This window comes from Argentina anserina, chromosome 3 (assembly GCF_933775445.1).
Source record: "Argentina anserina chromosome 3, drPotAnse1.1, whole genome shotgun sequence".
NCBI classification, from domain to species: domain Eukaryota; kingdom Viridiplantae; phylum Streptophyta; class Magnoliopsida; order Rosales; family Rosaceae; genus Argentina; species Argentina anserina.
Genome location: NC_065874.1, coordinates 27,931,179 through 28,003,267, shown reverse-complemented (window position 1 = coordinate 28,003,267; position 72,089 = coordinate 27,931,179). Strand labels below are relative to the sequence as shown.

General features: G+C 36.3%; 4 protein-coding genes across 6 annotated transcripts in view; all 4 read left to right on the top strand.

Annotated features, from left to right (window-relative positions):
* Positions 1-25,577: 25,577 nt before the first annotated feature.
* Positions 25,578-27,160, top strand: LOC126788260 (3-ketoacyl-CoA synthase 12-like). Its single transcript, XM_050514231.1, has one exon. The coding sequence runs from the start codon at positions 25,578-25,580 to the stop codon at positions 26,976-26,978; it is 1,401 nt and encodes a 466-aa protein (XP_050370188.1). The 3' UTR covers positions 26,979-27,160.
* A 10,125-nt stretch (positions 27,161-37,285) lies between these two features.
* LOC126788007 (nudix hydrolase 9) lies at positions 37,286-40,913 on the top strand. Of its 2 annotated transcripts, none has more exons than XM_050513953.1 (9): positions 37,286-37,373; positions 37,493-37,567; positions 37,812-37,868; positions 37,991-38,070; positions 38,452-38,510; positions 38,770-38,918; positions 39,282-39,422; positions 39,690-39,848; positions 40,387-40,913. In XM_050513953.1, exons 1-9 carry the CDS (start codon positions 37,290-37,292, stop codon positions 40,492-40,494), a joined length of 912 nt encoding a protein of 303 aa, XP_050369910.1. In that variant the 5' UTR covers positions 37,286-37,289; the 3' UTR covers positions 40,495-40,913. The 2 variants fall into 2 exon arrangements, with proteins under 2 accessions (XP_050369910.1, XP_050369911.1); XM_050513954.1 differs by lacking the exon at positions 40,387-40,913 and adding an exon at positions 39,939-40,033.
* A 9,019-nt stretch (positions 40,914-49,932) lies between these two features.
* On the top strand, positions 49,933-53,096 carry LOC126786321 (ankyrin repeat-containing protein At5g02620). The gene is made up of 4 exons (XM_050512107.1): positions 49,933-50,218; positions 50,405-51,096; positions 51,194-51,603; positions 52,003-53,096. The coding sequence occupies exons 2-4, from the start codon at positions 50,724-50,726 to the stop codon at positions 52,885-52,887; spliced, it is 1,668 nt and encodes a 555-aa protein (XP_050368064.1). The 5' UTR covers positions 49,933-50,218; positions 50,405-50,723; the 3' UTR covers positions 52,888-53,096.
* Positions 53,097-69,409: 16,313 nt separating this feature from the next.
* LOC126789274 (E3 UFM1-protein ligase 1 homolog) overlaps positions 69,410-72,089 on the top strand; it is an 8,391-nt gene continuing 5,711 nt past the window's right edge. For both annotated transcript variants that reach the window (XM_050515399.1, XM_050515400.1), the window contains exons 1-4: positions 69,410-69,649; positions 70,247-70,558; positions 70,633-70,899; positions 71,119-71,166. In XM_050515399.1, coding sequence (XP_050371356.1) covers positions 69,476-69,649; positions 70,247-70,558; positions 70,633-70,899; positions 71,119-71,166 — 801 coding nt within the window. In that variant the 5' untranslated portion in view covers positions 69,410-69,475. The remainder of the gene's footprint in view (positions 69,650-70,246; positions 70,559-70,632; positions 70,900-71,118; positions 71,167-72,089) is intronic.

Genomic DNA, 72,089 nt, shown 5'->3' with positions numbered 1-72,089 from the left:
CCTATATTTTTCCGATATGTCAAATTTCTATTTTTTTATTTTTATGTTGAACTACGCACTGTCACTGTCCGGCGACATCTCGCCGCATGATCACCACCGGCGTGACCATCTCCCTCTCCTTTCTCCGACGGTGCCAACAAAACTAACATGCAACCCAATTCCAGCAAATTGGAGTTTTGAAGCCACGAAGAACCATCGCCGATCTCTTGAACTCCGGCGACCCCGTGGGCTTCCTCTTGGTAAAATCTTTCTCTATTCTTCATTGCCCAGTCGATCCACTGTTTTTCTTAAGTTTTGGAACGTTAACTCACCATTTCAAAATCGTTGGTCTCGCCGGCGTGTTCTCCTAACTCCGGCGAGCTCATCCTTCATTTCTCCCGTTTTTGTTATAAATGTGTTAAAAATCTTGTTCTATTGCTTCTGGTTTGCATGCATGACGATTTTGGTTGAATTTGGATGGAGAGGATCGCCGGAAAACGTTGTCGAAGAAGAAGGGTAAATTCTTTTGTTTTTACAGCGCTCAATTTATCCTTCTAATGTTACTGTTTTACCCCGATAGTAAATTCAAATATTTCGTTTTCACTTTTATTTTCTGACACGACCTGCCCCAAATTATACTCTAATTTCGAGACAGATCGTGCGGGGACCACTGTCAAAGGAGATATACCAAAAATTTCAGCATAATCTCTCTTGAAAGTAGCCAACCCTACCTGCACGAAAAAAACTATCTCAAAACCAACCTCAACACCTGGAGCCATCTGCTTCTCCAATCAACACGACCTCCACAACATTTAAACAAATTCAAGCACCAACAATAGAGATTCTCAACCTATAATATTCGTAAAAACGTCCATTACGCTATGAGACGTTAGGATACAAAACATCGATCGATCCCTGGAGCTTCCCGCTCCTCTTAGCACAACCACTCAACCCACTTTACGACCACCAAAGTCGTTATTTAACATAAAATATAATTCCCGAAATAATTACTAAAATCTCAGAACTATCTAATCAATTTAGGAGACTTCGAATCTCGGATAATTATTCGAGAAATATATAAAAAGTAGACTAGCCCCGCTAGTCAAACTAATAACTCGAAATATAAACTGGACTAGCCCCACTAGTCAAAAGGATATCTCAGGTCATAAAGTAAACTAGCCCCGCTAGTCAAAATAATACTATCCGATCATTCTAGAGAACCAACTAGCCCCGCTAGTCTACATAAATAATTACAAATGGCTAGAAGCCGACTAGCCCCGCTAGTCGCAACCATATAGTCAATATCTGGAAATGGACTAGCCCCGCTAGTCAAATAGGATAATCAGTAAACAACAGACTAACCCCGCTAATCAAAATAAATGACGACATCATACAATATGCCCCTGGACAAAATATATACATAAATAAATCTCAAGTTTTCAATACCGTCACGTCACGTTCACGGAGAGGGTATTGAATCATTATATCATTGACGGCTATGTAACCTCGCCTCCCCGGGCGGCATCGCCTCTCAGGCGGAAAAGTAATATCACGTAACCTCGCCACTCAGGCGGCATCGCCCCTCAGGCGGAAAAGTGATATCACATAACCTCGCCCCTCGGGCGGCATCGCCCTCCAGGCGACAAAAATGATATCATGTAACCTCGCCCCTCGGGCGACATCGCCCTCCAGGCGGCAAAAATGATATAGTACGCTCACATAGTCACAAAAATAGATATCATTCATATCCGTTGATCGTGCCCCCTTTTTTATGTTGCTAAAGGAGAGGATACCGAATAGAATGAAATATGATTCCGTTGATCGTGCCCCCTTTATAAGATTAAAGGAGATGATACCGGAATAAGATAGAAAATCATTCTTATCCGTTGATCGTGCCCCCTTTAAATAGTTAAATGAGAGGATACCGGATAAGAATAAATAGAGCGAGTACAATTCACAACCGTACGTATAAATCTCAATAACAAATAAGAGAAATCCAAATAAGGAATTAATATAATTTGACATGTCCCACATGTCGAATAACTCTCAAATATAATTATAGCAATTCCGAGAATCTCATTCCCGGATAATTATCAACACTTGCCAAATATCCCATAAGTCATTAAATATATTTCTCCAAGTTATTTCCAAGACCCCTAAATAGAATCACATTGTAAATAAACAAGAAAGATAAATTAAAGCATACAATTTCCCGAAAATCCCATTTTCGGTAATTCTCAACAATTATAGTTTTCTGGAAATCTCATTTACAGATAACTACCATAAATAAATATTCGAAAACTAAAATTATAATCCAATAAACATGCATGCATATATTTAAAATAAACGTCCACTCATAGCGAGAAACCTACTATCAAAATTGGATGCTTGCAAACATAAACTGATATCTAATCTAAAATAATTGTGGCCGCACCCAAATCTTATTTGGGTTGTCTACGTATCCTCTACGAGGGATCAAGTCATTCGTAGTTCAACTTAACGGTCATTAATGACTTGACCACAGTCATAAATAATCACGACGACTAATAATCGTCTAATCCGATAGTTGACCATTATTGACAATATCAAAACGAAAACACGCTTTCAAAAAATATCACTCGATAATGTAATATCGATAGATACTCATTTATTTACTTTTATTTCCAATATTGATCACATAATAATTAAACCAAATTACTATGGACACCCATTCTAAAATCTTCATTCTTTTTGCTTCTGGAATCATCGGCGTGCAATCATTCTTTGCATCAAATCCTTCCTCTGAGAGCATAGGAGAACTACTTTAAATTAACTCGGTATAACACTCCCAAAGCAATAATCAAGCAATGTCCTCAAATTACTATGGACACTCATCATGTACACCCACAATCTAATTACACTTGGGTTCAATTCTCTCACCATCTCAAAGTTGCCTTCCTACAACCAACCGATTTCCAAAGGAAAGTTTAATCAATGATCATTTGATTAAGTTCACTTCCCCAAATCTACAACCACAAGCCATTTTAATTCATAGAAGTAGCCAATTTATCATTACGTACTCCATGCCTCTCTACAGCTCACACAAGACAACTCTGTGCTCTCCACCCAATTAACATACTTAATTCATCATCTTTCCTGATCAATAGTAAGTAACATATCTACTTCTAAAATACATCCATTAACTACTTCAGCCCAGCGAATCAATTCAGCCTCTGATTAACTACTTCTCCCTCCAATAATAGTTCAAGATTAATACATGTCCAAAACAGGAACCAAACTCAGACCACCACTGTTAACACTATTTTCCCTTAATTAAGCTCAATGAATGATTCTTCATTTACACCGACTTACAGCTTCCTTCAATAATAAACAATGGACCAGACCTACTCATGGTCGTACTCAACTCCACAATTCATATCAACCGAGCTTAAGAAAGCATCAAAACCAGTTTCTCAATATAGCTATCTTCAACCCAGCAACTCCTTCATGCCAACACTCACTTTAACAGTTATCTACTTAAAGCTTACTAACTCCCTTTGCCAAACTAATTTTACTCACAACACTACCCAAACTAAGATATAAACCATGCGTCACCATAGCCCATCACTACCTCTGCATCAAGAACCCAGAAACTCCCAACTCGAGGACTTCTCATCCTTTTCTCAATTATGCATAATCAAAACCCATAATCATACTGGAACTAGCCAAACAAAATGGGAAGCACCACTACTGCCTCCGCCGTACATGGCTACCCAAAACCCAAATTCTCCCAGACTCGACCAAACTTGAATTCAATAACTCAAAGAGATACACCTGAAAAGGAGACCGATTTCAATACCTTACATGGAATCTCAGGTCACCGAAGAACAACAGGAAGCACCCAAAAAAGCCAAAGCTTCACTTCATCGATTCTCCCTCTTCAAGGCTTGTCTTGAAAAACTGAGATTACAGAGATGTCCATGAAGTTAGGGCGAAGCTTCGACTGCCCGTGTGGTTCGCCCAACGGCCGGAATCGGAAACCCAATCGGAGAACTCGCCACCACTACCACTGTCGCTATAGAAGCAGAACGGGTCTTGACCCCCAAAATCGGTTTGGGTCTGATCCCCTCAAATCATATATATCTCACTAATTGAAATCCAAGGGCTAAGATTTAACCATGGAATTTCAATGGCCAGATTACACTGTAAGCATTTATAATTTCCCAAATAATTTCTTTGAATTTCCAAACTTCGGAAAATCATATGAATATCTGGTGAATCCGAATAATTCACACAATACTCCCACATAGTCGTCGTGACGTGTACTGTACAAAGCTCTTAAATCAATCATTCTACCTTGTAAAATATTCCTGAGCATTCACTTAATTAATCGCCGAGACCGTAAAATAATTCTTATACGATCTCAATTTAGCTCGTCAATATTTAAGGGGCTTACAAAATCGATGAACCACTTAATGGAGCAACTTCCTGCTCCGACAACCTCCGCACGCGCCCAAATACGTTCTTGATTCGTAACTTCTACATACGAACTCCCATTTAGGCGTGCCGCATGTCCACGAATTCGTATCGACGAGCTCTACCACTTTCGTGAAAGAAGTTTTCTCGAAAAACTTAAGCATCAAAAAGTCAACTTTTAAAGTCGTCACACTTAGTACGACTCTCGTTCCGAGTAAAAGATTAAACTATTATCACCACGAATCGTAAAAGATTCGGGTCGTATCATTTTCATTGTTTCAGTAATTAAATTTTACCCAGGCAAGTTTACTTTCCTATCTAGCTAATTCTTTTATCTAAATTTTACTAAGGGAATTTAGGTGATTTTATTTTACTTTAACAAATAAATTCGGTTAAAACGTTAAACTCGATTTTTGCCCGGATCGGAAATCAAGGAGTTGTAAACGTAAGAATTTACTTTGCCGGAAGAATTAAATAACTCTCAATGATATAGTATTATTCGTATTTTAAATTTAAAATGCGAATATACGTTAATCAGAAACTCACACTCAAAATTAAGTTAACAACCGACTATTCCGAGACCTCAACTCGAATAGCCAACTTACTCAACCGGTTAATGTCTATTAAATTGACCAAAACACTTTGACCCTTACACCCTTTCCTTCGTTACTTTTGACTAGTTACGAGACAGACTTGAAGGACGAGTTTCTATGCGAAGCACGAGGAGCGAGACTTGGGGCGCATACTTCACCACAGCTATCTCAAGTAGGGTGAGCTGCCCGCTAGGGTGAGCGGCACCTTCCGGGTTAGTGGTTTTCTATATATAAAATGTATGTGCTATACGTCCTTATCACATGCTTGCATTCTTTTGCACTTTACTTTGGTCGTGATGTCTCGAGACTAACATTTTATTTTGTGTCATTTTTATTCTACGGGATGCCCGTGTCTGGCACTATAGTTTATATTTATTGTTATGGGTTGTGTATACCCCACCGGCGTATTTCACAGATGCATGATTTTATTGATTTGCCCTATTTGTCAAGAGACATGCTATTGTCTCGGTTTGACTTTCATTACGTATTTCTATTTGAACGGTCTTTATATATATATATATATATATATATATATATATATATATATATATATATATATATATATACGGTTTTCAAACCTAACTATGGTTAGGGTGTCTCACCCGAATCGGGTTAGTGTGGACGAGTGTTCACCCCTACTTTTAAGGTACCTTCCTTGAGCCAGTATTCAGGAGCACTTCGACTAGGCGCTAGTGGCGTGGCATCGCTCTGGTCTACTTTCAACACCCAGGAGTCAACTTCTGGTGTGATTCCATTATTTCTCGATCTCCGTTCTAGTTTAAACAATCGCATAACGCGTACTCTGTTTGTCTGCTTTTAGTCGTGCAATTGTTCCTATTTGGCCCGTACTTATTATGTTGACGTGTTTTCCTCACATCATAACTGAACCCTTATTATACTTCGCTACCTTCCGCATATTGGTCATAATCTGAATTTGAGTCTCCTTTGCTGCGATGTTTAATTTCTTTGTTTCTTTTCATTACCCTTTAGCCTTACAGTCTCGAGTTAGGGTGGTTGCTACATTGTATCCCTTATGACCCGTATCGGTTGCTTCTAATTTGGCATTGCGGCGATTACTGTTACATTTCGGGATTGGATATGGTCCCGGGGTGTGACATAGACGTAGTAGTTAAACTACACAAGCATGTACGTAAAAACCAGAGTTGTCAATGGGTCGTGTCGGGTCAAAATATTTTGCGTGTCATAAAATATAAACTTAAGCCCAACCCATTTAAAAATTGTGTCAAAATTTTAAACTCAAACACAACCTACTTATTAAATGTGTTACTCATTCTCAACCTGTTTAACTCATTTAATATATATATCGTGCAACTTTACATAAAATAAACAATTAAAACAAAGATTTAAACAAAATAGAAAAATAATTTATCTTATCACCTATATTCTAGCTTAAAATGAGTAAAAACTTATGAAAACCGTATTACCTATATGTTTATTATATATATAATTTTATTTGATTTTATATTAATTGTGTCATGCGGGTTCATTTCGTGTTAGCAGGTTGACCTATATTTGACCCGATTATTAAATGGGTCATGGTGGGTTAACCCGTCGTTGACTTGCTTTCTAATCGTGCAGGTTCAACCAAATTTATTTCGTGCGGATTTCGAGTCGTGTTATCTGGTCGTGTCAGAATTGACAGACCTAGTAAAAACAACAAAACTCTCTCTCTCTCTATATATATATAGTAATATAAATTCATTATCAATAAAATATTTATTTATCGATAATATAATAATTTTTCTAAAGTCTAAATAATAATTTTTTCACAGTCCTGACATTATGCATTTATAGAGGTTTTATTATATCTATTTTTTATTATTGAAATTTTTTTATTTGATAAAACGATTTATGCAACATTTGTTTATCGAACTTCCGGACTCAAACTTAGTGACTTACATAGAAACTTACGTCGCTACATCAAACTAGTATTCGGTCAAAATTTACATTTGCTTTATTATTCCATTAATATAGCCATTAAGATCCATAATATGATGCATTAATTGCAAAACAAATTATCTTCAATAATTCCAATTAGGTCTAACCGCTAAGCAGGCTTTTATGAATTTATAGTCCTCGTTGCCGGCCGGATAGATTGGAGGTTGCAATAGAGAGAGAGAGAGAGAGAGGACTGGTCTCCATCGAAAGGGAATGAAAGCTATAGTGCTTGACCCAATTGATAGTTTGATACCACGCAGCGCTCGAGTTAGATAATTTCATGTAAAGGACACTCATCTATTAGTTAATTTCCATAGTTATATATCTTTTCATATAGATTGGGGGACGTAAAAGCTTGATTATTAGCCGGTAATGTTGGGGAAGATGCTCAAACTCATTTATTCTCAATATTCACGAGTCTTTGCCAGTCATTTTGGCTTGTCTGCAAACAGACTAATAGAGACAGCATGCATGCATGTATATATGCGTCGGGAAGTGGTTTGTAGTTTGAACTATTAGAAGGTTTGAACTACTCGGACAGTGATCGATGCTGTGCATACATTATTGGCTAATAATCAAGCTTTTTTATTGTTTATTGTAAAAAAAAAGCTTGATTATTAGCCGGTAATGTTGGGGAAGATGCTCAAACTCTTTTATTCTCAATGTTCACGAGTCTTTGCCAGTCACTTTGGCTTGTCTGCAAACAGACTAATACAGAGAGCATGCATGCATGTATATATGCGTCGGGGAAGTGGTTTGTAGTTTGAATTATTAGAAGGTTTGAACTACTTGGACAGTGATCAATGTTGTGCATTCATTATTGATTGATTGTACGTAGAATATAGAAAATTACTTGAGACCTAGCTAGGACACTAATTCAACCCAGAATCTATTGGCATGCTCTCGATCGTTTATATCTTACTAAATTCTGTTTTGTTCAGAGACTTCAAACTTTAATTAAACCACTTCCGCGTTACGTAGAATTTCCTGCATGCATGTTATTCTGCAGAAAAGCCAAAGTGACTGGCAAAAGGCTTGTGTATTAATTCATATGTTGTTTTCTTTATTGACTTGTTATGTGGATCAGAACGACGACCTTGCATAAGGTTCCCTCATCCTCACAAGGATTTTGACTTGCAGAAACATATATGGTCAGTTGATCGATCAGAACGACTACCTAGCTTGCTTCCTTATCCTCACAAGAATATATATCGACAAGCTTTGCAGAAATTTCTGGATGACGAACGTACAGAGAATGAACGTGGATTCAATTTTCTTCAAAATGTTTTTAAAGCTGGACAACATTGACTAGACTCTTGTTTGATGATCGAAGCTCTAATACACGATGTTGGACTCATTATGACTTATGCCATTGTGATTGTGTTAATTTACACCTAACGCTGATGAATGAATAGTATTTATATATCAAGCTGGGATAGATTGATCAAGTCAATCTATTAATGCTGCCTGCGAATTGAAACCCAGATCAACTTTGCTTACGAGTTGTCTTTGCTTCTGTTCGTACATCATGCACTCATCTTCCATTGGCCCACTTGCAGTTAAAACAAAGTCAACGAACACTAACATCCAGAAAATCACCATTTTAAGTGTGGTAGTCCTGGCCTCAAGCTCAAGGTTTGTTCGTTACAAGCTATCTAGCGGGTCAAAATCAACATTCATTTTGGTTGCCCTACTATGAGGAAACTTTCTGAAACAACACTTAACGTGGTCTATTAATGCTTCTACCCAAATAGGGTGTGTGATGATGTGACTCAATATTAATCAGCACGAGATGGATACATGTTGTTCTCAATCTATTGACTTTCAGCAGTACGCGTGAAATTTTATTGCACAAAATGGTGTAGTACGTAATATCGGATTCGTCTATGGTGCAGCGCTACATACCATACATACCGAATCAAACGGTGGATAGAGGGTGTCTTAAAATGCACATGGGGCTCGTGGAATGTATGAATGGTGAATTAAAGGCGCTGCACGCATGCAGTGCTGCACCATAGAATTTCCCCGTAATATCTAGTTAACGACGTACTGTACCCTGCAATCTTTGCTCGATAACTAATGGTGTTAAGCCATGCATGCATATTCAGAAACTGGACATTATATTGATCTATCTGATTTCCGGAATTTTCGTACTCATCACCCGTGCTTCTTCTAAAGTACTCTACTACTTCACAATCAAATTCCAGCGAACTAATTGGCCCAAGAGAATCCAGATGGACTTGATGCGATCTATCCAACCAATCGTACGTGCATGAGAGTTAGAGATCGAGTTGTTTTCTGATCCATAATATGCCCTAATTTCAAAATGTAGAAGGTGTACACAATACGCCAATTCAAAGAATTAATGTGTTAACATGTCTTGGCTCAAGACAAGGATCGATATTGCAATAACCCCCACCTAATTCATGCTTAGTACGTACTTCTTTGTTCCCTTTAATATTTCCTTAGTTAAACACGAACATAGGCTGAGCGACTAATTGTCCTAATTAAAAAAGCTGAGACTATATATCAATTAGAGATAGCAAGATTGTATCTGGGCTTCCACGTCTCGCGCTAGGAAGAATGCCATTCTTGATAAGCATTTTCAATCGTACACCGCGTACAAGGGTGGAGTTAGAATTTTATAATGGATTTAATTAGAAAAAAATTTACGAGTTATTTATGAACTTATGTAGAAATTTGGGGTGGGTTAATATTTAAATTTTAAATTTTTACACTAAAATTTAGCTAGAAAAATGAGTTTTTTAGTAATTTGATATGAACTACTGCCCACCGTAGCCCATGTGTAGCTACGTCCTTAACCACGTACGTAACATCTTCAAATCACCACATAATTAGTTATGTAATAGGCTACTGCAGATAGAGTGTATACACTAGAGATAGTGTAAACTTTGTTTCTCTTAATTCAGGGCTTCTCTGAAAACCTAGGTTGCACGGAATCGGATACGGGTACGTGGAAGCGAAACGTTTGGAAACGCGGAAGCGTGTTTTTCAAAAAATTTAGGAAGCGGGTACGTTTTGGAAACGTAAAAATAAAAAATATATATAAATATATATAAATTATACAAAAAAATAAATATAATAACAAATTTTTAATTTAAGTAACTCAAAATCTCAAATAAAAAAAACATAAAAAAACCTTTATTTTTTGGAAACTCGCGTTTCCACCGCGTTTCTAATTCAGAAACTCGCGTTTCCACCGCGTTTCCAAAACTCATTTTTCTGGAAACACGTTTCCGAACGTTTCCGAACGTTTCCGGGCGTTTCCGGACGTTTCCGGAGTGGTTCCGCTTCGGAAGCGGGAAACGTGGGTGTATGCACGTTTCCGTGTTTCCTAGCTGAAAACCAAGGCATCACATGCATGATACAGAAATTGATCAAACTTAGAAAGATCTATTCTTTCCTTCTTCTTCTTTTTTTGTAAAAAGGGGATGGAATTATAAGATACTAGAGTGTAGCATACGTTGTTGATAATTAACCTAAGAGACAACTGTGAAGAACAAAAAATCACGATTATATGGTTTAAAATCCTTAACAATTGTGTTTGATCGAGTAAGTGAAGAGTATGGATCCAAAGATGGGATGAACAACTCACCCGAATCATCACACAATTTCGAAGCATGGTCACTTAAAGTAGTATCACATGCATAACATCAACCATGGAGGTGAATAATTTATTGATAATAAATAAGTGAAAAAAGGGGATCCTTTTTGATATAGAGGAATACTGGTCATATGACAACCATAATAGGACTAGCACGAAGAATGTTAATAGTAGGGAGGTGGGGCTCGCATAGTAGGGTACTAGGGTTAAGAAGAAGTTCTTCCGTGGGGCAACCCCACCACGTGTCAGTGGGGCTATCCAATAAGGAGTTTAGCACGGGGTAGTTTGGGTATGATGCTTATTTAACGGAGGGTAACATCGGAACACTGAAATAAATTTCTGATAAATGATTGGCTTTCCCCATAGCCACGTGGTGGGGAGGTCTGTATATAAGAATTTTTCAGGGTTCAGATAACAAACTCAGAAAATAGCAGCTACTGGGATTGACACGTTGATACCTTGAGTAATCTGAAGTGTGCAATCCTTAGAATTTTTTTGTATTTTGATATTTATTAACAATCGAAAATTTTAATTTCACAACTTGATTGTATCAAAAACACTTCACAACTTGATCAATATAATTATAAAGTGGACCCGCAAAAAAACTCATGCGACTTGTACGCGCCAAACCAAAACCCTAAACAGAGGGACAACATGTTCTCCACCCGACCGGCTGCCGCTGGTGCTTCTTACCACTGTTTATCGGTTCGGGTAGGAATGGTAGTGTAGCGGCAGTGATGACGAGGCACAGTGGCGGATCCAGGATTGAAATGTTACATGGGCTAATTTTAAGGGTGAACATATGATTTTATGAAGTGAACTATAACTTTGGCCGAAAGGCAAATTTTTTTTTTTCAGGTTTACAACATAGAGTTTATGAAGTTCATATAATTAAAGATCAATTAAACATGTCATTCTACAGTAGAACGGTAGAAGTGTAGATCAGAGCAGAGAGAACTTCGGGCAGTAGGGCCTTCGGCAATGCGGCGGCAGGGAGTGGTGGTGGCGGGCTTCAATGAACAAAGAAAAGTAGTCGAGTAGAGGGAAGAGCTGAAGAACATAAGAAATATGACCGTGTCTTTTGAGCAAGACACTTCATGGCAGTTTGCTCAGAGTTCGTCTCCCGTGTCTTGCTTCCGCGCGTTCATTGTTAGAAGTGGAGGGCATTCTAGTTACTTTGGCGGCTTAATGACGACCACTCTTTCCTGCCGGAGGTCGCGGCTTCTACGACCCTGAACCATATCCTTTCGCCTTGTTTGACTGAGCTAGTTTCGGCTTTCATCGTTAGAGATTCAAGTAAAAGGGTATTGTCGCCAAAAATTTTGTGCTTAATTAGGTTCAAAGTGTACTGCTGGTTTTAGTCATGTTCTTGTCTTTTCATGTTTTCTTTTCACTCTCTTGTTGTTTTCATTAGCTTAGTTGTGTCTCTATATATTTCCTACTTGAAATATGAAAGATTGATCTTTTTATTGGATTTTCTTCCAAATTGGTTGTACTTCCTCTTAAGTAACCTTTGATAAAAAATAAAATAAAAACTTGATAAAAAACTTGATAGAACTAGCAGGCATTGTCACACAACCCTTAACCAATCGTCATCATCACCTTCATCTACTCATTAAGATTCCTTCTTCTCTTTTTTTTTTGGTCAATAGATTCCTTCTTCTCTGGACACCACTACATCATCATTTCCACCAAAGTTTAATTCTATCACTATCCACCACCATTAGTCATCACTCCACAACCTTAAAAATATCGGTATGACAGATATATATATATATATATATATATATATATATATATATTTTTAAGAGAGATATATTGAGGATATTGGATGAAATATATCGTTTATGTTCTGAAATTATTTATTTATTATTGAATTACATACAAATAGATACAATTAACTTAATCTAATACTAGAAAGAGACTTTAAGTGCTTGAAAATACGTATGTTGGTCAACAAAACTATAATACTTTTCTCAAGACATACGAGCCATATAATACGAATTGTAATTGTTAATATGATAGGCATGTATATCTTTCGAGCTGCCAATAGTTTATCTGAGAATGAGATAGTAAAGATGAATTCAACTCGATATCCTTTTATGGTCTTCATGGAACTACTCTGTGACCTTTTAATTTGGATTCCCTTAAGGAGAACATTTGTCACTAATATGACTTGACTCTTAAAAGTTAAGACTTGAACCTTCACTCTTTATCCGTATATATTTTACGAAAAATTAAAAATTAGCCAATTGAGGGATACTCTTATAGTCTTTTTTTTATATTCCTCGTGGTGATTAGTTAATCAAAAACTCATCTCTGAGTGTTTGATACATCATCAAGTTGAGATAATTGTTTTAAGTGAAATTTTTTAGATATTTCTCCAAAATATTGAAGATATATCGTAAATATCGAATATATTTTATGTTATCGGAGAAATATCGTAGATACGGAAAAATAAGACATTTACCCTTAAGATATATATTTTTCAAGAAATATATCAGAAGATATATGAGAAATATCGAATAAATTTTGAACCTTTCACCCACCATCATGTTCTTGGAGACCCAAACTAATTTAGTATTGTTTGCCAACTTATTAGCATTTCTCTGCTGACCTATTTGCCAAGATCATTATTATTTGCCGGAAGATTTGGAAGGCTAGGAACGAGGTTATTTTCAGGAATGCCACTGAAAGTTTAAACTTCTTCATCTGTGCTGTTGCAGTGGCCCTAAACAACTAGCAGACTTTGGATACCACCAGATGAGAAAGTGCCACTAATTCAGATAAACACATTCATTGGCACCCTCATGATCGAAGAAGGGTGATGATTAACTTTGATGGTTGAGTCGAAAATGGCTTGGCAGCTGGAGATTTTGCAATTAGACATGGGTAAAGCATATCTTTAGTTGCAGTTGTTTCCAAATCTGGTGCCGCTATTGTTCCTGTTGCAGAGACCCTCTCTATATGTGACAATTAATTTGTAGTTTGCTCATGGACGGTGATGTTGAAGGGGACTGAAAATGGAGTTATGATAGAGCTCTTGTTTTTGACATTGTAAACCATGGATGTACTCGGGCTTCTCTATCTAATTTAAATTCTTTTTTCCCGTAAAACCAAACGGAAGTGAATCAACCTTGTGTTACACTAGAATGTAATATGCATTATAATAGGGAGAAACATCATATTTATTCATTAATAATGATACCTTTAATATATGTATAACATTAAGTATCTCGTAAAATCAGAGATTATATATCATTTTTTATCTAGACTATCATATACTAATTAGGACAAGATACACCAAAAACTTTATGGTGAGTAATCCTCCTACAACACTCTCTCCTGTATCACGATCCTAATGTGTCATGGTGTATAACCGTTACCTCGCTAAAACCTTGCCAAGTAAACAAAAACCTATTAGGTAAAATTAAAACCTTGGTCAAAGGAAAAAAAAGCACAACGCACTAACTACAGTTGAAGATAACATGTGGAATAGACTCTCCCAAAAGTCTGTAAAACAACTTCTCATGATCGGTAACTCAATCTCGGAGTTTAGATAAATAGCATATGCGAACGCTCCTCACATTCTTTAAAAGTAGTAATAGGTCAATAATTTGATTATCAAGTCTCACCAAACATTCTTAAATCAAACATGTACACTTATTCGTACATGAATCAAAAGAAAGAGAATTACATAACAACTCAAAATAAGAGTTTGCAACGAAAATCAGATTCACGCGTGGTATGACATTCGCGCACTTAAACAGTCATAACTTCTTCGATATAATAGGTATAAACAAACTGTAAAAAGTTCTGAAAAGTAGACACTTGTCAATTTCCAGTAATATATGGTCATAACTTAGTTCGTTCTAAGCTGGTTACAAAGCTCAGTCGAAGTTGAGTCAGCTGCAGGTTCCGGACATAGCTGTCCTAGTTTACTAAAATAGCCATAACTCACTCAATATAATGAATATGATCAAATGGTTGGTGTCTTAGGAAAGTGGACATATAGGTCTTTCCAATGGTATCAAATTCACTATTTTCCAATAAGTGAGGTGCATTATAGGTCATGTGGAAGTTGACCTACGAATTTGGATAGATTCTAACATCACTTCATTAAAGTGTTTTTTGTGTTAGGATGAAATATTTAACATCATAACATGTTGTGATCAAACACTAACAATATGTGGACGCACTCTACCATTATCTTGGATTTACGAGTGTAAACCGAATGAGATGTCGACTCATATACAACAAGTACATGCATACACATATTGTACTTAAATGGATGATTTCATCTCCTAAAACTTATCATCACTCATACAGACAAAACATGCCTTCTTATGACTTCGACTGATTCATAAGATACTTATAGGCATTAGTTTAACGTCGTTTTTGCCTTTAGTCAATCGATGAATAACATCATGAATAACGTTCTTCACTTTCGAGACCTATTAATCCCAAGATCTTTTCATTCTTAAGTATAGTTGCATGCTATATTGCTTAACCCTAAGCAGATGTAGGTAAATTATAATCCATAATTACAACTAGAGCTATAAGCTATAACCTTTTAATTGTCGTCTCTGCTAATCTATTCTCACAATGAAAATAGGGTACAAGATATTTCACATCTCTCCCGATCGACATGCAATAGTCATTAAAAGTTTTTGAAGTAAATTCTCCTGCATTATCCAGTCTAATAGACTTGATTGGATGGTCAGAGTGGTGAGCCATGCGCTTTGAGCAAGAAGCTTCATAAATGCAGCATTCTCGACTCTTAGTTCATCAAGAGTCCATCACACTTCATTTTAATATCCCTACCTTAATCAAGTTAACGCGCTTTGTGGTCTAGAGGCACTTGAATTAGGTCAAAACAAATCCATTCAGGATTTTTATCTACATCTCTTAACTTCGTCCCGACAGAGATAATATGTGATCACAAACTGCAAATTCAATTTCTTTTGAAAACCACCTAACTAACAAGGTAGTGGAGTGCAACGATATCTATTTACGAGTGCAAATTTTCTCATAGTTGATTCTAGGGCGTGTTATGAGAGACCTTGCACCATAAGGTGAGTCTATGTTCTTTCTCACTACACTTTCTAACAAATGTATAATCGATAGGGTTTACACTTGTTGTGTTGACATTACCTAACCAAGGACATATCTCTTTGTTTAAGCTGGATCACATCTTTCCATGTAGGTCAATCTACAATGTTGGAATTTTGCTACAACAAAATATGTATGGTTGAACATCAAACTCATTCAACGTCGTCAGTCTTCAAGATCTCTCTTGCAATTGGTATTGACATTGAGGTATTCCCCAATGATAACCATCATCTAAGAAAACAGACGAGTGCGTATCATTGATCATAGATATCAAGTTGTGTCATAACTCGCATTCAGCAAGTATTATCGAACCAAGTGGTCTCTCTACACTTTTATGAGAGCCACGGCTTAGTGACATCATCTACCTCATTTATGGAGTCACCATGTCACCAATAAAAGGTGATTACATGTCTCTTTAACATATTTATAAACAAGAATATAGAGACAAGTAGTCTTAGGTCAAGATATAAACATCACATGAGAAACTTGAGTGTGTGCCAAAGAGTAAGCACATTTCCATTACATAAAAAACTATGATCGACAAAAGACAATGAAATAATGTTGCATGAGAGACCAGCATGGGGGTGCGGAGGGGCCGTGCGAGGGTTGCGGAGGAGCCCTGTAGGGGACTGCAGGGGCTCGGCATGGGGGCTGCAGTGGTCACGGCAGGAGGCTAGGGGGTCTCGGCAGGGGGCTGCAATGAGGGTCGTGCAGGAAGGCTGTGAGGAAACCTACAAGGGGTTTGTGGGGAGGCCTGCTGGGGGGCAGCGAGGAGGCCTGCACGGGGCCGGCAGCACAGCTACGTGGGGGCTCCGGCAGGGCTCCAATGAGATTAAAATTTTTTTTTTCATTTAAACGTCATGATGGGGATAAAACAGGATGGCGGATGGAACAATTCGGTGAAATTAAGGCCTTGCACGCAAACCTATTATAGATTTTCCACTCCCAGTAAACTTTCATGTGTTAGTTCGATTTGAACTTTGTGAAAACATTATCGTATTTTAAACTGATGGAATATAAAGTGCATTATATGACGTGTAACACTACAAATCATCACCAAAACAAGGTGGAAACATGTCATAACAAGACATAAATCGAAACTTCAACATGCCAACAAGGCATAAATATGCTATAATAACAACATCAAAGATCATATAAGTGTCCATTGAGCCACACAAAGATCATGTAAGCCTTACTAACGCCACAATTAAAAATGTGGTCTTATGTAGTTATTGTCATGTAGTTTGTAAATGATACATTGCATATCATATAACATTATGTGCATAAAAAAACATTCTCATATGTTCGTTTTCTTGATCTATATGAGAATTTGAGAATAATGCCAACAATTGCATTAAGATCTTGACCATGAAATCAATTCAAAATGTAATGACTAAGTAACTATAGTCACAGATGTGCAGTGAATACATTCACAAAAACTTCAGAAAATACACGGATTTGTAGTCATTTAGACTATTAATCGAAGCTTTATGCTTCTTTTTTTTTTTTCATTTTATGACCGCAATGTATAATTGTTTTAAAAATCCTTAATTGTGAGAAGATATTCATGTTCTTCCATATAGTGAGTGTCTTATTTCAAAAACTTCTCATATCTAACTCGTGTAGATTTTGACCATAACAATTCTGTCTTTTAATGAAATGATGTTGCACCGAAAGAAATTAATCTGGATTAGGTACATAAACACATCCAACAAGAATAGGTCAATGGTGGCGGCGACCTGATTACTTACCGTTCAGATATCACCATCAAATTACAGGTGCATGTTGCGGTCAACAAAATGGAAGATTCAGCAGTATCAATATAAGATACAACTTCCAAGTACTGAATTGTAGGTCAAGTCCCAAAGTATGGTCACTCAATTAAATAAACCATGAAAAATTCGGTCACAATGATATAAGTAACACTTTCTACCACAAACCAATAGTATAAGTGACAATTTCAGTCACAAACCGATGTTTGTCCCGTTTTTTTTCAAACTGTAGCTACACACAACGGCTACGGATGGTAACAATAGCACTCCCAGCTGCTCCTAAAACTCGGTACCAGGGGAATCATATCCCTGTATACCACCCGAGTAGCGAAAGAATAGGGTTGAAAAGGAAAGGGAGGTTGAAAGTCCCAGATGAAAGACAAAATTTAGAAGAATGACAAAATTTAGAAGAATTTAAATTACATGAAAGCAGCAACGTTAAATAAAACATACTTATTTGTTTTTCAAATAAACATCGTAATCGTTGTTCTTGCTTAATTCCACGGTCATGCTTGAATCCACGAATATACGTTGCGAAGTAACTCTCGCCATTCGATTTTGTACCGTCATGTGATAAATTTCACCAAAATGAAAAACACATGGTTAGTTAAATTCATCACATTAGAAAATCAGTGAAAATAAAATTTAAATTACTAGAATTGTAGCGGTAAAAACACTTTTAACCTTGGGCAAAATTACCATGCCCCTTTTACCAGTTTACCCGGAGGTAAAATCCTTTTTTAACCGTGTTAGGTCAGGCCATAAAAATCCGGGTTGGATCTATTGAATCCGGGTGACGCTAGGTTTGGACTGCAGCACTGGGTCGATGGACCAAGGTGCCGATGAGTTGTGTTGATGTTTCCAGGCGTGGTTTGCCATCGTCAAGCGGCGTAGGGCTGCATCGACTGGGACGATCTCGATCCGGTCTTACAATGGAACCAATTCGGGTTGAATCCCCACAACAAAGAATGACGCGCGAAGCAAGGCCGAGCTGAGCGGCGTCGAGGGTCCACGACATTGAGGAGAAGGCGACATTGGCGGAACAAGGGCGGCCACTGTCGCCAGGAGAGATCTGAGACGATGGTGCCCAAAGCGAATTTCTGCATGCCTGTGGAAAAAAACGATTTCTGTGGGTTTTTTTTGTTATCTGCTAATGTTTTTTCACATAATCTAAGGTTTTCTGATATTTTAGAAATTTCTTCTTCTTCTACCGAATTATTTTCATGGAAAAAGGAACATATTTTTTTTCCAGAAATTAGGGTTCTAGACGTAGGAACTCAGGGTTAGACCTACGTGATAACGTGTTATAGAAAAATATAATAGGCATCATAATATGGAGAAACATCATCTTTATTCATTGTGAAGGGGACCTTTATATAGGCAGTACATTGAGTATCCCTTAGAATCACGAATTAAATATCCTTCTGTTGTGGGTACAAAGTTTAAGGGTCTTGTTCACGCAGCTTGTTTTCAACCTCTGGTCCGTTTAACCTCCACATAAACTGGGGTTAAGGTGAAGGGCCAGCGGTGCGCCGACCTATGACTCGGCGAAACTTAAGTTAGATTCCAGGGGGGACTTAAGTTCATAGGTTAAGGACTTAGGAATATGTTATCATTTTTAAGAGGTTTCTGGTTGCTTTTATAGGCTCATTGGGGAAAGTGTTGCTTCAATTTTTCTCGAGGTGGGAAAGTGTGCTCGTACGGTGCACTTTCACTGCTTTGGTGGGCTACTCTGGGTAGCGCTGACGCCGTTGCCTAAGCAAGGGGAGTCATGACCTGCCCTGCCGACTCAATGCCTCGCCTTGTTGGGTTAACTCCAGCCGGCCGGAATTAGGGGGAATCCTACTGGGGAGGTGTTAACACCTTCCTGATCTAGACTAATTTATACTAATTAGGGCAAAATACACTAGAATATTATGGAGAGTAATTCTCCTACAACACCCTTGGTCAATTTATTAGCACTTGTAATTGCTAATTACCATTTATATTTTAAACTCGATAAATTAATAACCTTAATTATTAAAAAAATGTATCCGTCACGGCTTGGGGTGTATATTTATAAATGCATTAAAAATAATCTTTCTAGGACTTCTTTTAGATCCTAGTTGTAAAAGTAATAATTAAAGTAATAATTAATTAAATAACGCTACAAAAATATCATTTAAAGTTATTAATAGTTTCTTAAATACATAAAGTATATAATAATAAAATTCATAATACAAATTAGAAAAAATAATTATTAGAGTTATCATTGCATGTACATTGTACCAAATTTAGAAGTAAATAAATATCACAAGATTAGAAATCCTCTTAGAAATAGACGTAGTAGTTAAACTACACAATTACGTACATACTTTAGTTAGTAAAAACAACAAAACTCTCTATGTATAATAAAATATATTAATTTATCAATACAGTAATGATTTATGTATTTATCGATAATATAATAACAAGTCTAAAGTCTCAACGAATAATTTATCTACAATCCCGACATTATTCATTTTTAGAGGTTTATTGCATGTAATTTTTTTTATTGTTCAAATGTTTTTATCTGATCAAAACGATTTATGCAACATGAAACTAGGCTTTTGTTTATTGAAGTGATGGCCTCAAACTTAGAGTAATTATTCTATGTACCCACCACACCACGTGGCACTGACATGTGGTGTACCCAGTCAATTATATTACACTATGATATAATTAACATGCACTCGGTGAAAATGACAACAATTTATTTACATATAAGAACCAATCAGAAACAATCAAAGTAAAAAATGAATCAATAACATTAAAGGCGTACGCCACATGAGATATGTGGCAAGTATATATAATAATGTCTCTCAAACTTATTGACTTATGAGAAATTATTATATATACTCGCTACATATCTCATGTGTCGTATTCCGTAATGTTATTTGTCTATTTTTTACTGTGTTTGTTTCTTATTGGTTATTTATATATTAATAAACTTTTGTCATTTTTACCGCGTGCATGTTAATTATACTATGACGTAATATGATTGTCTGGGTACACCACATAGCAGTGTCACGTGTTGTGGCCGGTACACAAAATAATTACTCCTGACTTACATAGAAATTTATGTTGCTACATCAAATAATACTAGGTCAAAATTTACATTTGCTTTACAATTCCATTTATATAGTCATTAAAATCCATAATATGATGCATTAAATGCAAAACTAATTATATTCAATAATTCTAATTTGGTCTAACCGGTAAGCAGGCTTTTATGAAGTTCTAGTCCTCGTTGCCGGCCGGATAGAACGGACATTGCAATAGTGAGTTGTGTGAGAGAGATCAGAGTAGACTGGTCTCCATCAAAAGGGAGTGAAAGCTAGTGCTTGACCCAATTGATCGTTTGATACCACGCATAGCTCGAGTTAGATAATATAATATAATGTAAAGGACACTCATTTATATTAGTTAATTTTTGTAGTTATATATCTTTTCGTATAGATTGTGACGTAAAGCCACAGTGTTATATAATGTGGTGGGTACGCATAATAATTAATTCTGATTTACATAGAAACTTATGTCGCTACATTAAATAATACTCGGTCAAAATTTACATTTGCTTTACAATTTCATTTATATAGTCATTAAAATCCGTAATATGATGCATTAAATGTAAAACTAATTATATTCAATAATTCTAATTAGGTCTAACCGGTAAGCAGGCTTTTATGAAGTTCTAGTCCTTGTTGCCGGTCGGATAGAACCGACATTGCAATAGTGAATTGTGTGAGAGAGATCAGAGTAGACTGGTCTCCATCAAAAGGGAGTGAAAGCTAGTGCTTGACCCAATTGATCGTTTGATACCACGCATAGCTCGAGTTAGATAATTTAATGTAAAGGACACTCATCTATATTAGTTAATTTCTGTAGTTATATATCTTTTCGTATAGATTGGGACGTAAAACTTGATTAATAGCCGGTAATTAATGTTGGGGTGGATGCTCAAACTCATTTATTTTCAATATTAGACGAGTCATTGTCAGTCACTTTGGCTTGTCTGCAAACAGACTAATAGAGACAGCGTGCCTGCATGTATATATACGTTGCGGAAGTGGTTTGTAGTTTGAACTATTAGAAGGTTTGAACTGCTTGGACAGTGATCGATGCTGTGCATTCATTATTAATTGATTGTACGTAGAATATAGAAAATTACTTGAGACCTAGCTAGAACACTAATTCAACCCAGAATCTATTGGCATGCTCTCGATCGTTTATAGCTTTATTATTAACTTTTGGTTTGTTCGGAGATTTCAAACTTTAAACCACTTGCGCGTTACGTAGAATTTCCTGCACGCATGCTATTCTGCAGAAAAGCCAAAGTGACTGGCAAAAGACTTGTGTATTAATTAGATCATATGTTGTTTTCGTTATTGACTTGTTAAATGGATCAGAACGACGACCATACATAAGGTTTCCTCATCCTCACAAGGATTTTGACTTGCAGAAACATATATGGTCACTGATCAGTTGATCGATCAGAACGACAACCTTGCTTGCTTCCTCATCCTCACAAGAATATCGACAAGCTTTGCAGAAATTTATGGATAACGAACGTACACATCAGAATGAACGAATTATATATGGATTCAATTTTCTTCAAATGTATTTAAAGCTGGACAACATTCACTAGACTCTTGTTTGATGATCGAAGCTCTAATACACTTGATGTTGGACTCATTATGACTTATGCCATTGTGTTAATTTACACCTAACGCTGATCAATGAAATATTATTTATATATCAAGCTGGGATGGACTGATCAAGTCAATCCATAAATGCAGAGCTCCCACACCAACTGACTATGCTGCCTGTCGTCTGTCGATCGAATTGAAACCCAGATCAACTTTGCTTACGAGTTGTCTTTGCTTCTGTTCTTACGTCATGCTTTCTCATCCTCCATCGGCCCACTTCGCAGTTAGAACCAAGTCAACGAACACCAGCATCCAGAAATCACCATTTTAAGTTGAGTAGTCCTGGACTCCTGGCCTCGTGTTGGAAAAATGGTTTGAATAAATTATTTTAAATTAAATTTTAATTGATTAATTAAATTAAGTTAAATTTAAAATTAATCAAAGATTAATATAGATTTGAGTTCTCCATAATAAGGGTTACAAGATTATATGTTTGTTTATGTGGGTAAATAAGAAATTGTCACTCAAAAATGATTACTCAGAATGAAGAAAAATGTTCGTCACACATTAGAAAATAGAAGTGTTGAAAAGATTTTAATATAAAATTCATTGTTTATGAGTTGTAAAGTGTTTAAGCCCCTTATACTTTCTCACACACGCGCATGGGGGGTGTAAATCTCGGATTACAAGGAACTCGTATATGCGTATAGACACAAATGCAACATTGAATATTTCACCTTCTCTTAACTGTTCAAATTATGTAAAGATATCACACACGTCTCGATTAGTTCTTTAATCATCGGTATTTTGATTGAGTTCATATTGATTTTCTTTCTGTGTCCTTTATTACTAAAATTTATTTCTAACAATTTGTTACTAGCAGCGGACCAAAAATCAATATTCATTTTGGTTGCCCTACTATGAGGAAACTTTCTGAAAGAACACTCAACGATGTCTATTAATGCTTCTACCCAAATAGGGTGTGTGATGATGTGACTCAATATTAATCAGCACGAGATGGATACATGTTGTTGTCAATCTATTGAGTTTCAGCAGTACGCGTTGCACAAAACTTGGCGTAGTACGTAATATCTAGTTAACGACGTACTGTACCCTGCAATCTTTGCTCGAGAATTAATGGTGTTAAGCCATGCATGCATATTCAGAAACTGGACATTGATCTATCTGATTTCCGGAATTTTGGTACGCATCACCGGTGATTCTTCTAAAGTACTCTACTACTTCACAATCAAATTCCAGCGAACTATTTGGCCCAAGAGAATGCAGATGGACTTGATGTGATCTGTGCAACCAATCTTACGTGCATGAGAGTTAGATATCGAGTTGTTTTCTGATCCATCATATGCCCTAATTTCAATATGTAGAAGGTGTAAACAATACGCCAATTCAAAGAATTAATGTGTTAACATGTCTTGGCTCAAGAGAAGGATCGATATTGCAATCACCCCCAACTAATTCATGCTTAGTACGTACTTCTTTGTTCCCTTTAATATTTCCTTAGTTAAACACGAACATAGGCTGAGCGACTAATTGTCTTAATTAAAAAAGCTGAGACTATATATCAATTAGAGATAGCAAGATTGTATCTGGGCTTCCACGTCTCGCACTAGGAAGAATGCCATTCTTGATAGGCATTTTCATGCGTGCACCACGTACGTAACATCTTCAAATCACCACATAATTAGTTCTGTAAGAGGCTACTGCAGATAGAGTGTATACACTAGAACTAGTGTAAACTTTGTTTTTCTTAATTCAGGGCTTCTCTGAAAACCAAGGCCTCACATGATACAAAAGAAGATCAAACTTACATAGATCTATTCTTTCCTTCTTCTTTTTTTTTTTGTAAAAAGGGGATGAAATTATAATTAAGATACTAGAGTATGCTACACTTTGTTGATAATTAACCTAAGAGACAACTGTGAAGAACAAAAATAACGGTCATATGGTTCAAAATCCTTAATAATTGTGTTTGATCGAACCATTTTTTCGGTAATTTAGGTCTGTGCTCCTGAGTTGGATATATGTCCTGTAATTAACCACATGCAGCATTAGCCAATTGCACTGCGTACACTTATTTTCTTCTCTCAACTAAAAAGAAAACACGGATTTTCCAGCTACCACCTCATCTTTCTTAAATGTTGGTTACAACATTGAGCTACTAACTGTGAACTATTATAGTTCAAACTTTGATTTTGAATTCAGTACTTGCTGGTGCCAAATTATTATTATTTTGAACTGAGAATTCATTAAATAAGGCAAACACAAATTAAGAAGGTCATTACATATTCACTTGTTTTAGAATAGACATAGCTTTCTGGTACAAGTACCATAGTAATACATAGGATATACCATCTATCTAAACACTTTCACACGATGCAAGGAAAAGAAGACCTACACCATGACAATTATGGTTTCGGTAACAAAGCAAAGTAACCAAAAAAAAACTAAAGTCCATACAAAAAACAAAATACTTGAAAAGATAGAAGTTAGGACGAGACTGACATATCATTAGGATATACCTAACTTACTGTCAAGACAAGCCCGGCAACACACCCAAAGAGCAGGAGTTCAAGACCAAATGTAATCCAACCAACCTAGAACTAGTCCTCTCCCTCCCAAAGAAGAAATCATTGTCGATGCAAGGATCACAATACCACCACCGCAAAGCCACCCAAAGACCCACCAACAAAACCTGGACATCAACCGAAAATCTAAGGAGAGTATGCCACCAATGCACACAGACCACTAACGCCTCCAAAAACCAACTTTGCCACCAAGAATTCATTGACCGAGCAGAAACAAAAACTTCAATCTCCAACAGTATCAGTTAATCTCAAAAACATCCATCAAGAGCCCAGCCAAGAGATCCCATCCAAATCAGCAACACAACAGAGGTAGAGATAGAGCCCCTACCTGTCATTGGTCGCCGCCTGACGAAAATATGGAGGTTAATGAAACTTAATAAGATTAATGAAATAATAATTTACAACTAGTTGCACTTTAAAAGAGTTGCACTTTAGAAGAGAAATACTGCATTGGGGGGGGGGGGGGGGGGGTTAAAGAAGTGTCCAAGATGAGCAGCTTAGATACCCACCTGCAAGTTCGTTCTTACTTTTTCATGCTTAAGATGTGACTTGATTGATATGGAGATAAAGATTAATAGCCAAGCCAAGCCAAACTCTCAAACATATACACATCAATCAAAGTTTGGTGGAAGTTGAGGGATTTAAATGAGGTCTCTAGTAATGTCACATGCAGTGACTCTTCTTCTTTCTCTTCTTATAAGTACCTCATTTTCAATTCCCATCTACCTAGCTTAGCTCATAGAAACTCCACTCCTCTCTCTCTCTCTCTCTCTCTCTCTCTCTCCCCCTATCCCTAACATAATTTCATCATGGAGTTTCTTTGTATACTCTATGCTTTCTCAGCTTTGTATTTCATTTTCACTTTGTGGAAGCGTTATGATAAAAAAAGAGACCAACAATGTTACATCTTGGACTATGAATGCCACAAGCCCACAGATGATAGAAAGCTTGACACAGAGTATTCAGGGGAGATCATCAAGAGGACAAAGAATTTGGGTCTGCTAGAGTACCAGTTCCTCCTCAAAGCCATAGTGAGCTCCGGCATTGGCGAGCAGACGTATGCGCCTAGGATCATGTTTGACGGTAGGGAATCATGTCCTACATTGGAAGATTCAATCACAGAGATGGAGGAGTTCTTCCACGACAGCATTCAGAAGGTGTTGGACAAACAAGGCCTTTCCCCTTCACAAATTGATGTGCTTGTGGTTAACGTGTCAATGTTTGCTTCTGTGCCTTCTTTAGCCTCGAGGATCATAAACCACTACAAGATGAGAGAGGACATAAAGGTCTATAACCTCAGCGGGATGGGTTGCTCAGCAAGTCTAATCTCCGTTGGGTTAGTCAGGAGCATATTCAAGACAAACAATAACATTTATGCCCTTGTGGTCACTTCAGAGTCACTTAGCCCCAACTGGTACACAGGTAATGCCAGATCCATGATTCTTGCAAATTGTCTGTTCAGGTCTGGTGGCTGTGCTGTCCTCATGACTAACAAAAGGGCCTTGAAAGACAAAGCCATGTTCAAACTCAAATGTTTGGTTAGAACCCATCATGGGGCCAAAGATGAGTCATATGGTTGTTGCATACAACAAGAAGATGAGCAAGGGAGGCTTGGTTTTCATCTCTCCAAGATTTTGCCTAAGGCTGCCACAAGAGCATTTGTGGACAACCTTAGGGAGATCTCTCCCAAGATCTTGCCCATCAGGGAGTTAGTTAGGTTTATACTAGCTACCTTTTTGTGGAAACTGAGACAAAGCTCATCCACCAAGGGACTAGGGACTTCTCCACCAAAACCATTGATCAACTTCAAGACTGGTGTTGATCACTTCTGCATCCACACCGGAGGAAAGGCGGTGATCGACGGAATCGGCAAGAGTCTTTGCCTCACTGAACATGACCTAGAGCCTGCAAGAATGACACTCCACAGATTTGGGAATACTTCTGCAAGTAGTCTCTGGTATGTCTTGGCTTACATGGAGGCAAAGAAGAGGCTGAAGAAGGCTGACACTGTGTTGATGATAAGCTTTGGTGCTGGCTTTAAATGCAACAGCTGTTTTCTGGAGGTGGTGAGGGATTTGGAAGATGGCAATGTGTGGAAAGATGAAATTTCCATGTACCCACCAAAGTCCTTGACCAACCCTTTCCTGGAGAAATTTGGTTGGGTTCAACAAGAGGACCCTAGCACATTCATGCTCGAAAATTATCTATGAAATCATGGTAAATTGTTTTACGTACTCAAACGTGTTTTTTTCTTTTCTCATATTTCTTTCTGAATGTATTTTGTTTTTTTTTTCTTTTCTGTATACTAAAAAGTTCCCTATTGTTGAATCACTCTACCATGTGGCATCCATATTGGACAGATCTGATATTTTTTTCTTTTTTTTCTTTTACATAAAATTCTCGACATCATAACTGTACTGCTTCTGATTTGTTTGATTAAAAAAGAAGTAGAACCCATTTGCTTGTCCAGTTTCATTTCTGTGTATGCAGATTGCTTTTTATATGTATTTTTGTAAAGAAGAAGCCATGTTTTTATTGTCATAATCATTTGAATTAGTTATTGCGTACGCATATTGTCTGCCGTATATGCTAGCAGTGCTAGCCATTGTGATGCATGAGAAATATATATATTACTCTGTGATGCATATATTACTTCGCCCCCTGTATAACTATATATGGCCATATAGTACGAGTGTTACGGCATCGGTTTTTATAATAAAAATACTGGTATGTTAGTTAGGAAAATTAATGAAAGTGGTGGCAATGGCAAGAAGGATTCTTCCGATTTATTATTAGACGATATCACAGTAGTGTCATAGGGTGGGTGAACTTTAGCTTCAACGGCGTTGCTGTTCATATTTGTTTCATTCGTAGGTGAAGTGTCAACTGTCACTTCGATCGAATCCATATACATATGGAGAAACAGCTCCTTATTGTCAAACTCATTACAAGTCTTATCACGGTAGACTTAAGTACGCAAGTTAGTTTGATAGCCGATAGGCATGTGGAAAAGACTTCATTGACGTACTAGACTATACGCAACTCACGTAGATTCCTAATTACGGTTTAGTCATGCAATTTCCTACCTATGCTCTCCGAGTAGTTAGATTTATAAGCGCACGACCTAAGAAGCACGAACACGTCACTTAGCCTGCGTATCACGCGGACACGGACACGCGAACTCATTTTCAGATACGAATCAGACATGCGAACTATGTAATGGACACACGCTCTTCTATGGACACACAAATAATCAGGTCTCTCTCTTCTTCTCCTTCTCTGCAGAACCAAACAATGGAGGCTCAGCGGAGGTCGGTGCCGTTGATGGGGTCGAGGGGGCAGCGGGAGTTGAGGGTGAGGGGGCTTTGGAGGGGGTTGACAAAGATAGTGGAGTTGAAGGAGAGCTTGGAGGAGACTTTGGCTTTGGTGGGTTAGCGGGGTGATGGCAGAGAGGGAGAGGTTGGAGAAGGAGTAGACTTGGCTGGGCGGAGCTACCCGTTGAATTTTTCTTTTCTGAAACTATCGTCGATGGAGAGAGAGAAGGTATGATTTGAGTGGTGTTTTTTTTTTTCGATAGTAAAAAGAAGAAAAATAAATATTAGAGCTTAAAGCCCCTATTACAACCTACACCAGACATATCAAAGGAGGGATTTGAGTGGTGTTAAATATGTTGTTTGTGGAGTGAAAGAGTTTTGTTACTTTATATGGGGTGAGTGCCTGACTGCCTGACTGACTGAGTGGGTTCCATAAGGTCTTAATTATAGGTAAGTTCCCTAATATTGGCCTTGCTTGCTTTACTTTATCGGGGGACTAAAAAATGGTTAGCAAATCTATAAAAACGAATCAATATAATATTTTTTTCGATAGAGAATCAAGAAAACATTGAATCTCTATATATAAGCTATAACTATAAATAAGTTTATTAATAGTTATCATTATTAATAATTATCTAATATAATTTTGTTATCTTAATTAGGTATATAAATTTAAAAAAATATATTTAATTAATTTATCCAAAACGTGTCAATGTCTAATAAAAATTTCATGTGTTGTTTCCACATATGAAATTGTGTCTAATACAGACATTCGTGTCTATATCTGTGCTACATAGTGCACCACAATGATAGTGAAAATGACAACGCTTTTTTTATCTTCATTTTCACAATGAAATTACGGATCAAACATGGCAGTACAAAGTGGTATGCCTTATATAAGGGATATTAAGAAATTAGGCCCATGTTTGGTGTGGAGGACTATTAGGGTAATTGGCATAACATAGCACCGGTCATGGCTCTCAGCCTCGTAAAGTAGTGTTATGGTGCTCCTTTATGAGACCCTTAGCTAGTACTAGCCTCCTTTTTTATCTGCTTGTTTTTTTGCTCTCTTGTCTGTTTTTTTTTCCTCTTCTCCTCAACAAATCTGCAACAAATACCAATTTTGAGAACCGATTTTGGAGATTGCAGATTGGGTTTTGGGTACTAGGTCCTCTCTCTCTCTCTCTCTCTCTCAGTAAGTTGGCAATCAAAAGGTTTTATGTCGATTTTCAGAATCAGTTTCAGAGAATTGGGTTATGGGTTTTGGTTATTAGGGTTGTGATTCATGCAAGGCTTCGAGTTTGATTGGGAAACTGAGAAGAAAAAGAAAACTAAGGATGAACCCACATCATGAAGATTTGTAGGTAATTGGGAAAATTTGGGTGAAAATTTTGATTTGATTTGATGAAATTGTAATATGGATTCTTTACTATGCAACTTCTTTGGGTTTTAATCTGCTTTTTGTATTTGCCATTTATATTAAATTGATGAAGATTTGCTGAATTTGATGCAATTATTGTTGAATTTGGTCTAAACCCAGAAAATTTGAGTACAGTGTGCCTCCTTATGCAACACTGCTCACCAAACATGGTATAAATTAGTATTGTGTAAGGGTATTCAAGTGAGAGTAGAACTAGTATTAATATTAAGGTGCCTCAGATTAATCCTAGTAGGTCTCATCATTTAACATGCGGATTTGATAAGCCCACGGAGGCCCGCAAGCCCGATCGGTTTTTACCCGGTCCGGCCAGCCAAAATCTGCTTCCGTTGATAGAGGGTCGGACTTAGTTTAGATGTGTGAAACCTGGCCCGGCCCATCAAAACCCACAAGGTCTAACCCATAAAATCACGTAAAGTCCGGCTCGTAAAAGCCCTCCAAGTAATGAAATATTATACATACATATTCTATTAGAATAAAATTATCGCATTATGAAGCGACTATATGAATGAAATTTCTAGGGATTGATCGACATAAGTCGATATGATCGGTATATATATTTAGTGACCCTCTAAAAATTTCATCTAATTCAGACCTCGTCTGACCATCAGAATTTCCGGTTACCGAAAACAACACTAATATGTCATAAGGACTGACCCATTACCAAGAAGCGAACGCCGAAACCTGTTTGCATTTCTAAAATCACCTAATTTTTGTCACTGATCGTGAGCGATCGCACTGCGGAAACCCATTTGGCAAAACCCCGGTTAATTGGGGTTTTAATATGTCAAAACGCCTATTTTTTTGTTGACCGTAGGTACGGACGGTCAAACCATATCTAAAAGACTAAAACAAACGAAATTTTTACGAGATCCCTAAATATATATACCGATCACATTTGTTGGTCTTAATCGACCATATTTCGAACTAGATTTGTCGATCGCCGAAGTGTCAACTAATGTATCATAACCTTTATATTAGGTTTAACATAAAATTATCGCATTATGAAACGACTATATGAAGGAAACTTCTCAAGATCGATCGGCACCAGCTGATGTGATCGGTATATATATTAGTGACCATGTAAAAATATCATCTAATTCGGACCTCGTTTGACCGTTGGAATTTCTGGTAAACCAAAAACACCACTAATATGCCCTAAAGGAAGACCCATTACCAAGATGTGAACACCAAAAGCCGTTTGCATATCTGAAATCACCTATTTTTTCACCGATCGTGCGCGGTCGCACCGATGAAACCCATTTGGCAAAGCCCCGATCAATGGTGGTTTTAATATGTCAAAACGACTTTTTTACCATATGTACGAACGGCCAAATCATGTCCAAAATAGACAAAATTTGTATGAGATCCCTAAATATATATACCGATCACATCTGCTGGTGTCGATCAACCATATTTCGAACTGAAGTTATCGAACGTCGAAGTGTCGACTAATGTATCATAACTTTTATATCAGGTTTATAATAAAATTATCACATTTTGAAAACGACTATATGAAGAAAACTTCTCATGATCGATTGACACCATCCGATGTGATCGATATATATATATTTAGTGACCCTATAAAAATTTCATCTAATTCAGACCTCGTTTGACCGTTGGAATTTCCGATAAACAAAAATACCACTAGTATGTCCTAAGGGAGGACTCATTACCAAAATGTGAATGCCGAAAGCTGTTTACATATTTGAAATCACTTAATTTTTGTCATCGTTTGTGCGTGGTCGCACCGAGGAAACCCATTTGGGAAAGCTCCGGTAAATGGGGGTTTAAATATGTCAAAAAAAGCTTCTTTTTTTGTTGACCGCATGGTCCCTAAATATATATATCGATCACATCTACTGATGTTCGATCGACAATATTTCGAAACTAGAATTTATTTGTGATTTTTTTGGGAATGTTTTATAATAATTCTTTTATTGTTCAAAACTCTTAAATAAGAGTATTATGTTTTTTTCTAATACAAGTCTGCAATGCCCGTTTTAGATAGGCGGGTTTGAATCTTCATATTTGTAAAAATATCCGACTCAATCCGTCGTTTTATCGAAATATAATAAGGCCCGGCCCGAACTCGGCCGGTTAACGAGCCATAAATACCAGGTACCAAACATGCACTATAAGTCCAAAGACGTTAGAACATCTATCTTCAAATTAGGTGCAAAATTAGGCTAGAAAATCGAAGCTAATATTACAAAACAGGAGATTGATTGATTTGATTCCAACCCCCCGAAAAGGGAAACACCACACGGGGACTCGAACTTGTTCTTTACTCTTCCCTTGAATGAGGAAACAATTAAAATTTTATCTGAAACTGAGACGCGCCGCGGTTGAACAGTAATTAACACCAGGAGGAATATATATGCAAACAGTGATAAGCCGAGCAGTAATATTACTGTACATGAGAAGCTTGTGGTTTCATAAATGAAAAACCTTTATAAATTCATTTCTGGATATCGACACACTGCAGAAAATGCCAGCAGAATCTTTCAGAAACATTGAAGTACATTGAAGTAGGGCGCCTGTAAAAGAGCTGGTAATAATAAACAACGGAATGGATACTAACCAGAATAGCAAGCAGATCATGATCCACGGGTGACGGGTCCACATACAGTTCAGATGCTACTGGAAAATCATCACCCTCCCAATAACTGAATTTCTCTAGCTCTGGAGATCGATGGATCGATCGAGCTAGCTAACCCGACTGCCGACTGTGCGCATGCATTAAATTTGACTCATCTACTGAGATCTTCCCCACCAATTATAAATTACTTTGAAGTTATTGTTTATTTTTAAAGATCGACGGGTCTCTATAGCCTATGCGATGTTTACTGTAAAGTATATATCATTTTCTGGCCGGTGACCACCTTAATTGGAGGCATTAGTTCTCTGACGAGGCCAGATTTCACTCTAAGTACGTAATTAGTGGCCAAATTATAATGAAAATGATCTTTAACAATCGATCTGATAGAATAGTTAACCAAAAATTATTATTAGAAATAAGAAACATACTATACAAACACTTTATGCACAAGCTAGCCAGTATCTAATTAGGAGGACTTCTACTGATAGTACATATAGCATGTGTGGAGAGGATTGCATAAGGACTACTTGAGGAGGACTTCTACATAAATTTTGTCAATATTGTTCACATACTCTATTAATGCAGTGTACTACGGCGGTGTAGTTCACTCAACTACGCTGATTTGAGATGTATCGTGCTTTTTACTCTTCTCCTTGTCGCAAACAACACAACCCGTTAGAGTAGAGACCACGTCGGCGTGGTCTTTAAGTCTCCGATGCCTAAGTCAGATGTGCAGTAATTTATGTAGAGTAACAGTAAATAGTCTGAATTGCTTACCTTATGAGTGTCAAAGGTTTGACCTTTAATAGTTGAGTTGAGGTAGATCATTCACTCATCCTCCGATGTGGGACTTGGTCCAGTTGAGGTGTTCTCTGGAGCTTCCTTTGAGATGCGTGTGTGGGCGCGTCCGTAGTTGGTTTGAGCCGCGGGGCAGCTCGTTGCACAACTGGCATAGCTCTCTCCATGCCCGTACTGCAGGGTTGGGCTGCTTTTGAGCTTAAGTGTGCTAATAGTCGTGCTGATTATGACTAGGCATAAGTCTATGCCAACAAATCCCCCCAAATTCCCACTCTAAGAGATAATTTCTTGACTAGGGAGTTAAAATAAGTGTTTTGCCATAATCAGCGTTGCGGGGCTCGCTGAGCCCCACTCGGAGTCCCCCCACTCCCCGGTTAAGGAATGACTCTTCTCAGCTGTGGATGTCGATGAAATGGTCGTTGAGCGTAGTGCGTCCATCATAGTGTAGTAAACTTTATGCGTAGGATGTCTTTGGACGCTGTCTTTGAGCGTAGTGCGTCCGTCATAGTGTAGTGAACTTTATGCGTAGAACGTCTTTGGACACTGTTTTCGAGCGTAGTGTGTCCGTCATGAACTTTACGCGTATGGCGTCTTTGGACGCTGTTTTCGAGCGTAGTGAACTTTACGCGTAGGACGTCTTTGAACGCTATCTTGAGCGTAGTGATGTGGCAGGAGGGGGAGCTACTCCTTCTGCAGGTGGCACGTGGCTTTCATGCAGTGGATGAGCGTCCCCAAGACGGTTCAATTTCAGGGGCGTGACGTTAGAGACCGAGGCAGTTATTGCGTGCGTTTCGTTGCGTCGCCTCAGTGACTCGCATGCCACGTGGCAAGATACGGAAAGACACCTTTCGGGTCACGGCTGCGATCCTCTCTATGCCATTCAACATCAATCGCTGACAATTGCCCGTGAGAGATCAACGGTTACGATCAAGTTTAGGGTTAATATAAAAGAGGGGAAAGAGAGAGAAAGTGTCATTTCCATCTGAGACTCAATTTTTCAAATTCCTGAAAATTCTCGTTCCCTCCTCGGCTCTCAACCGTCTTCTTCTCCTTAAGTCGAGATCTTGCTTGACTTGGTGTGCAAATCGTTGTGGAAGTGTCTTCAAGGTTTCTATCTCTTGAAACCCCTTATCATTGCTTATGAGTTTTGGTAGATTTTGGCTTTTTCGGACAAAATTTCTTGTTTTGGATCTGTTTAATCTGTGGGGATATGTTTTCCGGCGACTTAGGGTGTTTGTTTGGGTGGTTGTTGATGAATGTCGCCTAGATCTGGGTTTGGTATTCTTCGTGTTCGCCATTGCGGTATTCTTCTAGGTTAGATTTGATCGACTCTCTAACTTCTAGGTTTAGGTTGTTCGTGCTTGACTGCGGTTTTTTTTGCTGCGGCGTAATGCCTAGCGTAAATGTACTAACTAACAGCGATTCCACGCCTGCAAAAGGAGTTTGGTCAGCGTTGACTTCGTTCGAATCTTGGACTAGTGAATTGGAGGCAAACTACGCGGACTTGTTGCGACGTAGCAGAGGTAGCCCCTTGCGTAGTAGTGATCGTGCTGCAGTGTTTGCGGAAGTGTTAGCTAATTGGGATAGTAGCGCGTCATCGAGTCCAAGGGAGTCAGACCGTGAGGAGATTGGGGAGAGTGAAGTTCATGTGTTTCCGGGTCAAGACCTAGATATGCGTGAGCGTATCACGAGCGGTGTTAAGTCCAGTGCATGTATGTTAATGCAGTGTACTACGACGGTGTAGTTCACTCCAGTACGTTGATCTGAGATGTATCGTGCTCCTTACTCTTTTCCATGTCACAAACAACACAACCCGTTAGAATAGAGACCACGGCGGCGTGGTCTTTAACTCTCTGATGCCTAAGTCAAATAGGCAGTAGTTTTTACAGAGTAACAGTAAGTAGTCTGGATTGCTTACCTTGTGAGGTCAAGGGTTTGACCTTTAATAGTTGAGTTGAGGTAGATCATTCACTCATCCTTCGATGTGGGACTTGGTCCAGTTAAGGTGTTTTCTGGAGCTTCATTTGAGCTGCGCGTGTGAGCGCGTCTGTAGTTGGTTTGAGCCGCGGGGCGGCTCGTTGCACAACTGGTATAGCTGGCTCCATGCCCGTACTGCGGGATTTGGCTGCTTTTGAGCCTAAGTGTGCTAATAGTCACGTTGATTATGACTAGGCATAAGCCTATGCCAACATACTCGATGAATTTATTGCTCAATAATTGTGTTGATTTACCGTTAAATATAGATGAGATGATTAGAGAGAAAAATGATAAAATAATCAAAACTTGTCTTTTTCTCTATTAATTAATTACCAGTGGAACCATATCCAACATTGTTTGGGTACAATTGAGTAGATAGTCCTACTGAGTATGGAGTATGTGAAGACGACTTAATTTTGTTTGCAACGATAGATCGAGTACAAAGTCAACTTATCTACCCCTGAGGCTAGGGTGTTGACCATTGATTTTCCTGAATCAGCTACAGTTAGAGAGAATTACATCATCTCGTGGTTTTTATTTGTCAGCTTGTTATTGGTCTTTTTCTTTTCAGTTGGTTTTGTAATAGTTTCCAAAACTATAAATAGCTTTTCTTTTCTTTCTAATGTACGTTTTGATCATTTGGGAATATACAAAAAATTGCCCTATATTCTCTCTCTTGTTCTTTGTGTTCATCTTTACCACAATTGCAGGTTAGTCCTGAATTTCATGCTATTAAGGGGACCATTTTTTTTTATCTCTTGGATGACTTAAAATCATACAGAAAATTAAATTAAGAAAGGTGTATTGTATATAGATATGTGTGAACTTATTTTAATTAACATACATTTTGGAAAGGGAAACTCCACGGACTCTTTTAAAAATATACGTACTTTCATAGAATTATTAAAATCACGTATTTCAATCACTGATTTTTGGCTGATTTCTACAAACTTTTATTGATTCATGAAATCTAGATGATTGATATTGATCGACTTTCATAGATTTCTCAATACTAAAAAAAATAAATTAAAACTACTTTTTTTTGTTAGTTAAGAAAATAACGCATGATAACTGAATAGTATGCATACCATGTCTCTCAACTACAAGTCCATGATTCTGTGATAATTTGCTTCATTCTCGGGTGCCCGGTTGCGTCCTAAGTATCTAGGTTGGCTTTATGGGTTATTTGACACCTCGTGGGTGCTATTGGACGAAGATTAATGCATCTTAAGAAAATTTTATACGGAATAATATTTTTTTTTCTAAGCAAGTTTATTGGTTGTGTCTATTACAAATAAATTAGAGAATCTCAATTATTTAAGAAAAATTATAAGAAACCCTTCAAATTTAATCTATCGACAAATATGTACTAAACAAATGGAAGTAAATAAATTGTTTAGAAAGTTTCAAGTTAAAGAAATCAGTGTTCATGAGACATTGATATGATTATTATTATTCTCATTTCTTCTTACGTATTTTTTCATCGTCATTATTTTTATTATTAGCATTAAACATATATTCACATATGAGAATGCAGTTTTAATAAGTGTAAAGATACAAGGTAAGAATATAACATAAAGAATAAGAAAAATCCTAATGACTTTTAAAAATATACTCTCAGACTTTTATAGATTCTATAATGATTTTTAAAAATCCTAATTGAATACACCTAGACTTATATGGTAATTAAAAGTCTATATTGATCTAATACACCTAGACTTTGAATTCCCATAAATTTCTTTAAAACTCCTACTAATTCCATATACAATACACCCCTAAAAGACTTCCTAGTTGATCCAAATAGAATGTTGGGGATACAAATAGAGAATCACAGTTAAATCAAAAGCCAAATACAGGAGAGGATGAAGAAAGACCCAAAGTTGCAACATGATGTGCGACGAAGTTTGCTTCTTGATACACACATATGAAATAGTGTTGCATCAACCAAGCAATCAGCCTTGTTAAATCTTGAATGATAGAGTGAACACACGAGGTGTAGCAACATGATCAAGCCGGACACCAATAAGAACATAATCGAACCTCCTTTAACGTACAACAACTATTGAAAAATCATGCAATCTCGCCGATTTCAACCTTTCGAGAAGAGCAGTAGCTAATACACTTGTGAACAATTTTGTTAGCAACAACATGATGAGGATGTTCATAATAATCTCTCGGTTTTAATTTTCTACACACACACGCATCTCAGCTTAACAAAGATTAACGATATTTATTCCCTTGTAATCTCCCAAAATATAATTTAGGTGAAGAACCTAAACGGCATCAAGAGCCCAAACCATAGCAACATGGCCTAAACTTTGGGCCTCCATTAACCCAAATAAAAGAAACCATGCACGCAATTCCCAGAACATTATGACACGGAATCACAGATATGGAGTTGGATGCAGAGACTGAAACGGAAACGAGGCCGTACAAGCTTCTGCTCTCATGCCCATCTGGTCTCTCACCTTCACAGGTCCTCTGAATATTCATTTCCTTAATTCACTTGGTTGCATTTACAATTCACTTTGCAAAAAGTTTCACGTTCATATTGATTTTACTGTCTCATACATTTGTTTCTGAATTATTTGAAAGGTTTCCGTGGTTTTTGATGAACTATATGACCGAATCCCCCATCCTGATATCAACTTGGAGAATTCTATTTCTGAGGTGAACTTTTACTTCCTTTAGTTATACATTTCTAAGCTCAATTGGATTCTAACAACAGTTAGAGAAGCTTGTGATATCGGCTATACAATCATTTTTGAAATGTAGTATTTTCAATTTTGGATTCTGGGTTTAAGTTTATGTGTTGAGTAGAAATATCAAGCTTAGTTTTTTTAATTGGGCGTAAACACAAAACCAACATTTCTGTTGTGTATGGCTAAACTTCTTTGTTTTAATTTGCAAATAGATATGGGACCAAAGGGTTCAGAGGAATCCATCATTGTACAATGGAACAAAGTTCAGGGTATGTGGATCCGCTCTGACATTGAAACTTATATAGGATAGTTTAGTTATAGATAATGTATCGAATAGTTTAGTTGGGTTTTTGGTTTCCTAATGTAGTGTTTGTTTTCTTAAATTATGCAGCACAGACATCATATATGGTACAACCGAGGACCTAACCAAGAGTCTCATGTATGCCTCCACCTTGGTTTGACAGATTATAGGTTCGTCTTCCTCTGAAAGTGTATTCAACAAAATGATTGAAAAATGTCAGTACCGATCTGTAAAAAAATTTATGTGATGTAGAGTTCCTATAAAATTCTTAGATTTAGATGCGTATTAACAGTAGCATTTGAAGTAGTTTCGCTTAGGCTTACCATCTATCATGTAGTGTTGTCTTTTTGAATCAAAGTGGCAATCTTTCTGCTCTTTGTTGTGTTGACAGATTCCAATCCTAAATACTTTTTCTGCAAAGTTAGTTTGTGATTGATTCCTCTCCGGTTGCTCATTCGAAAAAAGAAAATATAGGAATGAAATTGGATGGGTATTGGTGTAATGAGCTTTTACTTTTTCAATTTTATATCTTTCATCGACTTGTTCTGCAGGACTTTTGTGGGTACAAACTTAAATCCTTTATGGGAAAAGTTCCTAGCTCCATCCGAAGGTATAGATTCTTTAATGAAAACTCTTTCATCCTCTTCTATCTTCTGGTTGAAAGTCAAAGCAATTTTTGACATGATTAATAATACGATGGCTGATACTACAATCACTAGCTATACTATCCGCTACTTTCAACTTCCATTAAGAGTAAAAAGTTGCAAAATTCAGTCTTAGCAATCAACTTGGGTGACAGATTAAAATTGGCTTGGTATCTTTGACATAACTTGTATCTCCTGATCCTGTCCAGATTTGCTTTTCTGTAGATGATGCTATACAATGTCAGCACACCTCAAGTCCGATGGGTAATGGTGCTATTGTGGAGACATCTGACAAGAAAGTACTTGTGTTGCAAAGAAGTCACAATGTTGGGGAATTTCCTGGACACTTTGTTTTCCCAGGAGGCCATCCGGAGGTATATATTCTAAAAGATGAAATCTTCCACTTTGTTTTACAGCTTAAGGGTGTGTTTTCTTCAATGTCTTTCTGCATGGTTAGATGCAAATTCATGCAATACATTTGTATTTATAAATAAACACGTACATGCAAGCATAGAACAGGGTTCTCATCTGTAGACTATAGCGGTTAGTGGTTACAGACATCATGGTTTCATCCTTAATCCAAACTTCCAGTGCCTGCATGCATTATCAATGTAATTTTAAACATTTTTGTTTATGCTTGTAGTGACTATAAGAAGCTTTTTTATTGCTTTTCTCTTTTGCAGATAAATGGTTCCTGATTATCTGGATCTAATGCCATAATATTTAATAATTAACAGCCTCAAGAAGTCGGAATAATATCTCATCATCACAAGGACTTGACAGACCTCGAACTTCTTAACAAGAAGGTTTCTCAGGAGATGTTCGACAGCATTGTTCGTGAAGTAGTAGAAGAAATTGGAGTACCTTCAGATTCCCTTGTGAGTACAATCTGTATTGTTTCTATTAGCAAGGTCAATATGCATTTGGTCTCTTTCCCACTTAAATAAAATCAATTCTTGCCTGTCTTTTTTTTTTTTTTCTGAAATGGGAAATGCTTGACAGTCTAATTACTACATGTTATAAATTCAATTATCAACCATACCATTGTAGTATGGTTATTAACTCCTTCTGCTAACACTACACAGTTATTATTTGTTACGGTTGGGAAAAAAACATCTAATGGTAATTATTGGGTTGCAATGCAGTACGAGCATGTTTTCATTGGTATATCCCGCAGGGTGTTGAATGTGAGGCCAGCTGCATTTTTCTTTATGAAATGCAGTCTCAGCTCAAAGGAAATTCAGCAAATGTATACTACTGCACAAGACAGCTTTGAGTCGACTCAGCTTTACACAGTTTCGATGGTTAGTTTGATATTTTATCTGATTGAGGTAGTTCCTTTTTTGTGAAATGCATTTGAGCTACGCTTTTACAGTTTACTCATCAATTGCAAGGTTTGAAGACTATTGGTAGACTACATATGTGAGTGTTTGGATTTGTTGTGATGGTGTTGTGGGCAATATTTATATTGATGGAAGCTTGGTTTGATAGAAATGCATTAGAGGGGACTAATGTAGAGACATTGAATGACTGTAGGGGAGTATTAGGTCACCTTTATGGTTTGTCATATTCTGGTTTGTCATATTCTGGTTTGTCTAAGTTTGCAACATTTAAACTGTGTTAAGAATGAGAATTTATCATGCAAAAAATTTTTAATATAAATTTTGAGATGGAGGACGGGATATAGTGCTGGCCTCGCTAAGGTAAATAGACACCATATGAAATTTTAACCCAGATAAACCTTAATCCCTCTTTTTGTAATTACACACCTTATAAATCTCAAAATTTCTTCTAAGCTATGCTGCAAGTTGCCAAGTTCTCATGAAATTTTCTTCACATCAGATGGAGCTGGAGAACATGGCATCAAAAATGCCAGGTTGCCATGAAGGCGGTTTTGCTTTATACAAGTTAATGGTAGAAGCTGGAAGAATGCCTGATGCGAGAGCATAAGTACTGCTCAAATTTTTGGACCGCTAAGTCTCACCTGCTTCCAAGGTCATTTCTACGGTTCAATTCCCTTTCCTTGTTGTAATATTATTTCGTAAGAATGAAATCTTATGCAGCACCACATTATCATAGAAAGCTTTTGATTCATCATTGCTGCATAAGACTAGTCCTTTATCGATTTCCTAAGTCCATTAAGAGATTGAGAGGCGTACAAGCGGTCTTAAGTCGGGAACAAAATTAGATGAGAGTGCCTTTGCCAATGCAATGGTCTATGAGTGTGCATTCTGAACGCTCGATTGTGATGTAGTTGTGATGTTTGTGCTAAATTGTTTGTCCTACTGTGCTCTAAGTATGAAGAACCCAAATTATTGATGTTGGGCTGTTGATTTGCTTCCAATAGAATCATTCTGATCGTATTTGTTTGAGTTATAACCCGTACTTGTGTCAAAGCACCTCAATCCACTTGCTGACTATTGTCAGATTTGCATCAAGAAGCGTTAAGCTAAGAAATAAGTGTACTAGGGAAGACTTTCATGGTAAAATTTGATCTATTAGCATAGATTTGATCGATTATACTGTGTAAGAAAGATCAGGCTCAAATTTTGGCTATGCAACCGACTCTTTCAAATAGTGGTCAGAAATTTGTGTCTGTTACTAGTTGCCTTTGAGATTATTATGTTCATGTAGATAAAAGGTCAGAAATATGTATACTTCACACTGAAAGGTAAGCAAGATTCCTATCTGGTGATCAAGGTCAAAAGCGCCCATTTCTGATGAGTAGGAGTCCTGGAGTCCACGAAAGTGAAAGCTAAGAATAGAGGTATGCATACCACTAGTTAGTTGTTCCCACTTCCCACTTTGCCAGATACATTGTTATGAAACTTATGATTCCATATTATGTTCTTGTTTCCCCTTTATGGGTTTCCGGCCGTTACATGCAACAAGTATTCTAATTTTAAGTCTATACAATTTCTTTTTTCCCATGCATCTGCTACCGAAAATTGAAAAAAAAAACCTTCAAATTTGTTCTGAACAGATCGCTGAGGATAAAATGGAACGATCACATTGTAGTTTGCTCATGTGGTCAAAAACTCGACTCTCCGACCTATTTACTGAGTTTGTCTTGTAGAAACTTTTGTAGCCTGGTGCTAGGGTTTATGAAGCAGGTTCTGGGATTTCTGAGCAGTCGAGATATTTCATTACTCCTAGAAGCTTTTCTAGCTACATTGTTTTGACTAGAAAATTGGACAATTATAACAGTCAACACCCAACAGTGTATGAAACATACGTTAAGTGATAACGAAAGAAAAGCCGCATTAGGTGAGTCAATTGGTGAAACCAAGCTAAGTCAATCAACTTTATACGTTAATTACGTTCTATATTATTAAGTATCAGATCGTCTTACATGGTATATATAATATCTACCTAAACAAGAATGACAGCAACATGTAGGAGCACTCTTATGTGCACTGATTCAGTGATTCCGATCAAACAGAACGGAGAGGGAAAAAATTATGGGGCACCGTTTTTTTCTGGAACAACACGTGCGGATATCTCTCTTGTTAGTGTTGCAGAACATGAACATTGGTGCTTAGTTTATCTACTCCTAGTAGCTCCCATGTGAGATTTGAGTTTGTTTATGTTTTATGTTCGAGTGTGGGACTCGTGATTAGACTTAGATAAGGGAACAAAGAGGGAGGTATATAACATAATCTAGCACAGAAAATTTGCATGATCGAAAGTTGCAGGTTCCTTTGGACCTTGTGATAAAAGAATTGTATGATTCTGGTGATTACCAGCAATCATGCAGCCTTTGTTGCTTCCTTCGATCTTAAGTATTTGGGTTTTGAATTTCTCTCTGGGATTCTCTGTAAAGATTTTATAAGTTTATGGTTTATTGCTAGTTGTGATTGAATTGTCTTTTTGACGAGATTCTGCTGCTTTAGCTTATGATTTCTCTGGTTGTCGTGAATGCAAGAGATCGAAGTACTTAATTTTTTTGTAGCAGGAATAAAGTACTTGAAAGTTGAAACTCACCAAACAGTTGAAAACTAATATATTCGGCAAGTTAATGTCTACTTCCAATCATATTTAGTTTAAAACGTCAGAGAGTGAGACTTCTATTGATAACGATATTGGAAGGTTCAACATGATCAAATTCTAATCAGGTGGTGTCATTTGATAAATGGTCATGTAGCTTCTGAATTCTAATCTCATAAGATAATAGGTCAATGAATTTTCACCTCTTTTTTGACTTAAAAAAAGTTGCATCCGTCATTTTGTTTAGAATCCATGACTTCAACCCACAAATCACTTAATCTACTATTTATGCATTGAAATTGTAATGAGGTCATGCTTTGTCAAAGAGATTATTTGGATTAGTGGAGTAGGTAGTGATTAATCGACTATTTTTCTCCATACTTGATGAAGATAATTGTCCTGTATTTTGATGCTACAGTAAAGTCAACCCTCTACATCAATTATGACCATTTTAGATGATTGCATTACTTTAACTCTCAAGATAAACACAACTTTATGTACCGATACTAAAGATTAATAACAATGATCTTATGTAAGTCAGATTATGTTCCATTAGGAGACACTTGAAAATAATAACGATAATGTGATCATCCCTCAAGTCATCATATTATATCCAAAGACATAATATGGAAATTTCTATATCACCAAGGGATATAAAGAGTGTTTGAACATCTATAGCAAACGCAATTGAGCGTAAAATAAGTTCTCATTGAAACTTTTCAGCCATGCATCACAGGCATCAAAATTCTTAATACTTTGATCGTATATAAAAATCAAATACACCAAATGGTAGAATTACTGTATAATGCAAGTCTATTTTTTTCCTATATGGTCCTGTGAGGATTTACAAGCCTCCAAACGTAGTTTAATGACACTCTAATCAAATGGATAATGAAATCCATCAAGCCAAAAATCAAGGCAAAATTCTCTAATGATGAAGCTGAAAATTAGGCGATGGTGTTTGTTCTGGTCGGTTGGTAAGTTCACCGTTGTTACAGTTAAGATCCCTCTCGTTTTCTGTTAATTTTGGATAAAACCCCCATTTGCTGTCCACTCAATATCTAAGCGCGTGATACCACGTTGCAGCAGCTAGCTGTGATGTAGCGACGTGTCATTGCCAAAATAAGTATGTGAGCCTCGCACGTATTGACAATTGCGCATGGGGGTCCGTGTAGTATAAAAAAGCGGGTTTCAGGTATAGCCAAAATCTTCGCTTCCGTCCAAGGAGAGCTTAGCCGACGGGTTGGACCCACCTCAGACAACATCATCGTCTTACTTCTAAAGTCTCCAATGATTGTAGCACTACTTGCACTTCAAATGACGTCCTTTCACCTTCCGGAGTTTCCCTCCGACTCTTTGATCAGATGGTAAAATGATAATCTCGTTAAAATGTACAGTTTTACGTTTGGTCTTATCATATATACAAGGACTTCTAATGGATTCAGGCTAAATTAGTCTATCAATGCCACTAAATTAGTTTATCATATTAGCCGCGATCTATATTTAGCTACACTATATAGAGGAAATTAAGAGAGAAAAATTAAAGTCTATCTTAGTTATCTTTAATATCATTAGTTAACTATAAGTACTCAATATGATTTTGAACAATGTTACTTGTATGAAATCTACACCGTTTTGTAAATTTCATATTGTGGACTTCAATATTGAGGTGAAAAATTAAGGAGATTTTGAGTTTTGTTTTCCTATCATCAATTGTTTGGTATTTTGTATTGAATCACACGCAACAATTGAGTACGGTGGTGCAGACGATCGGTTCTAATACTGAACAATTGATTTTTTGTTGTCTCGTAGTTTGAGGGTCTTCTACATACTGTACCTATTTTTCAAAATGTTCCTTACAATGGTCAATAACTCAATATAACTATATATGAAGGGGAGCCTATTCGATACACCTTAGAGTGTGGGCACCAGCAATATTATAGTCACGTGCCTGTTACATAAGAGGGCATCTGTTAATGAATTTGGTTAGTCACCTTGGTCAAAAGTTGAAGGTTGTGTAAAATAAATAAATAAAACATATATCACCTTGAAATCCGCTCAAACATCACTAATTACCATAAAAATTAATTATTTTTTGTTACTTTCTTTTTTGTTAATTATTTTTTATATCAACAAACTTGTTACATGCACTAAGAAAACTTATTAATAAAGCTGTAACCAAAACAATTATTAATAAAGGAATATTAACATAAATAAATGAAACTAAATTAAAAAATAACAACTGAAATCACACTTTAAGAGGATATTGACTATAATTCATTATTTTAATTCTATTTCATTAGTTTAATTTTACAAACTATGACAATCTTATAGTTCATGTTCTTGCATGCACAAATATAATAAATTGCTAAACTTTAACAAAAACTACTAATTTTAAAAGTTAATGTGGTTAACTATTAAATAATGAATTTTAGGTTATAAGGTCACGAAAGTTGACCTTGTAGATCAAAGTGTATCATTGATGACAAAATTTACTGTAAAGTTTCACAATACGTACTATTATTTTTATTTTCTTAGGAGTGATTCACAACAAATTCATAAATTAGAATGAGAAAGATAAATGATAAATAGTGGGATATGATATGAGGTTAGAAGTTAAACGAAAGATAAAGTTTAGTTGTATTTACGCTCTGGTATAAAACAAGATAGTAAAGCTACTTCATTTACCATCACGTTTCGTCATATTTGTTTGTCTCAATGAAGTATCTTTTGAGAAAATTAAACATGAAAATAGGTTAACAAACTATTGGTGACAGATTAATCGAAGTCAAAACAAATGTGAAATTAACGGATTTTGTTTTACAAAATTCATAATTCATGCCAATCGTCCCATCTAACCGTCAGTTTTGTTCATGTTATTGTCATTTGAAAAAATAAGTTAATAAAGTTAATTTATAAATATAAATTTAAGTTGGTCAAGTAGAATGAAGTCGAAACATGAACAAAAATGGAAGCATTAGAATTAATAACTGAAAATGTTATCATTAATTTTTACTTTTAAATATCAGCCTTTTCCATCATCATATATATCAAGTTTTCAACATTAACAATGATCAAATTCAACAATATTATCAATACATATCTTTTTTTAATAAACAATACTATACGCTACTTGGATTAATTGATGAATATGACTTGATGTAATATTAAGCTTAACCTCTATAGTACTGAGTTTATTTTGTAAATATATACGTTTCAAAAAAAGGTGTATACAAATGCATAAGGTTGAAACTTGTAGTATTCTCATTATATTTATTTACAAGACAATTTTTCTTAATTTCTCCAAGTAATGCAGTCTTTTTTGTCAAAATTTCTTTTTAGGCATGTTATATATGTAGATGTAGTTAAGAAACAAATAAAGAAATTGCATTACATTTTTCTTTTAATTTCATGTAATGTAATTTCTTTTTGTTTTTAAAAGATTAATGTAATAATAATAATAATAAGTAGACTTTAAATTGTTTTGGGCTCAAATGTTTTTTACAAAGAAAAAGAATACAAAAGGAAATAAGTACATTAACTAGATGATGTCAGCTATGCCCATCCCAATTATCTTTTAAGGTTTTTTATTATGTGATCAACTTAACACCGTGAAATAGACAAGTTAGTCTTGATTTTTAGTTTGATGATTTGATTGGCTGACTTTGCTTTCCAGTATTATTATATTCGTCGGTGTACAATCACATAGGTGTATCGAATCCGTTTCCTATATGAAGTAATCAAAATCAACTTCAAGTTTTCAAGGCTAAAGTTAAATTAATGTCTTAATGATATTAGACACTCAACATACATGCAGATTTACGTATTAAATTATGTTTTTTATTTCCTCTCGATAATAATCACTGGCGGATCCAGCCCAAGACTTACCCTGGCTGGAGCTCATGCTACAATATTCATCCCAATTTTTCAATATATTAGTGCTAATAATATATATATATAATTAGATTATTAGCATATATTTTTCCTATATAACGGTATTCTTCTTCTTAAATCTCATAAAAAACCCTCAAGTATTTTCTTCTAATATTCTTGTCACTCTATATATTGAATATGAAAATGCAAATATGAGATATTAAGTTTCAGTCTCACTAATTTGAGAAAAAAATTGTTGGAGTATTTTAATTTGTCATTGATTTTTAGATTATTCTTTTACATTTATTGACACTTATTTATATTTTAAAGATTTTATGGACGTCAATGTTTATATGGTTATATATTGTATTGACAAATTTTTTTTTACCTTCAGCCAATTTCAAGCCCATCATGTGTTCGGATCCTATGATCTGCCACTGATAACAATGAGATTTATTTAGTGGAGTGTATGACGTTGATAGTCACTCGTGGCATTGACCGACGGCCATAACAGTAGCTGGCCTAGACTGTGCTTAGGGTCGACCATCCACGAATCCCTCTAGTCTCATACATGACCATCTTGAATTCTTGATGATCTGAACATGGATATCCTCCTCCTCCGATCCATATATAAGACTTAACCTCAGATGTCCGGATGGTCCATCAGCCATCCGTTTTATCCTTTTTCCATTGAAGAAGGTAATGAATACATGAGTCCCAATAAAAATATATGGTCTGCCAACCCAACTTTGGAAAGAGAAATGTATCATGAATCCAATTAGAAGCTTTGTTGCTAGCTAAGATCGCAGCCATAACATGAAGCTGTTACCCACTAACGCTTATAATGCTTTTGCCACCATCCCAATTTTATTTTCCAGATGATCAAATCCAAATTTATCTTTCTATAATTTATTAAATTGAAAAAGCCACATGTTTGCATGACATGTAAGTGCTGACCTACAATAGCTTGTAAAAAGCGTCATATGCACTCCTTGTCTTCATGAAGTGATGAAACAAATATATCTAGCCATTCATTTAGGGGCACAATTAGCCCTATTCTATGTGGTATTTGGTTCACTTATGACGCAATCAAAGAGGGGTGGAGTTTCTAGTTTTGAAAGCAAGTCTTCTCCATAGTTGTATTATTTAAATTTTGGGTGTTGTTTTCATTATATAATTGGTCATGGGGATTATATCTTCACTCCTTCAAAACAAAAAAGAATTTGTATTGACCAGTCTCTAATAGTTATCTCTTGAATTTCGTTGTGACTGAGAAAATTATTCAATTTCCTTGGATATCTTTGTCTAATACTAGTAAAGCAAGAGATGAAATAACTGTAGTCAAAGATACTTGTTAGACAAAAAACAACTAAAAAGAAAATATCTGTCTCAAAATAAAACTAACAAGAAAAAAAAGAAGCTCTAATGCATATTATGCACTGTATTATTGTGTAAGGTTTAAGTTCTAATGTTCTATTGTATATATTTGCTCATTTTCTGTCGGTGGTCCGGTGAAAGGGTATGAATATATAAATAAAAAAATAAAAAAAGAGCTTATAGGATAGCTACACCTCCCACTAACAAAAATGTAGGCAACAAGTGTACCTCTGCACTTGAAAACGCACGTGGTTATGTCATTTTCGTTTATTTCATTGCCACTATTCGGTTTATTTTTTCTAGTAATTATTTTGTGTACTCGAAACACCACGTGAAACTGTCATGTGGTGTACTTAGCCAATCATATTTAGGCATGTTAACTCTGACACGACCCGATAACACGACTCAGAACCCGCACAAAATAAGGTGGGTTGAACCCGCACGATTAGAAAACAGGTCAGCGGTGGGTTAACCCGCTATAACCCATTTAATAATCGGGTCAACCATGAGTCAACCTGCTAACACTAAATGAACCCGCATGACACAATTAATATAAAATCAAGCAAAATTATATATAAAATAAACATATACACGACTAATTTAAGAAAGTAGCATAATCTATAATACGGTTTTAATATTTTACTCATTTTGAACTAGAATATAGGTAATAAGATAAATTATTTTGCTATTTTGTTTAAATTTTTATTTTAATTGCTTATTTTATGTAAAATTGCACGATATATATATATATATATTAAATGAGTTAAACGGGTACCCGTTTAATAAGTAAGTTGTGTTTGGATTTGGATTTAAATTTTTGACACAATTATTAAATGAGTTGTGTTTAAGTTTATATTTTATGACATGCAAAAAACCTTGATCCGACACGAACCAACCCAACACGACCTATCGATAACCCTAATTATATTACTTCATGGTGTGATCAACATGCACACGGTGAATATGGTAAAAGATTATTTAAATATGAATAACCAATCAGAAACAACTATAGTAAAAAATATGCTAATAATATTAAAGGGGTACGTCATGTGAATTATGTACCAGGTACATATAATAATTTCTCTCTCTTTTCCCACCCTTGTTTATTGTTTCCAAAAATATAATACCTCAATTTTAAAGAATGAGCTTCTGAGTGGGACTTGGTATTGGCGGTGGTCGAGGGTGGCGACATAACCATCATCACGTTGGATCGGTGGTTTATCCTCATGTCGGTTCCGGCGGCCAGGTTCCTCCAGATCTGGCCTAGATTGGTGCTAGATTGGCTACTTGGGGGACACTTGGGTTGGTTCTGGTTTGGTGTGTGTTATCCTTGCGTAGGCTTGGCTGCGAGTGGGTGATGGTGGCCTGGTGGTGCTGGCAGGGTGGTGGTATGGCTATTGCGGCTTGGTCTCCCGTGGTATTCTCCTCTCTCTCTCCCCTTAGTATGGGCTTGGGTCCTTTTGGGCTTGGCTTGGACTAGGAAAATAAGCCCATTATGGGCAACTAAGTTCTTATTTTTATGTTAATTTTATGGTTGTTAATGGTTTATTATTTTCAATAATATGGGGGGGGGGGGGGGGGGGAGGGGGCGTTGTCCTTGTGTGTGCACTTTTAGTGCCTTGTCTGCTTTAGGTAGACAGCGAATTCCTTATTTCGTCAAATGGTCATTGCCGCATAGTGGTAGGGTGAAGCTAAATGGCGTTAGATGATTTTTCCTTCGTCGGCAACATAGTGGAAAAGCTGGTTTAGTAGATTTTAGGATATGTACTTGCATTGCATGTCAACTGATGATTTTTCCTTTATGTTACCGCATTGTTAAAGCAAATGGAGTAGCCGTTAGAACACTTTTTGTTAGTTTGTGCATGTTTGAGTATATGAATGTTGTAGAGAGTTATGATAGTTTTTCATATCTTTATAAGTTGGAGTTCAGTCTCAATGTCCCTCGTGTATTCATCAGTTTCATTAATCGAGGTTTAAGGGCGGCTATGACCTTTCATTACAAAAAAAAAAGAAAAAAGAAAAAAGAATGAGCTAACTTGGTCATCACCATCACCATCACCACTTTTCCAAAGGGCCATCCTTTATTGGGTTATAGATTGATTTCTCTGAGTGTGATTTAGATTCACATAAAGTTTGAACTTCTTCTTCATCTTCTTCTTTGTTGTTGTTGTTGGCTTGTTGCTTTACATGTTCCATTTTTGATGTTTCTTGTAGAATAAAGCTATTCCTTTCTCTTCGATCACCCCCGAAATAAAAGGGCCTCTCAGTTTTTAGCTGTTTGTTTCTAAATTGTGTACCTCCCTCCTAATCATCCATTAGAAGTTTTAGAACCGTTACAGCTTTTGGGTTTACAACCCCATGGTTCTCTCCAAAACTGCTCCTATATTGTTTGGTTTTTCATGAAGGAGAACAGAGTAGTTCCTTTCTTCAAACCCAGGTAAATATATTTCCTTTTTGATAATGTTTGGAAAAGATGAAACTCCAAGCTAGAACCCAAAACTTTGGTAGTTGTCATTGTGGGGTTGCTTTGTTTTTGGTCTTTGTGATTGGTCGGTTACAATGAGCTGTGTTGTTTAATTGGCTAAGAATGGAAGATGAAACTTTTGCTTCTTCTTTGGAACAGGGCATTGATTTGGGATGCAGTAGAGGCCAGAACCAGAAGTGGGTGATAGGAATTGAATTCTCAGGGCCAGCCTTTGTTGAATTTGTTATATTCTGTAGAAATTTTTGATTCTTCTTTCTTGGACTTGCTTTGAACAAATGATGACTCTTTTTCGTCAGAGATGCAAATTTTGATCTGCGTTTTTTTTTTCTGGAAAGAAGAGAAAATTTTCCTGAATTATCGAGAACAATTAGCTTGTAGAGAGTGATACACACACATCATATACATAGAGAGAGAGAGAGAGAGAGAGAGAGGTTTAGAGGAATTAGAGCTGATTCCGATGGACACAGAGACACCAAAATCTGAGCAGTCACCGCCGGAGCAGCTACAGGCAGGGCAGCCAAGCTTGCCGAGGAAGAAAATGACAAAGCAGTTAACCGGAAAGCGTGATGACACGCCTTTGCATTCGGCTGCGAGGGCAGGGAATATGGCTGTGGTGAAAGATATCCTTGAGAATACAGGAGAAGATGAATTGAAGGAATTATTGGCCAAGCAAAATTCTTCTGCTGAGACACCCTTGTATGTTGCTTCTGAATATGGTTATGTTGATTTGGTAAGGGAGATGATCCAATACTATGATCTTGCTGATGCTGGAATCAAAGCGCGAAATGGGTTTGATGCATTCCATATTGCTGCCAAACAAGGGGATTTAGGTGTGTGTTAATATATGCAAACCTTTCTGTGTTTGGTGAATTGGTGCCACTTTCTTTTTCGGCGATACATGAATGTAATGTCTTTTCCTTGTTGCAGATGTGTTGACAATACTTATGGATGCTCATCCAGAATTGACAATGACTGTGGATCTCTCCAACACCACGGCTTTGCACACGGCTGCAAACCAAGGGCATGTTGAGGTGGTGAAGTTTCTATTGGAAGCCGGTAGCAGCCTGGCAACCATTGCTCGTAGCAATGGCAAAACGGCGCTGCATTCTGCGGCAAGAAATGGTCATTTGGAGGTGATGAAAGCACTTCTCAAAAAGGAGCCTGGTATTGCAACTCGTACCGATAAGAAGGGACAGACTGCACTTCATATGGCAGTAAAGGGGCAGAATCTTGAGGTGGTGGAGTTGTTGATTAATGCAGATCCTGTATTGATAAACATGTGTGACAATAAAGAAAACACAGCATTGCATATAGCTACTCGAAAAGGTAGAACTGAGGTATATTACCTGGAACTAATTTTAGTCTTGCTATCAGAAATTTCGTTTCGCACGCATGTAGTGACAATTTCATGTTTTGTTGTTTGAGTTGAATGCATCATCATAGCAAGTTATTAGATATTTACATTGACACTCATGATTGTTCTCATCGTCAAGAAATTAACAAGGTTGAGGTTGAGGTTTCCAACTTTCTATACAATTAGTTATATTTATATTTCCAGTATCGTTGAAATTGATAGCTATAAACCCAGTTTCACTTCCACCAAATTTGTCTTTCTCCTCCAAAATGTCATGAATTCTAGCTAGGTTTAGTGGATACATCAGGCTTCGAATCCTTAACTGTTTCATAAGATGAATTCAAAGCTGGCATAGTAATCTTTTCTAGTTGCATATGTACAGATTGTCAAGATGCTACTGCAACACAAAGACACAGAGGTAAAAACAATTAACAAGTCCACAGAAACTGCCATTGACACTGCAGAGAAAACAGGAAACTCTGAAATCAAGGCCCTTCTGCAGGCACATAATGTTCCAAGTGCTAAAGATCTCAAGCCACAATCGAAAAATCCAGCTCGAGAGCTGAAACAAACTGTGAGCGACATTAAACATGAAGTTCATCACCAGCTAGAACACACTCGTCAAACAAGAAGACGTGTCCAAGGCATTGCCAAACGCCTTCACAAAATGCACACAGAAGGCCTCAACAATGCAATAAACTCCAACACTGTTGTTGCTGTCCTCATTGCCACAGTCACATTTGCAGCCATTTTCCAAATCCCTGGCCAGTGGGTGGATGACCCCAATGACATTCCTGAAGGGCAGTCACTTGGTGAAGCCAACATTGCTCCCAACCCCGCCTTCAAAGTCTTCTTCATCTTCGATTCAATTGCCCTATTCATCTCTCTGGCTGTTGTGGTGGTGCAAACTTCAGTTGTGGTAGTCGAGAGCAAAGCAAAGAAGCAAATGATGGCAATCATTAACAAGCTAATGTGGTTAGCTTGTCTGCTTCTTTCAGTGGCATTCCTAGCACTCTCGTTTGTTGTTGTAGGAGAACACCATAAGTGGCTTGCAATTGGGGTAACCATTATCGGAACGGTAATAATGGCAGCAACTTTGGGTACTATGTCTTTCTGGATAGTTAGGCATCGAATCGAAGCCAAAAATATGAGGAACATCAGAAGAAATTCGATGGGAAGCCAGCAGTCGCGGTCATGGTCTTTGTCTGCAGTTATGTCTGAATCCGAGCTCCTGAACAATGAGTATAAGAAGATGTATGCAATTTGAATCTTCTACATATATACGGCGCCATTTAGATTATTTTTGAAGCATTGGGGCGTCACACCTGGTCTATATATAATCTTATAAATTAACTTCTAAATGTATATTCTCCAAAGGAGTTGATCATAGCTCCTGTTGAAATTTTTTGGCTTTTGTTAGAGGCTTGTAACAGATGAGTAATATGAATAATGTACCTTTGTTGGGGACTCAGAAGAACCCTGCAGCTTTGACAAAAATCATCTCAGATGTGCCTCAACTAATTAGTTATATGATAAATAATATACATAGCACCACATCTTTGATTTTCAGACATGAAAATGAAAGAGATATAATTATTGGTGAAGGTGAAGGGGGCATGGGAATTCCAAAAAAATAGATGAGATTTGATAATCTGACAACTCAAGCATCAGCAACAATTAAACCAGCCGATCAATAATTGGGAATGGAAATCTGATAGGAAGTTGGAAACACATCTGGCAATGCAAACAGTCACTGTCCATTGGTTGCAGATATGTCCCCAAATTTTTGTTATCGAATTATTTAGGGACAATGTATCTTAAACATTTGTACACGAGCATATACAAATGCCGGGGTGATCCCTTTTTTCATGAGTTATCATGTGCGAGGGCAAATTGCTTATAGGTTTTCGGTAGCAATTACTTCTTAAGAAACTGCAGAATAGGTCGAAAATCGACAAAATGATTACACAACTGATAACGATGACAAAAGGATAATAAATGAATACACAATACTTGAGTCACATTAACTAGCTGAAAACTAAAACTACTGTACGAAACTCTACTTGTGAACTCTTCAACACATCGAAAAAATGGGTAGGGAATCACCAATATGCTTCTCCGGCTGCCGAAACATGTAAGAGTTACTCCCATTTACAATCAAACACGATAACGAGCATAAACGAGCTCCGAGTTTAAATTTTGTATCGCTTCGTTTATGAATTACATGCATAAACGAGCTAAGCTCAAATCCAAAGTAACGAAATCTACACAGTGATACAAAAATCGACATCGAAATCCAGATTGAGCTCCAGCTCGAGCTCAAAGATCAAAGCTCACATGCGGCGCGTGAAATTCAAACGAAGTAGAGAAAATCAAAATCAAAAGCTCCAATTCTACCGAACTCGTTCATTTCTCAAGCGAATTCACACATAAAACACAAATTCAAGCTCAAAATTCACCGACGCAAAATAAAAATAAGATCAACAACTCCATTCACCCACATTCACACACACATAATCTAAATCCACGAATTGAAACCGGTTTTTCGAAATTCAAATGCAAATTCAGAGAGAGAGAGAGAGAGAGAGAGAGAGGTCACCAGGTGAAGGCTGGGCCGGAAGAAGTGAAACGAGGAGAGCTGCATGAACAAATTGGCTTAGCTCTGCGCATACGCTTCTACGTCTTCAGAGGATGCCTGTGTAAATACCAGTAAACGGGTTGAGGGGTTTTGAAAAGAAGATGTTGGGGAAGCTTTTGGTGAATTCCACAAAAACAAGACCTTTGTACCAAAAATGTTATCCAATTTGAGTACCACTACATGATAAACCTCAACAAATTCGAGTACCACTACATGATAAATCTCAACGAAAAATATAGAGTAACGACACAAAGGTAAATTTCTTCTATGGTACATGAGGTATGACCAATTGAACACTTTGGTATCTAATGTTTCAAAAAGGACACTTCGGTACTTCAAGTTAGATTTTATTTGACACTTTAATTTTTATGTTAACTTCTTTGTTAAATATAAAAGGTAAAATTGACATTTGATTATTATTTATCAAAATAAATATACAAAATATAATTTTATTGGTTTAAGGCTATTATTGTCATTCGATTAGACAACAAACTATTTAGAGTTTTGTTATGTGACTAGCAAGTTTAACCCTTTTTAAAACAAGAAATTTTTTCACATTTGCAAGTTGAAGTTTATAGTGTGAAAATTCAATTGTAACCCCAAATCTTAAACTTTAAACCCTAAACTCTAAAACCAAACTCTTAAAATATAAAACTGAAACCCTAAATCCTAAACCCTAATCACACAACATATGTAAACAGTATTGTTGCATGAATTCGGTCAAATTGAATAAGGATAACTAATAACTATAGTTGACCCGTGCGAGCAAAATCTAAACCTTAATGAAATTTCTTGAACTTTGTACCATAACAACGTTTCTTGCATGGCATCTAACGACTGGGTTTTCCAAATTTCATTTCTTCGATCTTGTTAGTTTCAAAAGTTTTTAATTACATATAACATAGCAAAAACGTTATAGAACATAAGTACTCACACATTGTTATATTATATATAAATGCATATGATTCAAGACCAACAAGATCCAGGAAACAAAATTAAGAAATTTCGACCGTAATATGTAATCGCAGTAGTGAAATGTCTTTATGGTACGAATTTCACCAAATTTTATTCATGTATAGGCATCGATCGCATGGTCGATTTATAGTTGTATACTTTCAATATTCAGACAACAGAACAAAATACATATGTTGTGTGATTGGATGCAAAGTAAATATGTTTACACTTGCAATAAACAACGAATACTAAAGACCATTATCTGATTCTTGTAAAATCTAAACGCTAAGCCCTAAACCCTAAACCCTAAACCCTAAATCCTAAACCCTAAACCCTAAAACCAAAACCCTAAACTCTAAGTCCTAACTCTAATCACACAATGTATGTAAACATTAGTAGTCTAATACTATTGTATGAATTCGGTAAAATCCAATAAGCATAACTAATCACTATAGTTAACTTGTGCGATCGAAGTCTAAACTTTAATGAAATTTCATGAAATTTGTACCTTGACCCAGTTTCACTATTGCGATGGTATCTAACGGTTGAGTTTTCTAAATTTCATTTCCTCGATCTTGTTAATTTAAGACATTCTTGTTTAGATATAACATATTAAAGATGTTATAGAACATAAGTACTTACATATTGCTAGATTATACATAAATGCATATGTTTCAAAACCAATTAAATCGAGGAAACAAAATTTGAAAATTTTGACCGTAAGATGTAATCGCAGTAGTGAAATGACCGTCTACTAGGCCAACGGAGAGGGGGAGATGTGCCTTATATGTACATGCCCACCTCCATCTAAGTTATCTAACACGAGGCCTTTTGGGGGCTCAATGGCTTTAGAGGGGATATGAACTCCGAAGTTAAGCTTGCTCGGGTTAGAGCAATCCCAGGATGACCGACCTACTGGGAAATTGTTCGTGAGCTCCCACAAACAAAACCGTGAGGGCTAGGCCCAAAGCAGACAATATCGTGTTACAGCGGAGCTGGTCCGGGGATGTGACAATGAATTTCCCCAAATTTTATTCATGTACAAGCATCAATCGCATGGATCAATTTACAGTTGTATAATTTTTCAATATTCAGACAAGAGAACAAAGTACATATGTTGTGTGATTGGATGCAAAGTACATACGTTTATACTTGCAATAAACAACGAACACTAAAGATCATTGTGTGATTGCATGGCAAAATCTAATCTTACAATAGAAGTAAGTGTCTGTTGTACAATGTATTATGAAGGTATGCACAAGATGATAAAATTTTGAGCGAGGGTAGGGGATGATGAGTGCCATTTTGGTGCATGCATGCAAATATTATACTTGCAATTAACAACAAACACTAAAAACTATTGTCTGATTGTATGTAAAATCCTATCTTACAATAAAAACAAGTATTCGTTGTACAATGCATTACAAAGATATGCACAAGATGATAAAACTCTGAGTCAAATGTAACTTACTAGTGAGGTGATGAGTGTCAGTTTGAGGCATGTGGGGAATTAACATACGTAAATTAGACAACAAACATAAAAATCATTGTCTCAATGCACTAAAATTTAAACTTACAATGTATATAAGTAAAAAGTTGTGTGATATAGTACAAGTCATGCACATTATCATTTAAGTGGTATCCATATTTGACCAACTTGAGGGAAGGAGGAGTGCGGCTTTTTTTTTTTCTTATTAGACAAAAAATCATTTTTTTTCGTTGTGCAATAATCTTCTAGATAAAAATTAACCGCCTACACAATTGTGTACAACAAATGAATAGTAATATATGTTATATAATGACTTTTCATCAACACATAATGAAAAAAATTTCAATCGTTGTTACTAGACCATTGTCTGTTGCACTTTTTGGTGCAATATATTAACCATGTAAGCATCGTTAGAAGTATAAAAAAAGAAGGGTATCGTTACAAACTGGGGACCTAAAGACAGGGAAGGTCACACAAACAATCAAATATTCGAATTGCACATTGGGGGTTTAAAAAAGGATTTATGTTTCGGATATTATGCAGAAAATAAACCTAAACTATTATATATAAGTGATCAATCAACTATACACAAAACATCACATAAACAAGTTACACAAAGCCAACGAAAATCAACTTTCATTCTCTCTAAGGTTCATGCAAAGAAAAGTCAAGAATAAGTAAGGTTGGATCATGCAATTAGGTTCCTACCCGGCATCCTATACGCATAGACATACAACTATTGCTACATGTCATTCATTGTCCAACTTGGAAACAACATGGCCGGCCTCTCTTTCCTTGTGCAACTCAAAAATGGTTTCCTTGTTCACCTAGGAGTGCATCACGGCTCCACTTCTCCTAGTCCATATAGGATTTGCATTCCTTGAAAAGAATAGGTAAGTTAGAAATATGAAAGAATAAAAATAGGAAAATAAAGTCCTAATCAAGTAAGGAATCATAGCTCAATATGGATTTACAACGCTTAGCACGATTTAATCATCAAATCACTCAAATCCAAAATAAACACAGCCTAAACACACTAATCACAAATATGATTCTATAACTACAATTAAAAGGTAACAAAGAGTAAGAATATGACAACTATACATGAAGAACGTCACACTTTGTGCTCATATCAGATTATCAAGAGTACATTTATTTGTTTTCGCCAAGATGCTTCATGAACCTTGAGGTAAGGGTATGATCATGCATATCAGAGTACATGGAGAAAAGAACGGATAATATGGTTTCAACGTCATGATCAAGAGGGAGTGGTACTTCACGGTTCAAGGGAGTGGAGATGGATGGAAGAAAAGTTAGGAAGTGTGGGAACACTCAAGTGTATTTGAAGTGTCTTGCGAGCATGAAGAAGCAAGGCAGACCCGCTAGAGTTAAAACAACTCCCACAAGAGAGGAGCATTTCTGAGACAAGATGATCAATGAAATGAAACAATCGATTTTGGAATTGGCAAAAAGTCGCATAGGGAACTAGAAGATCTTGTGGCAGACATTCGTGCTAGCTCCAAGCAAGGGACAAATGAAGTAACAATTGAGGAGGTAGAGCCTTATAGCCATGTCAATGAAGGAGAAAAAGAAGACGAGGATCCGAGTTTGAAGGAAGAAGTGGATTCGGATTCAAACTACAGGAGCAGTGATTCGGAATCAAGTGATGGTGAGGAGGATAATGGCGACATCATGATCATATCTTCCGATGATGAAGTGGCAAGCAAGTGAATCTTTGAGGAAGTCTAGGCTATAGACTATAAACTTAAGCCAAAGAAGGAGACATCAACGAGTGTTTGCGATTTCTTATCCTTTTTCTCTTTCTAATTTTCGTTGCTTATCATATTGTACATTGAGAGTAATATAAGTTTTAAGTGTGTGGTGAGATATACATCATTCGTTGTATTCTATTGCTTGATACTTATGTTTTCGATTTTCTTGTTTTGATTTCCGATTTCTTTGTTTTATTTCTCAATTTTTGCATGTTTTTGCTTTGTTTTCTTTTTCTTTTGAGTCTTAGGTGCCTTTAACTGTCTATGATGAGTATAATCTTTGAATTTATAGTTGATAAATAATCACAAGATTGAAATGTGCTTAATTGTTATTCGATAGTTAATTGATGTTGTTAGAAATTATATGAACTTGTAGTTACATTGATACATAATGAACATGTAATTACAAGTTTGATTCATATAACCCTATGTGAGTTTTTGAACCATATATGTGCATTTGTTTGAGTGTTATATCTATCTTTTCTTGGCTATGCTTCTTTGCAACCTCATTATTATTTATATTTGATCAATTTGCATGTTATAGCTCTTTAATTGACTCTAAAATTTACTAGAACTTGCTCTTGTTGATTGTTGAGACTTTATATCATAATATGCTCTGATTTTGAAAAGGATTGTTGGATCTTTTTAGGATTTCCACCACTTTATGCCAAAAAGCCATATGCCTTATATGTGCCATGCTTGAGACACCTTAGTTTTAACCCATTTGAGCCTACGTTAAGCCTTTTGTTTCATCTCCAACATGTTAATATCCTTGCTTAGTATAGTTATATCTCTACCATTGTCATTGGGGCTTGGCAGAGCCATTATTGGTGTTAATAGAGTGATGATTCAATTCAAGTGTGGGGTTATGATATGTATGTATGTGGTGCTAGGCCTCATAATTTAGCCTGCGGATCCGAAAAGCTCGCGGAGGCCCGCAACCCCGATGGGCTTTTACCCGGCCTGTGAGAAAGCCCGCCAAAACTCGTCAAAGCCCGCTTCCGTGGGTAGAGGGCCAATCTTAGTTTAGAGGTGTGAAACCCGGCCTGCCCCGTGGGCCCGGCCCAAAAAAACCCCGTAAAAAATAGATTATGCATATATCAATTATATGTCTTTTTTGTAATAATTATACATAAAATATTATATATGTTAATAATACTAGATTTAAAATTTTATATTTTTTTATAATATAACTTTATACTAGATTAAAAATAAAATTGTAACATTATAAAACAACTATATGAAGTAAATTTCTTGAGATTAATCGACACCAGCTGATGTTATCGGTACTAATATTTAGGGACCCTGTTCAAACTTCTTCTAATTCAGACCTCGTCTGACTGTCAAAATTTTTGGTAAACCAAAATACTACTAATATACCCTAAGGGATGACCAATTACCAGGATGTCAATGTCGAAAACCGTTTGTATATATGAAATCATCTAATTTTTGTCACCGATCGTGCGCGATCGCACTGAGGAAACTCGTATGACAAAGCCCCAGTCAATGAGGTTTTAATATGTCAAAATGTCTTTTTCTTTGTTGACCGTATGTAAGGACGGTCAAACTATGTCCAAAATATACAAAATTTTTATTGGGTCACTAAATATATATACCGATCACATCTGCTGATGTCGATCGCCGAAGTGTCTACTAATATATCATAACTTTTATACTAGGGTTTAAAATAAAACTATCGCATTATGAAGTGACTCTATGAAGGTAAATTCTCGGGATTAATCGACACTAGCCGATGTGATCGATACTTATATTTAGTGATCATGTACAAATTTCATCCAATTCGGACCTCGTTTGACCGTCGAAATTTCTGGTAAATCGAAAACTTCACTAATATGCCATAAGGGAGGACCCATTACAAAGATGTGAACGCCGAAGGCCGTTTGCATATTTGAAATCACCTAATTTTTGTTACCTATCGTGCGACATGGCACTGAGGAAACCCATTTGGCAAAGCCCCGGTAAATGAGGTTTCAATATGTCAAAACGCCTCTTTTTGGTTGACCGTAGGTACGAACGGTCAAACCATATCCAAAACAGACCAAATTTTTACGGGGTCCATAAATATATATAACGATCACATCTGCTGGTGTCAATCGACCATATTGCCTAAGTGTCCACTAATGTATCATAATCTTTATATTAGGTTTAGAATTAAATTATCACTTTATGAAGCGACTATATGAAGAAAACTTCTCGGGATAAATCGACACAAGCGGATGTGATCGGTATATATATTTAGTGACCTTATAAAAATTTCATCTAATTCGGAACTCATTTGATCGTCATAATTTCTGGTAAACCAAAAACACCACTAATATGCCCTAAGGGAAGACCTATTACCAAGATGCGAACACCAAAAGCCGTTGCATATCTGAAATCACCTAATTTTTGTCACCAGTCATGCATGGTTGCACCGAGAAAACCCATTTGACAAAGCCTCGGTCAATGGGGGTTTTAGTATTTCAAAACGTCTTTTTTAGGTGAACGTAGGTACAGACAGTCAAATAATGTCCAAAACAGATGAAATTTTTATGGGTTCCCTAAATATATATACTGATCACACATCTACTGGTGTCGATTTGACCATATTTCGAATTGGAGTTGTCGATTACCGAAGTGTCCACTAATGTATCATAATCTTTGTATTAGTTTTATAATAAAATCATCGCATTATTAAGTGACTATATAAAGGAAAATTCTCAAAATCGATCGACACCATCCGATGTGATCAATATATATATTTAGTGACCATTTTAAAATTTCATACAATTCGGAAATTGTTTGACCGTCAGAATTTCCGGGAAACCGAAAACACCACTAATATGTTCTAAGGGATGACCCATTACCAAGATGCGAATGCCGAAAGCTGTTTACATATTTGAAATCAACTAATTTTTGTCACCAATCGTGCATGGTCGCAGTGAGGAAATCCATTTGGCAAAGTCCCGGTTAATGAGGTTTTATTATGTGAAAACACCTATTTTTTTGTTGACCGTAGGTACGAACGGTGAAACTGTGTTCAAAATGGATGAAATTTTTACAGGATCCGTAAATAAATATATTGATCACATCTATCGGTGTCGATTGACAATATTTCGAAACCAAAATTTATTTGTGACTTTTTTTTAGAATATTTTCTAATAATTATTTTATTGTTTCAAACTCTTAAATAAAAATATTATATTTTTTTTTCTAATACAAGCCCGCATGGCCTGTCCCGTAAAAGCCCACAAGGCCCGCTTTAGGTGGGTGGGCTTGGATCTTTATATTTGTGTAAATACACAGCCCGTCACTTATTTAAATGTACTAAAACCCGGCCCGACTTGGTCCGGGCCTACCACTCATGAGCCCTTTGTGGTGCCGTGAGAAAAAGAAAAAGAAAAAGTGATAAACGGTTTGAAAAAAAAGAAGGTGAAATAATGAAAAAGTGATGATGATGATCACGGCATAGTTGTTATATGTGAATTTGGAATTGTGTTGTATTTGTTGAAGACTTAATAATGTCATATTTTAGCATTTGTCTTTTTTCACGTTGTTTAGAATGAATGATGGGTCTAATAAGATGATATTTGACTCTTCTTTTATGGAGTTTTGTGACATGGTGGTTTATTCTTACTTTGCTAAGTCTTTATGATGACATTTGTGATTTCTTTCCAGTGAAATTATATTCCTTGCCATGCCTAAGCATACCTTTATAAAGATCTGCATGATTCTTAAGATGCTGCTCTTGATCTGTGGAGATTGTCGCAAGAGTAAATATATGGTTTTGGTCCATTGGTACATGTGATTGGTATCTTTCATGAGGTTTTCACTTTGAACTCAATGATTTCTATGTATCTATGTGTGTGAAAAGCTTGTGTGAATGAATTTGACTTGTTTCAAAACATGTTGAGCTTAACATCACCAATTATTCTGACATGTCTTACTTGTTATGCGAGATACATGTTAATTAACTTTCAAATTCTACTTGTTATTTCGATTTAGTGTTATTCTTGTTGCTATGAGTTTGAAGATTTATGAGACAAATGTTAAAGTCAATAGTAGTTTTGTAATAGAGGCAGTTCGTTACTTGCATTGATTTTATTTTTGTGTTTTAGTTTTCGTTAGTTTTGCCAATGGACTAACAAAGTCTAAGTGTGGGTAGTTGATAGGAGCACAAAGTGTGACGTTCATAATGTATATATGTCATATTCTTACTCTTTGTTACATCTTATTTAGTGTGTTTTAGTTCATTTTGTTAGAATAAGTGTTTAGGAAGAGCTTAACTCGAGTATGTGTGAATTGATGATGAAATCGTGCCAAGTATTTGAAATCCATATTTGAGCTATGATTCTTTACTCGACTAGGACTCTACTTTCCTATTTTTGTTCTTTCTTATTTCTAACTTTCTTTATCTTTTTAGGAAAGAGAAACCTTATATGGACTAGGAGAAGAGAGACCGTGTGAGTCACATTCCAATTTGTATAAGAAAAGCTTGATGCCGTGAGGAGTCAAAGCCATATTGGACACGGAGAAGGATTTCCACTTATGTTATTAAAGATAATTTTGTGCATAATAAATCAGTATATCAAGGAGGTTGAAGATATGCAAGAGAAGCCAAATCCATACAAAAATCAGAAATCTGTCAAAATTCGTAGTGCAACTTCGACAGACACCTCTGGATAGCTCGGAATGAATTATAAGGCGTGTGATATATGGATGGAAATCTCTATGAGTCTATATTTTGGAGAATTTGGAATTGCATTAATATCGTTTTCCTATAGGAAGTTATGACGGAATCATTAGTCGGAGGTCCAATGAGCTCGGGATAATTATTTTCAGGCATTGATTTACTTTTGATCCAAGGGTTGTGAGAGAAAGTTGGGGCTTTGTTTCTCCTATATATAGATGCACGAATTACATCAGAATGATCATCAACCTTACGCCAAGTACTAGCCAAAGTTCTGTCCAAATACTTACTCACCCATTCAGGAACCCTTAATCCGAGTTCCACCTTTCATCACCTTTTGCTCCGAAACGTTGAGTGGAGGACGTTCATCCCTTGTGAGTCTTGGCCTGCCTTTGTAAATACGTTGAGATTGCATAAAGTGTAATCATGATTCTCTATAATTTGGTTTTTAGCTTTCTTGTTTTTGGATGATAACAATGTTTGATTTTTGTTAATCTATTTCAATTTTGTCTATGAAGTTGCTGTATGATTTCAAGTTATATAAAGATGATAAATTTCGGTTTTGTTTCTATGATTTTTGGTTTTATGCCGTGAGTTTCTTAAGTGATTTTGACATAATATATGTGTTATGTTTGCATTGAGTATAACATGACATCTAAGTTGTTGGATTAAAGACTTGCAATGAATTCAATGATTCTTACCTGTTGTGTTGAGTATGCATGTTAGGGTTAATTGATTAGATTTCAATGAAAGGCGTTGAGCTAAACTTGAATCAGTTAAGTGTCTATGTGTTTAGGATAATCGTTTAGTCCCTGGTTGGACCCTGGTTTGTAACGATACCCTCTTACTTTATACTACTAACGATGTTTACATGGTTAATATTAATATAGAGTAATCCAACTGATCAATTGGTAAAGAGATGGCGTGAAAAGAGTGAACTAATTTAGAGTTATTATAAAACCCAGAATTCATAGGTACGAACTTGAATGTGAACAAATGAGGGGGCAACCGACCTCCGAATTGGACAAGATCGAGCGGAACTATTCATTTCACCGCCCTCAACAATTGGTAAAGAGATGGTGTGAAAAGAGTGAATCAATTGAAAATTATTATAAAACCCAGAGTTCGTAGGTACAAACTTGAATGTGAACAAATGAGGGGGAAAACGACCTCCGAATTGGACAAAATCGAGTGGAACTATTCATTTCACCACCCTTAACGATTGGTAAAAAGATGACGCAAGAAGAGTGAAACAATTGAGAGTTATTATAAAACCCGGAGTTCATAGGTACGAACTTGAATTCATTCAAATGAGGGGGTAAACGACCTCCAAATTAGACAAGATCGAGTAGAACTATTCATTTACCACCCCCAATAATTGGCAAAGAGATCACACGAAAAGAGTGAACTAATTGAAAGTTATTATAAAACCAAGAGTTCGTAGGTACGAACTTGAACTCATTCAAATGAGGGGGAAACGACCACCGAATTGGATGAGATCGAGCAGAACTATTCATTTCACCGCCCTCAACAATTGGTAAAAAGATGGCGCGAAAGAGTGAACCAATTAAGAGTTATTATAAAACCTGGAGTTCGTTGGTACGAACATGAATGTGAACAAATGCGGGGGCAAACGACCTCCAAATTGAACGAGATCGAGCGGAACTATTCATTTCACCACCCTCAATAATTGGTAAAGAGATGACGTAAAAAAAGTAAATCAATTCAGAGTTATTATAAAAACCAGAGTTCGTAGGTACGAACTTGAACTCATTCAAATGAAGGGGCAAATGACCTCCGAATTGGACGACATCGAGCGGAACTATTCATTTCACCACCTTCAACAATTGGTAAAGAACATGAATTAATTTTGTGCTTTTGTTGAAGGTGAAAAATTTAATTTTTGCTTAGGAAATCTTAAATATGTGATTTAAATACTTACAAGAATGATTTTTGTTGATTAAATATAACTTTGCGGAGTAGTTTTGTGAAACTATTGATTTTTATAAACATAATATTGACTTATGATATCAACATGACCCAAAGATATCAATTTAAACGCATAAAAGGATCATGAATTATCTTTTTTTTGGAAGATAGAATGATCATGAAGTATCAAAATCATGTTTTTATTTTATTTCTATGAACATCTTCTATTAATAAAGCAAGAAGAAAATTGAGATGGTTAAATTTTTAAACTACCTAAATTGCCCAAAGTTTATTAAACTCCAAATCTAACCGGCTATAGTTGGAAGGGTATGATTGTAATTTGAAATATATAAATGTAAAATGAGAGAATAGAATTAGAAAAAGAAGGAGAAATCCACGATCTTATAATTCAGTCCAAATAGATATAACTACCAAGACACGTTTACTAATTTGGAATGAAACTCTTCATGAATGAAATTAATCAGGAATGAGAAATGAAATGGAATTTTACGTAGAGATTTCAATTCCATTCAGTTATTTATTTACAATATGGAATAAGATCGAAAACATAATGAATTACGATTGGTGTTGTTTATGTACCTTGTTTGGGACCAAAACCAATATGATTACTAAAATACCCTTACATAAATGAAGTCACACATTTTCTTCTACTTACCATACCGTATGAACTTGTACCTTTCGATAATAATCAAACACAAGACTTTATTCATATTGTTATTTGTTTTCTGTTTGATATCATTTGCTAATACATTTCATAATCTCATGATATATATATATATATAGTCTCATTTCAGAGTTGAGCCCCACTTTGAAATTAAAGTGCGGAAGTCCTTATTTGACTAGTTTTCGGTCACTTTTTCATATCTTCACAATTCAGTAGTTAGATATGTATGTGTAGATCATTCATACAAAATTTCACCAAATTTGCTGATTGCTAAGGTATCGAAACACTATTAAATATATGAACCAACCAAATTTGTCAAACTAGAACCGTTCTTGTAAATCATAATTGTGAAAACTCAAACGGTCACCAAATTGAATGAAATTTTGTATGGATGATCTACACATACACATCTAACTACTGAATGGTGAAGATGTGAAAAAGTGACCACAAAATTGGTTAAATAAAGACCTCCGCACTTTAATTTCAAAGCGGGGCACCGTTTTGAAAGGGGACTATATATATATATATACAGTCCCTATCCAGAGTGAAGGTTCACTCTAAAGTTTTAGAGTGAAGTTCCAATTTTGACACACTTTTCGGTCAGATTTTTTCACCATAAGTAATTCAATATTTAGATATGCTATTCAAGATCATCTCTATAAAGTTTCATCCAATTTGACAATGACTTAAGCTTTCAAAATTGAGATTTACACGAACGGTTCACGTTGAACAGTTTTAATTCATTCATTGATTTAATCTAATTTCAATACCTTAACGATGTCCGAATTAGATGAAATTTTGTAGAGATGATCTTGAATAGCATACCTAAATATTGAATTATTTATGGTGAAAAAATTTAACCGAAAAGTGTGCCAAAATTGGAACTTCACTCTGAAACTTCAGAGTGAACCTTCACTCTGGATATGGACTGTATATATATAATATTATATATATATCAGTCTCTATCCAGAGTGAAGCTTCACATATTATATATATACAGTCCATATCCAGAGTGAAGGTTCACTCTGAAATTACAGAGTGAAGTTCCAATTTTGGCAAATTTTTCGGTCAATTGTTTTTACCATAAGCAATTCAATATTTAGGTATGCTATTCAAGATCATCTCTACAAAGTTTCATCCAATTTGACAATGGTTTGGGCCTTCAAAATTGGGATTCACACGAACGGTTCACGTTGAACAGTTTTAGTTCATTCATTGATTTAATCTAATTTCAATACCTTAACGATATCCGAATTGGATGAAACTTTGTAGAGATGATCTTGAATAGCATACCTAAATATTGAATCGCTTATGGTGAAAACATTTGACCGAAAAATGTGCCAAAATTAGAACTTCACTCTGTAATTTCAGAGTGAAGCTTCACTCTTGATAAGGACTGTATATATATATATATATATAGTTGGACAATTATGAGATATTGAAATTACATGAGGGTAGTTTTGGTAAGAAAAATTGATATATGAACTTTGATTCTAATACCCACCTCTCCCTTGGGTATCAACTTAGGGGGTTTGTCAGGAATTTATTTCTAATTAGGAGGTGAGACCCACGTTAATTCCAATTCCTTCATGTATTAATAAATGATGGAATTTACTCATGCCGTAATCAATACCCCCATTCTCAATTCCATTAGATTCCAGGATAGTAAACGTGTCATTAACGTGTTGAAAATATAACTATCCCGCTATAATTTATTTTATTTTTCCATAATTTATGTAAGAAAAAAAACGCAAAATTGCAGATACGGAGTGTGTCTCATGAGCTAAGAAGCACAGATACGGACACGAGTGTCCATATTAGACACGATTCGATATGTAGACACCCCAAATGAAATTTTTGTTGGACACATATATGTTTTGGACACGTTAATTAAATTATTTTTTAATATATATTGTATATACTTATATATTTTTCTTTAGCTAATTTGAGGAAGAAGAAGCAGAGCCGTTGGATCTCCTTTTATTTATCTTGTACGATTGAGATTAAAACAAGAAACTAATACACAGTTACACACCCTAACTAACATATACATCCACACACATGATTCTTCTAGCCATATTTAGATCTCCCACAATCCCACTTCCACCATTTCTTTATCCCAGAAACATCTGATATCATCACTCATATCAATCGGAAACTATCAATCTCTATCATCATCCGAAATCCAAAACTCCTCATCCAAATTCTCTCACCAATCATCTTGATCTTCTTCCTTGATGGATTGAAAACTAGGTTTGCATGATAAATCATCTAAATACTTTGAGTGAATAAGTTGGAATCCATTCAATTGAAATTAATAAAACTAGTTTGAGAGAGAGTGTTTCTGAAGAAGGGTCGACGATGTGAATTGTGCAGCTTTAGGAGTAGATTATCGTGTTTAAACTGTATTGAAATATGACTCACCGTGTCTAAATTGTATAGAAATGAGACACACATATTTGGCCGTGTCCGGCCGTATTTTTCCGTATTGTGTCTGTATTCATGTCCGACATGGGATACGTTGTCTCTTTGGCGTGTCTGTGCTACACATCTCATGAGGCTATAATATACTTAAATGTCTAATTTACCATCTCTGAAGTCAACATAAGTTTCATAGTGTCACATAAAATTTAGGAGGAATTTACCAATTGGCCATAGTGTCACATAAACATCAAGTACTAAAGTGTCTAAGATCATACATCAAGTACATATGAGGAATTTACCTTTTAAATAAGTAGTTACTCATAAAAATTTTGAATATCCACATTTGATTAGAATGTCGAACTTTAGAACATACGAACAATAACCAACATGTACATTACACAAGTACAAACAAGATCCACAACCAGTCCCTGCCACCTCCTTCACCACCACCACCACCACCACCTTAGCAACTTTTGAACCCCGTTAGCTCTTGATTCTTGAAGAAGAAAAGAGCCTCAACCACAAAGCTAAAGCTAAAGAGAAGGCAGTGGCTAGGCTGCACAGAATTGGGTACGAGTACGTAGAAGCGTTTTTTTAAAAACATTTAGGAAGCGGGTACGTTTTGGAAACGTCGAAATAAAAATTATATATATAAATATATATAAATTATACAAAAAATAAACATAAAAACAAATTTTTAGTTTAAGTAACTCAAAGTCTTAAATAACTTAGTGTTCTACATTCAAAATAACACAAATATAATGAGAGATCTAGATATCAACAAGAGGGAGGGAGGGAGGGTTGGCGACTCAGCGGGAGGTCGAAAATATGTCGAAATAAGTCATTTGACTTAACGAAGATAGGTTTAACGCTTCATTTTTTAGAAAAAAAATTAAAAACTCTTATTTGATCGGAAACTCACGTTTCTAAAACACTTTTTTTAGAAATGCGTTTCCGAGCGTTTCTGTTGTAGTTCTATAATGATTCCGCTTCAGAAACGGAAAATGCACCTTGTCCCGCGTTTCCGTGCTTCCTAGGGCAGTGCTGAACAACACTTTTCTTGTACTCTTTAAATTAAAATTTTAAAGCAATAGCCAATATTCATGAAGGCTTGGGCTTCGAATAGACAACTACTCATTTTGGGCTTCCAAAATGGCCCTAAAACCGCCAGATGCAGGACTCGGTTCGCAACAGTCAAAACCGGAGAAAGTATATAAAGCACACCGCTCCGTCACTCTCCCAGAGTCTTAACAACAGTGATCGGAGAACCAGAAATGGACGACGAATTGCTGGAATTGCAGAAGCAATTCGAGTCGGCGCAGCAAGCCAAATCGAGCATCAGATTGTCCGATCGAAACGTCGTCGAATTGGTCCAGAAGCTTCACGAGCTCCACATCATCGACTTCGAGCTTCTCCACACCGTCTCCGGCAAAGAGTACATCACTCCGGTAAACCTTCCTTCTTCTCTCTCGCTCTCTCTCTCTCTCTCTCTCTCTCTCTCTCTCTTCGTTTTGTTTCGCCAGAAATTAGAAATGAATTTATACATAAATTTTATACTGCTGAGAAAATTACTACACAGAAAAATTGAATACTTACTTTTGCAATAGACTCTGATTGTGAAGATTGCACGGTTAAAATTGGTGTATAACACTTTAGTAATTTCTTTTTTCGGTGAATGCTTGGTGTTTTGGTTTGACTTTATCCTGAAATTTAGAGCTGAATTTTAGAACACAGAGAAGTCAAGACTTACTGTTGTAATTGACTCTGATCGGTTAAAAATTGGTGCAATGCACTTCAGTATCCGGCCGCTATCTGGCGTTTTGGTTTAAATTTTCATTCCAATTTTTTATAGTTGTTTTCATGAATCACGATCTTGAAAAAAAAAAGAATATAGAAGGAAAATGATGAAGATTAGTGTTATTGTTGTTTTTCTGTAGATTTGGATGAGGTTTTTGGCATTTTGGTACTTTTTTGAGTATGTGAAATTGATTGTTGGCCAGCTGAATTGTATATTTGTATTTGATGATGCTTGTGGCTGAATATAGGATCAATTGAGGCATGAAATACTGGAGGAGGTCAAGAGGTTGGGCCGTATAACACTGATCGACCTTGCAGACACTATTGGGGTTGATTTGTACCATGTTGAGAAGCATGCTCAACATGTGGTGTCAAATGATCCAGGGCTTATGTTGGTTCAAGGGGAAATAATATCACAGTCGTATTGGGATTCTGTCGCTGAAGAAATCAATGAGAGGCTTCAAGAAAGTAGCCAAGTTGCCTTGGCAGAACTTGCGGCACAGTTACATGTTAGCTCAGAGATGGTGTCCTCTGTGTTGGAGCCGCGCATAGGGACTTTGGTAAATTGACTGCCTTCTTTTGAGTGATTTTTGAGTTGAGAGAGGAGATTTCTCACTTTATTCTTTGGCTTCAGGTGAAAGGTAGGCTTGAAGGTGGGCAATTGTATACCCCTGCTTATGTTGCTCGTGTTACTGCCATGGTTCGTGGTGCTGCTAGGGCTATCACAGTTCCCACAAACTTATCAGTCTTGTGGAGTATTTTACAACAATTGCTGCAAGAAATGGAGGGAGCCAGTGGTGTAGCTGTAGAAGGTTCATTTTTCCAATCCCTTTTTAACGGGCTTGTAAAGGAAGGCGAGATTCTTGGATCACTTCGCGCAGGAGTTCATTGGACTCCGAATGTATGTATCATAATCTAGCTTCATTGGTTCCTTTTTAATTGCCTAGAACGAATAAATTGAAAGTTTTGTAATATTGTTAACATGGGCCTAGAAACTAATTTTGTGCATCATGCAGCTTTCATCTAGTTTTTACAGAATTGCTTGAATTGTTTTGTTTGTATTTGAATTTTTTTTAAGTAAAGGGACTATACCTTGACAATAGTTTTGATCTTCATACAGGTTTTTGCCATTGCTCAGAAGGAATCAATTGATTCATTCTTCTCACAGGTACCCTTTTTCCTTATCTACATGCAATGATGTCGAGTCCAATTACCCTTTGTTGTAGCATCTAATTGCATGTGGACTTGTAGAGTTTAGTTACAACCACTGCCTTTGGCCTTTTATCCTTCTTTAACTTCCGTAGTTCACTTCAGTTACCATCCGGATTGGGGCAATTTGACAACTGTAATTTTATTAGTTATGTCTGCTATCAGTGGCGTAGCTAGAAATATTATGTAGAAGGGTCAAAATATAAAAAATTATGATGTGAAAAAATACAATTGTTATTAAACAATAGTGTTCATGTATTCATCTGTACAAACTTGGTTATGTAAATCTTTTTGAAAATAATGATTGTGATTTCCTCTATATTATACTAGAAGTTGAGAGATATTTAGAGTATTAAATAGTAATTAAGGAAAAGAAAGACATAACATTATGCATCTAATTGTGTCAAAGATTCATTATGATTTCTTAGGATGGGTCATATCAGTGTATTATATCCTTTATTAGTATGGGAAGCTCAAAGAAATGAAGATTGAGAAGGGTCAGCTGACCCCTCTCGCCCCCCTCTCCCTACGCTTATGATGATGTGACTCAATATGCATGTCCGCCTGAAAGTATTAAGTAGCAGTAATTATGATTTTCTGGAATATCAAAATTATTTGATTGTTTCAAAGAAGTTCAAGTTTTTGGGTTACTTATTTTCTATAAACCCAGAAGTCTGAGAGAATTTATGTTGGTCTACCATTGAAGATTATATATATATACATGCCTTCTTGGCTGTGGAGGTCCACCCCAATGGTTTTGGTGCGGATTTCCATTTTTGCACCACTTTTCGATCGAATTTCCTCATCTCCACTGTCTAGTATCTAGATAATATTATGTAGATCATCTCTGCAAAATTTCAGCCAATTTGGTAATCGTTAAGG

What these genes read in the sequence shown, in the direction of transcription:
- LOC126786321 (XM_050512107.1), top strand. Translation starts at nt 50,724, where the DNA reads ATGGACACAGAGACACCAAAATCTGAGCAGTCACCGCCGGAGCAGCTA. An exon ending in TGCCAAACAAGGGGATTTAG is followed by an intron (nt 51,097 to 51,193) that starts GTGTGTGTTAAT and finishes TCCTTGTTGCAG; the next exon opens with ATGTGTTGACAATACTTATG. An exon ending in CTCGAAAAGGTAGAACTGAG is followed by an intron (nt 51,604 to 52,002) that starts GTATATTACCTG and finishes GCATATGTACAG; the next exon opens with ATTGTCAAGATGCTACTGCA.
- LOC126788260 (XM_050514231.1), top strand. Translation starts at nt 25,578, where the DNA reads ATGGAGTTTCTTTGTATACTCTATGCTTTCTCAGCTTTGTATTTCATT.
- LOC126788007 (XM_050513953.1), top strand. Translation starts at nt 37,290, where the DNA reads ATGGAGTTGGATGCAGAGACTGAAACGGAAACGAGGCCGTACAAGCTT. An exon ending in CTTGGTTTGACAGATTATAG is followed by an intron (nt 38,071 to 38,451) that starts GTTCGTCTTCCT and finishes CTTGTTCTGCAG; the next exon opens with GACTTTTGTGGGTACAAACT. An exon ending in GAGTACCTTCAGATTCCCTT is followed by an intron (nt 39,423 to 39,689) that starts GTGAGTACAATC and finishes GTTGCAATGCAG; the next exon opens with TACGAGCATGTTTTCATTGG.